The 72,089-nt window shown below is 38.7% G+C and overlaps 1 protein-coding gene across 3 annotated transcripts; it reads right to left on the bottom strand.

Moving 5' to 3' along the window:
• Positions 1 to 17,810: 17,810 nt before the first annotated feature.
• Positions 17,811 to 56,936, bottom strand: Nlrp9a (NLR family, pyrin domain containing 9A). 3 transcript variants are annotated; one of them, NM_001048219.2, is made up of 10 exons: positions 56,849 to 56,936; positions 40,877 to 41,185; positions 33,148 to 34,729; positions 31,120 to 31,284; positions 29,349 to 29,513; positions 26,952 to 27,119; positions 23,956 to 24,126; positions 21,282 to 21,452; positions 20,549 to 20,719; positions 17,811 to 18,156 (listed from the first exon to the last, which is right to left on the bottom strand). In NM_001048219.2, exons 2-10 carry the CDS (start codon positions 41,145 to 41,147, stop codon positions 18,006 to 18,008), a joined length of 3,015 nt encoding a protein of 1,004 aa, NP_001041684.1. In that variant the 5' UTR covers positions 41,148 to 41,185; positions 56,849 to 56,936; the 3' UTR covers positions 17,811 to 18,005. The 3 variants fall into 3 exon arrangements, with proteins under 3 accessions (NP_001041684.1, NP_001041685.1, NP_001289721.1); NM_001048220.2 differs by lacking the exon at positions 31,120 to 31,284; NM_001302792.1 differs by lacking the exon at positions 40,877 to 41,185.
• Positions 56,937 to 72,089: the final 15,153 nt, after the last annotated feature.

The following is a 72,089-nucleotide window of genomic DNA, read 5'->3' as shown; positions in this document are numbered from 1 at the left end:
GCTTTTCATTGGAACTGTTCCTTGCAACAACTGAAAGAAAAATAATATTTTTCCTAGAGCCCCTACTTATGGTCACTCTTTTACATAAGAGACCCATTTAGAAATGATACACTGATAGTGCAGTTAATTGTATAAACTTATATAAAATCAGAGTAAATAATGAATGAAGGCCAAAGGTTCACTCATAGTTCTGAAGACCACCAGTAAAGCATTGACAGGAGGAAACAGACAGAGATAAAAGACATTTCACTAGAGGAAGTTAGTTCTTTACCCAGTCTGCAACTGATCCTATGGGCTGGTACTTATCAAAGGACCACTGTGAAAAACTAAGAATTAAGAGAAGCTATGCTAGCCTATTGATTGGCTGTAACTCTCTCCCTTCCATTGGCTGCTATGGCTCTAAAATTGGATACAGGATTTATCAAAATGTTTCACATGTGCTGTTAGGTCACAAGTGTGAATGATCACCACTGAGCTGCCTACTGGAAATTCTTTTGTTGTTGTTGTTGTTTGTTTTTGTTTTGTTTTGTTTGTTTGTTTGTTTGTTTGTTTGTTTCGAGACAGGGTTTCTCTGTGTAGCCCTGGCTGTCCTGGAACTCACTTTGTAGAGCAGACTGGCCTCGAACTCAGATGCTAGTAATATGACTATCATTATTGTAATATAATGCAGAGACATTAGTATAATCAGAGGAACTCGCATAATAGTCTTCTTCTGGTGAGGGAGACTGTTCATGGGATCCATTTTGTTTATAATCCAAATATTTGATTTCCTTTATTTTGTGATATTTTCCAATGAAAACCTTTTTGTCAGTGTGGATATTAAGATCTTAGAATTGCCTGTGAGGAAGTAAATGGTGTTTCTTTTTCTTCTTTTTTTCTTTCTTTTTCTTTTTCTCTTGCTTATTTTATTTATTTACATTTCAAATGCTATCCCTCTTCCTGGTTTCTCCTCTGCAAATCTCCTATCTCATTCTCCCTCCCCACTACTTTATGAGGGTGCTTCCCCACCCACTCACTCCTGTGTCACCACCTTAACATTCCTCTATGATGGGACCTCCCCTCACATTGATGCCAGATAAGGCAATCCTCCGCTACAAATGCAACTGGAGCCATGGGTCCCTCCATGTGTACTCTTTGCTTGGTGGTTTAGTCCCTGGGAACTCTGGAGTGTCTGATTGGTTGGTATTGTTGTTCTTCCTCTGGGGTTAAAAAAAATCTCTTCAGCTGAATAGTGGTTTTTAAATGACTGGTGACATTTACAAAGTGCAGAAGCTATTATCTTTGGGTGTCTAACAGCACCCTGAGTTCTCTTGCATCTCTAACATCGGTTGAAAGCTGATAATGTATGTAAGTATCTTTTCACCAAGCATCACACTATCTAACCACCTACATTAGCTTGTAATATTACAATAAAGAGTCAACAATGTACCAAAACAGAAAGCAGGCCAATTTGAGCTGAGTAGTTGACAGCTGCCTGGTCAACACAAATTTTAACCATTTTCCTATATTGCGTTACTGCACTGGTTCACAACTTTGCTAATGCTGTGACCCTTTAAAACAGTTATTTATATGGTAGTGATTCCCCAGCCATAAAATTGTTTCATTACTAATTTTTCTACTGCTATGAACCATAATGTAAATATCTGTGTATTCTGGTGATCTTAGGTAACACCATTGAAAGGGTCATTCAACCCTTAGATAGTTTCTGTCTACAGGTTGAGAACCACTGCCTACAGGAAACCTGAACTCTGTTGTGGATTAGAAGGTCCTGTGTTGGATCAGTAGACAGATGTGTCTTAGTTTTACCTAATGAAATGGAGCTTAGATACTTCTGAGCACGTTCTCACCACAATCTTCTACACTGTCAAACTCCTTATTCCTCCCCTGAAATTATAACCCAATTTCCTCACATTGCATTTCTAAATGGCCCTTAGCTGTGTCACAGATACCACAATGTAAAAAAAAATTTATTGGGGGTAATATACATATAGCAGTGCACATGTGGAGGTCAAAAGACAACTTGGAGGAGTTAGTCATATCTTTCCTTCCACCATTAATGTCTCAGGGATTGATCTCAGGTTGGCATGCTTGGTGGCAAGTGCCTTCACCCATTAGTTCATCTCACTAGCCTTCATCTCACTAGCCTCTTGTTTTCTTTCATTTTTATTTTTAGTATCTCAAGTGTCAGGAGCCATAATGGGACAAGCTAATAACTAGCAGGTAATCTTCCTGAGATGTCCTGCTTCTGATTACTATATAATCTGAGACAGATTCACCCTTATGAAGCAAGACTGTAAGGGAATTCATTTTAGGAAAGATTCCTGCTATTAATATACTTTTCTTGTTATTATGAAACATATAGCAATCACTAAGTAATAGCACACCCCTTTGGAGCAGATCTCTGCATATCCATGAAGACGTACTGTCTTGTAGCAATACTATATAGACAAATAGATGACTTCTTAAGTTTTAATGATGATCCTGTAAGAATTCCTAAAATTTTATCAGTGATTATTAAGCTCTTTTATAGTGGGACTGCTATTAGGTCCTTTTCTGATAGTCAAAACTGCAATGATAACTCTGCCATTCTCCCAAGTGTCACCAGTTAATTGCTTTCAGATACTAACCAGACTTTCTTCTACTCAGAGTACATTCCAAGAGGTTGTAAAACAATTAGCCAAAGGTCATAAAAAGGGAACTAATGATTTATTATAGGTGCTAGTACAGAAGAGAAAATACTGACTGGGTTTATCTATATGAAACTTCACTAATAACTTAGTTATGGTTTTCAACTTATAATGAACTTGTGGAGCTGAGATAAGTGATGAATGTTTAGCCAGATAGTTACTCCTAATTCTGCCTTGAGCTTTTGGGAGGGAATCTCTGCAATGATTTTCATGGTGGTTGCATCAGACTTTACTTACACCACCAGTGATTAAATGTTCCTATTTCTCCAGAGTCTTGTGAGGATCTATCTTCCTTTGAGATCCTGGTGATAGCTGTTCTGACTAGGGTAAGAAGAAAATTCCAGTAGTTTTAGTCTCTACTTCCCAATGGCTAATGGTGCTGAGTATTTATTAGCAATTTATTATGTTTCATTTGTATATGACTCTCTGAGAGTATGAAGAATGTGTGTGTTGTAAGGTAGAAGGGTCCATCTGCCTTTTAGGTCCATCTGCTCTTAAAATCACTTAATAATGGTGTTCCTGTTTAGTTTTGTCTATTGTTGATTGTGGGGAATTGAATTCACCTACCATTACTAAGTTTGCTTTAAGCTTTGGTTTGGTGTCAGCTAGTGTTTAATGGATGCACTAGAGTTTGGAGTGTTTAGAATTTAGTAATGTCATCTTGACAGATGATTGACTTGACCAAAATGAAGTGACTTTAATTTTATCTTATGTTATTGGTGACTCAAGGTCTAATTTGTGAGATACCAGGATAGAGGCTTCTCTTTGATTCCTGTTGTCATTTCCTAAGAATGATGCAACAAATTACTTTTGAGAATATAAAACAATTGCACTACTTCTCCCTTCTTTCCTCACTGCATGCCTTCCTATATAGCTTCCTTGCTCTCTTTCAATTTTAGGACCTATTTCTACATTAATTGATGTCTGCATATATGCAATATATGCCAATTCAATGTTAATTGCATGTATATTTTCAGGGTTGATCTTGTAGCATTGGATAATCACTTGCTCTTCCCTTCCATCCTTTCATTTTAAGGTAGAATTTATTATTGAAGATGAGGTGAGTTGCTTATGGAGAACAGATAGACGGATCTTGTTTCTAAGCCATTTATTTATCCTGTATGTCAAGTGAGTCCACTACATTAACACTACATTTAATGACCAAAAGATGTGCATTAATTGACTTTCTTTTCTTCAATTTGTGATTTTCCTTTTTCTGTCTATGGCTTCCTGAAGGCTATAGAGGAAGGAGAAGGAGATACTGCCCAGTGAGGCAAGCAGCACTGAGCCCAGGGGAAGCAAGCCAAGGTCCCTAGGGAAGAGGAATGGGGAGGCCATGGCCAGTAGCAAAATTGATGCTGGCTTGCAAAAGAGGCAGGCATCATGCTGTACACCCTAGTTATGGGCTAGAAAGGCTGTCTATCCAGTAGCACTAATTGCTAGATTTCTGGGCATATGTATTTCTTTTTTGTACTTATATACAAGTTACATATTTTCTTAAGATATGTGTCATTATGTTCTTGATTAATAGATACAAAATTGCTTAGTTCATAGAATTTAATTCTGGTAGGTCCTAAACTATGAATGACACCTGCATTAAGCAAGAATTACAAATGTTAAACTGTTTTCTAATTAGCATCAATCGAGAGTGTTCCTGTGAAATTCTCATAGTGAAACATGGTGGTGTCAGATGAGATGATTGGGAAGAGTCTTGACAGAATTTTTTGTCCAGCCTAATGAATTCTCTCCCCACTCCAATCTGTTGACTTCTCTAAAAGACTCTGTGACAAGCAGCCATGTGAACAGCAGAAAAACAGGCCAGTAATAAAGGAATTACGCCCTTAAGAACAGCTGAGGGGAAAATTGATTCCATCACAGGGGGGCTATTGTTTATCACAAGATACAATGGTGTCTACTACAGAAACAGTTAATGGGGTGCTCATCCATCTAGAGGATTAATTGGATCATGTATCTAAAATCCTCAGCCACTGCCTTAAAATGACAATTTTATTGGTTTTTTATTTTTAATTCTTTTCTTCTTTTGTTGGATGTTGTAAGCTTCAATTTGATGATATTTAGCAATTTTTTTTCTGCTTCTCTCCCCTCATGATTTACACTCAATGGAAACCAAAAGCCAGGAAATGAGAGTGTTTCCTAGACTGTACAAGACAGAAACCCACGTTGACAGACTTGTGTTTTTATGGAATTGGCTGGGGAACAGTCAAAGCTTCATTGTTTCATTCTATGTATTCGGGTAAAACTAATTTGTTATATGATGCCATGTGTGCAGCTAATATTAAAATTTATGAGTCCCCTGCCTGCTGTGTCTCCAGCAAACTTACTGGCACTGAGGTCTGCCCTGATCTCTTGTGCTCCTTCTTCTGGTTCAACACCTTTAAACACAAGCCTCAAAATCTGCAGCCATTAGAGACCACTAGATGAGACAACTACCCCCTCTGGGAAAAATCAGCAGCAGCATGTTCTACCCTGTCCATTCTTCACTTCATGCCACACTTCAGCTACATCTCTGGAGGCCTGTTGCTGCCCAGGACAAACAGAGGCCTGCAACCTTCAGGGAATGCCAGCTCTGGCTGTATCCCCGGAATCAAGTTGACAACAGGGACTACCAACTCTGTCTAAAACCCCAGATGCCTACTCCCATCAGGGACTACCAGATTTGCCAGCGCTAAGGACAACCAGATGTGTAAAGGCTAACATAAAAACACAACCAACAAAAGACAGTACAATATAGCAGCAGCAGAATCCAGCTATCCTGAATATCCTAACACACCTGAATTTCAAGAAAATGACCTGAAGTCTAATCTCAAGAAGCTGATAGAGGACTTTAAAGAGAAAGTGTATATACACCTTAAAGAAAGTCAGGAAAATACAATCAAACAAATAGAAGCTTTTAAAGAGGAAGTGAATAGATATAAATACAGGAAAATAATATCAAATTGGTGAAATAAATAAATGAAACTATTCAAGACATCAAAATGGAAACAGAAGAAATAAAGAAAGAATAGTCCTGACAATTGAAATCTCTTGAGGCAGTTTTGGAGATGTCAAACCTAGGAAAGAGAATAGGGACTACAGACACAAGCATCGTCGACAGAAAACAAAGTGTGGAAGAGAGAATCTCATGAGTAGACGATACCATAAAAGAGATTGATATGTTGGTCAAAGAAAACCTAATACTAAAAAGTTTCTAACATAAAACACCCAAGAAAATTGGGACATCATGAAAGACCAGCCTGAGACTAATAGGCATAGAAGACACAGAAGACTTGGAACACAAAGGCCCAGAAAATATCTTTAACAAAGTAATAGAAGAAAACTTCCTTAACCTAAAGAAAGAAATGCCTATACACATACAAGAAACACACAGAACATCAAGTAGAGTGGGCCAAAAGGGCAAATCTTCCTGTCACATAATAATCAAAACACTAAGTACACAGAACAAAGAAAGAATATTAAAAGCAGCAAGAGAAAAAGGCCAAGTAACGTGTAAAGGCAGATTTATTAGAATTACACCAGTCTTCTCAACAAAGTCTATAAAAGCCAGAATGGTTAGTGATGATGTCTTACAGTATCTAAGAGATCACAGAAGCTATCCCAGACTTTTATACACATCAAACCTTTCAATAATCATAGACAGAGAAAGCAAGATATTCCATGACAAAATCAAATTTAAAGAATATCTTTCTACTAATCCAGCTATATATAAGATACTAGAAGGAAAACTCCAATGCCAGTGGGGTAACTACTAAGAAAAAACAAGACACAGATAATTCCACAGCATCAAATATCAAATCCAAAGGAAGATAATCACAATACACACACACACACACACACACACACCACCACCACCACCACCACCACTACCACCAATATTACAGTAACTAACAATTATTGGTCATTAATATCTTCAATGGACTCAATTCCCAAATAAAAAGACACAGTAGATATGCAAACAGAATCCATCATTATGCTCCATGCAATGAACATGACAAAGATAGAAAATACTTCAGAGTAAATGGTTGGAAAGATGTTTTCCTAGCAAATGGATCGAAGAATCAAGGTGGAATAGCCATTCCAATATCTAATAAAGTGGACTTTCAACCAAAGTTAATCAAAAGAGATAGAGAAGGGCACTTCATACTGATCAAAGAAAATATCCACCAAGAGGATGTCTCAGTTCTGAACATAAATGTCCCAAAAGCAAAATTACCCACATTTCTTCTTTTCTCTTCTCTTCTCTTCTCTTCTCTTCTCTTCTCTTCTCTTCTCTTCTCTTCTCTTCTCTTCTCTTCTCTTCTCTTTTCCCTTTCCCTTTCCCTTTCCCTTTCCCCTTCCCCCTTCCCCCTTTCCCCTTCCCCCTTTCTTTCTTTCTTTCTTTCTTTCTTTCTTTCTTTCTTTCTTTCTTTCTTTCTTTCTCTCTCTCTCTCTTTCTCTTTCTTTCTTTCTTTCTTTCTTTCTTTCTTTCTTTCTTTCTCTCTTTCTTTCTTCTTCATTCATTCTTTTTATATTCCAAATGCTTTGCACCTCCTTCACTGAGTCCTTTCCTCAGTCCCCCTTCCCTTCTCCTCTTGAAATGTGGGGCACTCACTGGGAATCCCCTCACCATGATAAACAAGCATCTACATGATTAGGCTTACCCTATCCCAGTGAGGCAAGATAGCTCTCTTCTACATATTTGTTAGTGGGCCTTGAACCAGCCCATGTATATCATTTGGTTGGTGACTCAGTCTCCAGGAGCTCAAAGGGATCTAGGTTTGTTGACATTGTTGATCTTCCTGTGAGGTAGCAATCTCCGTGAGTGCCTTCAAGCTTTCTCCTAAATCTTCAACAGGGTTCACCGCCTCTGTTCACTATTTTTTCTGTGGGTATCTGCATCTATCTCAGTCAGATACTGATTAGAGACTCTTAGAGGATTGCTATGCTAGACTCTTATTTGCAAGTACAACATAACATCATTACTAGTGTGAGGGATTGGTGTCTGCCCATGGGATGGATTTCAAAATGGGCTGGACACTGTTCAACCATTCCCTCAGTCTCTGCAGGAATAAAGGTTGTTGAGAAATTCTTAATGACTTCTATTTCCTTATGTGTTATGGGAATGCTTAGATAGTTTTCCTAATTTTATTTAACTTTGGTATGTGGTATCTTTCTTTAAAGTCATGTATTCAGATTTTCCAGTTTTGTGGACTACAGGCTTTTGAAGTAAGACCTAATAATTTTATTTTGGGTTTCTTTATTTTCTACTGTCATGTCTTCCTTTTCATTTCTGATTTTGTTAATTCGGATATTGTTTCTGTTATAGGGTTTTCAGGTGTGCTGTTAAGTTGCTATAAATTGGACAGTTTTCATAGTGACCATTTAAAAATACACCTGAAAGCTCTAGAAAAAAAAAGTAGCAAAGACATCCAAGAGGCATAGGTGGCAGAAAATAATCAAACACAGAGATGAAATCAATCAATTAGAAACAAAGAGAACAAAAAAAGAATCCATAAAACCAAGAGTGGGTTCTTTGATAAAATTAACAAGAAAGATAAACCCTTAGCCAAACTACCTATAAGGCAGAGAGACAGACAGTACCCAATTAACAGATTAAGAAGTGAAAAAATACACATAAAAACTGATATTGAGAAAATTCAAAGAATCATTAGGTCTTGCTTCAAAATCCTGTACTCCACAAAATTGGGAAACCTAAGTAAAATGTTTGATTTTCTAGACAGATGCTATTTACCAAAGTTAAATCAGGATCAAGTAAATTTTCTAAATATTCCTGTAACCCCTAAGGAAATAGAAACAGTCATTAAAAGTCTTCCAAACAAAAAAACACCTGAGATCCAGAGGGTTTTTAGCACAGAATAGTATCAAAATTTCAAAGAAGAGATAATTCTAATATTCCTCAAACTATGGTACAAAACATAAGCAGAAGGAACATTCCCAACTAATTCTATGAGCCTATCACCAGGTACCTAACTCACACAAAGACTCAATAAAGAGAGAACTCAGGCCAATTTCTCTAAAGAACATTGTAAAAATACTCAACCAAATTATCTATCGCAAACTGTATCCAAGAACATACTAAAGACACCATCCATTATGATCAAGTAGGCTTCATCCCATGGACGTGGGGATGGTTCAAACAAACATAAACAAACTGAAAAGAAATGATCCACATGACCATCTCAGTAGATACTGAAAAGCTTTTGACAGAATCTACCACCCTTTCATGTTAAATTCTTGGAAAGATCAGAGATACAACATACATATCTAAACCTAGTAAAGGCAATATACAGCAAGCACTAGCCAACATCAAACTAAATGGACAGAAAAATATATCAATTCCATTAAAACCAGGGACAAGACAAGGTTCACAAGTCTCCCCCTATCTCTTCAATATAGTACTTGAAGTCCTAGCTAGACTAATAAGACAACTAAAGGAGATCAAGGGGATACAATTTGGAAAGGAAGAATTCAAGGCATTACTATCCAGAGATGATATGATAGTATATATAAGGGAGCCCAAAATTTACCAGAGAACTCCTACAACTGATAAACACCTTCAGCAAAGTGACTGGATACAAAATTAATTTAAAAAATATCAGTTTCCTTCATTTATACTAACAATAAATAAGCTGAGAAAGAAATTAGGAAAACAACACTCTTTATAATCGCTACAAATAATGAAAAGTATCTTGTAATGCTAACGAAACAAGTGAAAGACCCGTATGACAAGAACTTCAAGTCTCTGAAGAAAGAAATTGAAGGTGATGAAAAGATATCCCATGCTCATTGACTGGTAGGATTGATATAGTGAAAATGACTGTTTAATACAAAGCAGTCTATCACTTCAGTGCAATCTCCATCAAAATTCCAACACAATTCTTTATAGACCTTAAAAGAACAATACTCAACTTCATATGCAAAAAAAAAAAAAAAAAAAAAAAAAAAAAAAAAAAACCAAAAAACTCAGGATAGCTAAAACAAAACTTGTACAATAGAAGATCTTCTGGACATATCACCTTTCTTGATGTCAAATTATACTACAGAGCAATAGTAATAAAAACTGCATTGTATTGGTATAGACACAGACAGTTTGATCGATAGAATCAAATCAAAGACCCAGAAATAAAACCATATACCTTTGGACACGATTTTTGACAAAGAAGCCAAAACCATATAATGGAAAAGGGAGAACATCTTCAACAAATTGCGGGTCTAACAGGATGCAAACAGATCCTTATTTATCACCCTGCACAGAACTCAAGTCCAAGTAGATCAAAAACCTCAAAGTAAAACCAGATACAGTGAATCTAATAGAACAGAAAGTGTAAAATAACCTTGAATTCATTGTTACAGAATACAGCATCCTGAGCAGAATACCAATGGCTAAAGAACTAAGTAAAAAATTGGACCTTATGACTTAAAAGTTCCTGCAAGTGAGAGGACACTGTCAGCAGGACAAAATATGTATCTCTAAGACAAGCCAGAGATTCGAGATGCAGGGAGGTCCTGGCTTTGAGGGTGACTCTAGCTCAAACTCCTAGCAGTGGGGGATGTGGATCCTGAAATGGCTACTGCAGGAACCAGGCAGAACTCACAGTAGAGGGATAAGGATAGCAACCCACTGAAGTGGAAACTTCTAATTTCTTTTCAGTTATGTCAATAATGTTTTGCTGGGGCACACAGGTGCAAGGATGTTTTGCTAAAGCAGACATGTAAAAGAATGTTTTCCTTAAGGAGACACAGGTGAAAAATATTTTGCTAATGCAGACATGCAAAAGAATGTTTTGTTGAAGCAGACACAGGTGAAAGGATGTTTTATTATCAGACATGTGAAAGGTTGTGCAGTGTTTAGAAGGAATATAAATGTATGCCACAGACAGTGGAAGCTGGAGCATTGGTTTGCCTAGCTCTACCTATGCTCCACCTTGCTATTCTACTCTTCACTGACAACATGAATGTATTGGATCACCTTTATATTGCATTGTTGAGCTCCACTTGTGGTGACATCATTGAGACAAATGTGCCAAAGAACCTCTCATGATGTTCCTGCTGCTTCTTGTCACTTCCTCAGACTCAGGCCAATTGGTAAGCCTAATGGTTTCTTATGGATTGAACGGTTCTTTCTGATTTGTCTATGGTATCTGGTAAGTGAACTGGACTGCAGCTGCTGGTTCGTGTGTAGTATCTGTCTAGTGGACAGGACTGCAGCTGTTTATTTGTTGTTTGCTAGGTGACTTAACTGAGAACAATGAAGGTTAGAATTGCCCCAGAGAACTATTTCTAAACAGGTCCACTTCCCCCATATCTTATTAACCTTTTTTTTCTACTACCTTTAGTAGGTGGTGGACTACAGGGAACATTGAACCCTTACTAAAGTAGGTTGAAAAAATATACTCCTACAACCCACCCACAAAACCTTAAACCTAAAATGTGTCCTGACTATAAGATAAGCAACGACCAAGATAGAGCTGTGAAGGAGAGAATGGCCAACCAATGACTACCCCAAATTAAGACCATATCATGGAAAAGAACTAATCCCTGATTTATTAATGATATTCAGACAGGAACCTAGCATAACTGTTCTTTAAGTGGCTCAATGCTATAGTTGATAGAAACAGATGTAGTAGAGACTGATCCACAGCCAAACATTAGATGGAGCTCCGGAAGTCTTGTAGAAGAGTTTGCCGAAGCATTGAGAGACATGAAGATGATATACATTCCACAGGAAGACCAACAGAATCAGATAACTTAGATCCTTGGAGGTTCCAAGAGACTTGAACCACCAACTGAAGAGCAAACATGGACTGGATATAGACCTACACTGCATTTGTAGCAGATGTGCAGATTGGCATTCATGAGGGTCCACCAACAACTGGAATAGGGAAAGCCCCTGAATTTGTTGACTGCCTGTTTATCCCATTTCCTAACTGGGCTGTATTGTTTGGCCTTAGTGAGGAAGGATATGCCTTGTCTTTGTCCTTCAGTGACTGATGTGCTGTGCAGGTGTGTGTGTGTTTGTGTGTGTGTGTGTGTGTGTGTGTGTGTGTGCGCGCGAGCATGTGCACATGCGCACATGCGGTAACCAGGTAGGAACAGTTTCCATTTTCAGAGGATAAGGGAACAGGGGATTGGGAAATGAGCTGTTAGAGGGGGGACTGGCAGGAGAGTGGGGACTGATATTGGTATGCAAAGGGAATAAAGAAATTAATAAATTATAATACTTCCTTCTTAAATTAATTTACTAATTTTACTGTTTCATCATGTAAATGAAGGAAGTAAGATAAAAGCAGTACACAGAAAAAAACATGCTGAAAAGGTAAGAATGGAAATATTTTGAACAAAGAAGAATTTTTGTATGAAGATAAATATGGTTTAATGTTACCCTAGCATGAGAAAGAAAGCTAGCAAGCCTTACCACACTATTAGGGTCTGAGTAATTTATAAATTGAATGTGAAAGATGAGATGTTTATATGGCATCTATGATCTTAACGTTCTAAGATCAAAGCTCAATACATTGTAATTAATGGGGTTCTCTGAAACTATTAATCTGCTCTTTGTAAGTTCCAAAACTGCTGCTATAATGGAAAAATGTTTGTCCAATCAATATGTTAATCAATCAATCAATCAATCAATCAATCAACTTTTTGCTTTTGCCACAACTCTGTCCAGATATTACCCAGGAGAAGACTAGAGATAGTGCTGTGAGGGTCAGGGTGCTTGATTCTGTTTTTGATAAACAGGTTTAGTATAGACCTACATGATGGCTCAGAGGCATCTCTGGTTCCAGTTCCAGGGAATTCAATGCCCTCTTACCACTTTAGGTACCAACCATGCAAGTACATATACATGCTTTCAAGCAAACATTCATACATATGAGAAAGCAAATATTCATACATATGAAATTAACTTAATTCCTTTGAGAGAGAGAGAGAGAGAGAGAGAGAGAGAGAGAGAGAGAGAGAGTTAAGTGTTCTGGTTTTTCAAAAACTTACAACCCTATACTACTGTGGACAGAGGAATTAAGATGGTTAGTCCTCCAAGGTCAACTAAATCCTGAAGGAATGTGGAACACCCTATAAAATATCTAGTAGCTTTGGAAATCATTTGTCCTCTTATTCACAGACTCCATGGGGACCTTACTAAAAAGACTTTGAGCAGGGATCAGTCTATACAGATGACACTCAAGATAGAGAAAAATTTTCTTCCATTCTCATAAGTAACATCATGATCCAAAAAGATCTTTGATAAATTCTCACATAGATGTATCTTGTAGAAGATACGTCTTCTAGAAGAATGGGTAAAAACCTAGAGCTTCCTGAAAGAACAATTGATCTCTGTGGACAAGATTTTCAACTGGTCTTGAACTTAAACAAGTAAAGGTTTAATAATGGCCCCTATGTGGTTTTAATACCCAAGGGGCAACTGCAACAAAAGACCTTTGTCTTTTCTTTTTCTCTTTTCTTTTCTCTTCTCTTCTCTCTTCTCTCTTCTCTTCTCTTCTCTTCTCTTCTCTCTTCTCTTCTCTTCTCTTCTCTCCTCTCCTCTCCTCTCCTCTTCTCTCTTCTCTCTTCTCTCTTCTCTCTTCTCTCTTCTCTCTTCTCTCTTCTCTCTTCTCTCTTCTCTCTTCTCTCTTCTCTCTTCTCTCTTCTCTCTTCTCTCTTCTCTTCTCTTCTCTTCTCTTTTCTCTCTCCTCTCCTCTCTTCTCTCCTCTCTTCTCTCCTCTCCTCTCTTCTCTCCTCTCTTCTCTCCTCTCTTCTCTCCTCTCTCCTCTCCTCTCTCCTCTCCTCTCTCCTCTCCTCTCCCCTCCCCTCTCCTCTCTTCTCTTCTCTTCTCTCCTCTCTCCTCTCCTCTCCTCTCCTCTCCCCTCTCCCCTCCTCTCCCCCCTCCCCTCTCCCCTCCCCTTCCCTCTCCTCTCCTCTCCTCTCTCCCCTCCTCTCCCCCCTCCCCTCTCCCCTCCCCTCTCCTCCCCTCTCCTCTCCTCCCCTCTCCTCTCCTCTCCTCTCCTCTCCTCTCCTCTCCTCTCCTCTCCTCTCCTCTCCTCTCTTCTCCTTTCCTTTCCTTTCTTCTCCTCTTCTTTTCTCTTCTCCTCTTTTCATTTTTCTTTTACACTCTTGGTAGTTGCCTTCTATTGCACAACCTCTCATGATTTTGAAGGACAGGGAATAGCAAACTATGCCTATCCCTGTGACATGCTGCAGACATGTCATTCTGCTGCTTTGGATCATTTCCTGTTGGGATGGTTTGAATATGCTTAGCCCAAGGAGTGACACTGTTAGGAGGTGTGACCTTGTTGAAGTAGCTGTGGCCTTGTTGAAGGAAGTGTTTCACTGTGGGGGTGGACAATGGTTCCCTTCTCCTAACCATGTGGAAGCTAATTCTCCTAGTGTCCTTCAGATGAAGATGTATACTTCTCAGCTCCTCTAGAACCTTGTCTTCGTGGACACTGCCATGCTCCTACCTTGATGATAATGGACTGAACCTCAGAACCTGTAAGCCAGCCCCAATTAAATGTTGTCTTTTATGAGTTGTCTTGCTCATAGTATCTGTTTACAGCAGTAAAACACTATGACGCCTATTATGCTTTGATGAATATATATACACACATATATATGATTATGTATATATATATATGATTATATATATGTATATGATCAAATACATATCTTAAAATATGTTACACAGTGGTCTCCAGTTTATTCCCTGGAGATTCTAGAAGGCCAGAATTGCCTGACATCCACTATCTTATATCCTCTTGTGATTGTGTCCTAAAGTCAGATTTTTTCCCTTTAAAGCACCATACTCTTTCTCTGTGTACACAGCTGGTCTGCAGATTCTCACAATCACAATTGCATGCTGTTGTGGTTCAAAAAAATTTCCCTTGTTAGTCTCAGCCATTTTAATACTAGCTTTTAAGGAGCAGGCTACGTGTAAATGATTAAAATATTCTCACTTTGATCATGGTAAATGGAATAGGATAGTTATCAGAGAAAGAGCCTCCAAAAATATGGGTGGTTTTTTGTCACACTTTTGTTCCTGATTTTAAATAATGTCTGTTTTCCAGTGAGAAGCACTGATCCAGGAATCCAGGAAATGACACTCTCTGTAAAATCAAATTGGTTTTTTACAACTCTGATTTTAGTGTAGCTCTAAGCTTCATGCAGTTTTCCCATCACCTAGTGTCCATCAGCATCATAATCTGCACCATTGTGATTCTCCTGCAAAGACACTGCCAAAGACTACAGTTGGTATGAGGCAGAAAATTATTGGAGGACTCATTTCAGTCTTGGGAGAAAATACCCTGGATTGATGAGATGACAGAGTGACAGGCTCGGCTGTGCAAGTGCAAGTTTTCATTTTCTGCCTGCATTCCCTTCTGTGTTTGACAGCCATTTCTGGTGACTAGAAGATTCTCTTCACTGTGGCTCAGTGTGAAGACAGAGTCTATAAGGAGGAGATGTTGAGTCTAGATCCAGGTCTCCTCTCCTGGTCAGAAGACTGTGATTGATTAACCCTTAACCCCCAGATAATGGTTGTCTTGTCCTGGCTCTTTTAGAACTTACTCTGTAAACCAGGCTGTCCTTGAATTCAAAGATCCACCTGCCTTTTGCCTCCCAAATGCTGTGATTATAGGTGTGTATCACCACTGCCTGGCTATAAATTGCAAAGCTATAAATCTTTTAAGAACTCTGAGTGTTAGTTATTTGTGTTAAAAATAAAATCTATCTGTACATATTTTTTTGTCAACTGTATAAAAGTTTGAGTGACTTGGGTCTAAGAAATCTCAATGAAGAAAATGGCTCCATCAGATTGTTCTGTAGACCAATCTGTTGTGGCATTCTCTTGATTAGTAATATGAGTTGTGAGAGGGCCCCACCCACACAGGGTGATGTCAAGCTTGGGGAAGTAGCTCTGGATTAAATGAAAAGAGTAGTGTGAGCAAGCCCTAGGGATCAAACCAATAAGCATAATTACTCCAAGGTCTGTACTTCAGTTCCTGCCTCAGTTTCCTCTGATTGACCTATAAGCCAACTAAACCCCTGTCCTCCCCATGTTGCTTTTGTTCAGTGTTTTATTACACCAATGAAATGAAAGTTAGAATACTATGCTTTGGAGTTGCCTAGTGGGTCACATTACAGAACTCAGTGCAAATAAGTCATTTATAAAAACTTTGACTCATGACAGCCTAGAGCAGAGTTTTCTGTACCTAGTTTGCAAAATTGAATTTCAAGCAAGGTATTAATAATAAATCATGATTTTAAAATATTTTATATTTATTTTTATCTTATGTGTATAAGTGTTTTGCCTTCATGTAGGTCTGTGCAGGACACGTACTGGTGCTTGAGTGATCCTCCATGTAGGTACTGAGAATTAAACCAGGGTTTTAAGCACTTAGCCAACTCTTCAGCCCATAACCCATCATTTTAATGTCTCTTTCAAACATCCATGATGATGAGGTTATTACTATGGGAGGGGATCAGCAGAAGAGATGTGTATACATGCCTGAGCTTTAAGTCCACAGTTAAATGGAACACACAGTATGAGTGTGTTTTATAGAAAGAACTCAAAACAGGTGAATAGGTGGGGTATATCAACAGCTCAGCAGTTCAGAGCAGTTGAAGCATCCCTTCCTCCAGCAGCTACACAAGGCTTGTTACTGTGCCTCCAGTGGATCTAGTGCTCTCTGGTGGCAATGACTTCATTCCTGTGCACAAACAAAATTAAGGAAAGGAAGTAATGGGGGAAGGGTTTGCAAGAGTGGGACAGGGAGGAGAGGAGGAAGGGGGTGGGTTCGGGATGTAACTTTAATAAATAAATTAATTAATGAGAAAAAGAAAATTAGAGAGGAGGGGTACTGTTACGTTAAGGAAGAAATCTACCTTGCATTAAATGTATCAGTCAAATTGAAGCTGAGTATTAGCGTGGGAATAAGTCAATTATTTCTATTAAGACAGCTTGACTAAACTAATAATGTTTTTTTTTTCTAGTTTTTGAAAAAAATAATTTAAAGACTGAATAGATGACTCGGGGATAAGCATACTTACTGTTTCTATAGAGGACCTAGGTCAGGTCCAATTAACCAGTACTCACCTGGCAGCTCATTATTACCTGTAACTACAGTTCCAGGGAATCCGATGCCTGCCCTCTCAACCTCCAAAAGCTTCTGCACACACATGGCATGCACGCACGTGCACGCACACACACACCCTGGTACTCACCTAACCATAAAATGAATATTTTTAAAAAGAAAAATAATTTAAATATTATTCAGTTGCCCCAGATTTCCTAATGTTGCAACCCTCTAATACAGTTTTTTTTATGTCATGGTGACCTTCCACAATAAAATTATTTCATTCCTACTTCAGAACTATAGTTTTCCTACTGTTATGAGTCATAATGTAAATATCTGATAATAGGATATCTGATATATGACCCCTTTCATGAACCACTAGTTGAGAACTACTAACTTATATTATTAAATTTTAAAATATTACTTAAATAGAACTGACCTATTTATTGTAATTTATAGCAACTGCAATAGTGACTAACAGTTAACATGTAAAATGTTAAGTTTTAAAAGTTTGTGTGTACATGTGTAATCTCTGTGTGTGTGTGTGCATGCATGTATGTGCCTATGGAGGCTAGGCACACAGGCCACATCAGACATGCTAGAGCAGGAGTTATAGGCAGCTTGGAGGCACACAGTGTACTGCTGGGGTTTGAACTCTGGTCTTCTGAAGAGCAAGGAACACTTTTAAACACTATGTTGTCTTACCAGCCTCAAGAGTGAGTCCTAGGTCTGATACCTAGAACTTAGGAAAAAAAGAATTTTTGAGGTCACTTTCCCCAAAATTATGGATCCGTGTTTTAACCCTTTGGGGATTCTAGACATTGTCTTACCACTTTCTGCATCACAATGTTCCTGTCTTTAAGGATAATGGAATGAACTACACACAGGAAGTTCAGGTGGATATTAGCTGCTCTGAGAATGACACCAACTGAAGACAAATTACAGTTCTGGTTGGGGGTGAAAGTTTTAAGAGGACCAGTGTCCATTAAGTTTCAAATTCCCATACTTTAAGACATTCATTGAGGAAACATTCATGTTTTCACACATGCTTAGTGTTTATTGAATGTGCTTGTAGTATAAACATTGCAAAGTGGTGAGGGGAGATATAAAGAAAGGTGGGGGTGGAACAATGTGGAAGAACAGCTCTGGCGACAGCCACCAGTACCATGGTGTGCAACTTGGGACAGGGTATATAGGAGAAACATAAAAAAGGATAAACCTTTGTTACAGATCAATTCTTGCTGTTCCATACCAGACGAACACCCCTCTTTTCGAGTTCCTCTTTAAGCCAGGGAAAATGCAAAACTTTCAGATTTTTATTTTTCTTTTCCACAGCTTGCAGTAATGTCTGTGATTCCTCAGAAAATAAAGATTTGTCCAGTCTGGGATGAAAAAAAAGAAACTTCTGTTTACTAATTTAAAAAATTCATTAATTTGTATGTATTTGTATAGATGCATGCTTCTCCAAATATGTGAAGGTCAGAGGACTATTCCTGGGAGTCCACCCTCTCTCTTCTACTATGGGGATTTTGAGTTGTCAGGTGTGGCAGCAAGTGCCTTCACTCACTGAGCCATGTCAGCATCCCAAGTTTTTGTTGACAATCATTTGCCTCTCTTTACACCTATGACTGTCTCTCTGTCATCTATTCCTAGGAATGAATGAACTGAGAGTGGAGAGGAAGTGTGACTCTTTCACAGAGAATACAGACACTTTTATTATATATATAATTCATATAAAGCATGTATCAAGATGTTAATATTAAACTATATAGAAGTAAAAATATCTGGTTTCACCCATCCACTGTTTAAGTGCCTAATCATGATTATTATTTTTTATTCATGCATTATAACTTTATATAATGTAAACTTTTCTTAAACTTATGAACAGTATTGTAATTCATGTCATAGCCACTAATCTCATTATTATTTTTAATAAGTCCGTTCCTTTTGCATCCCTACTCATTTTCTGTGTGACACTTACGGCATATCCTATGCCTCTGCTTACCTATTCTCTCTGCCTATTTCAGCTATGCCATTATCTCTAAACTTACCTAAAAAAAAAAAACAATTTTGGTTCCACAGACAGTAAACATTGCCAAATGCTTATTATCATTACACCCATATTTTAGAAATCAATGTGTTTATTCTTTGAGAATTTATTATGCATGTAATGTGCCTTGATCATATCCTTTCCCCATTCCCCTCTCTGACTCTGCCACATTTTATGTCCTTTTCCTGCCCAGTTGCTCAGTGAGTCTAACTAGAGATGCCCATACATGTGTGCGTGTAGGCCCATCCTCAGGAGAATATGCAACCTAACAGGTGCCACATCCCTGAAGAGAACCAACTCTCCTTCCCCTTGAAGCCACCAAATATAAATAACTCTTCAGCTAGGGGTAAGGTCTCAGAAGACCCTCCTCTATCTTTGGAATTTTGACTTGATTTTATGCAGGTCTTGTGGCGGCACCCTCTGCTACAGTCTGTTCATGCCTGTGTCTATCTTATTGAGCCTAGCAGGTGCTGCTTCATAGGTGATTCCCACCTCTTACCACCTTTCTATGCCTTCTTCAATATTGCCTGGGAGTAAAGAATCACAGACGTGGGCTTGGTTTTTGAAAATTCTTTTTCTTTCTTTTTGCAAATAATGTCTTAAGGGGTCAATACTCGACATAATTACATTTTCTTTCTTCAAAAATTTCCTTTCGATTTTTTGGTAATTAGTTCCCCTGAATTTCACAACTTAAAATTGGAACACAGGTCTCTCTGAAAGTACAGCTGGCTTCCTCAAACTTCTCCTACCCTCGGTCTGTTTCTTTCTTGCCTGGTGACTATAAGCATATGCTATGTCATTTAATTACACAAAGAGTTCACACTGATCTTTTAGACTCTTTTAGATCTCTTATTCAATTTCAGCTCATGACTCTCCACCCTCTCTTTCAGTCAGCCCTGCCCCAACTGCAGCATTCTTACCATGATCTTACCATCTGTGCTAACATCCTAGCTCTTCCCTCATCCTTGCTTTAACATTACTCTTTAGAGTCCTAGTATAGGATCGAAATCAACAGGGTGCAGGTGTGACAAGATACTCACACATATAAAGAAAATACATTTTAAAAATTAATTTGTCATTGAAAATGTGTTATATCTTGAGAGACCATTTACTGAATAACACAAAGTGTACTATATATGTGAACTAATATTTATAATCATTTATCTTTTTTTTTGGTCTTTCAAGACAGGGTTTCTCTGTATAGCTGTGGCTGTCCTGGAACTCACTTTGTAGACCAGGCTGGCCTCAAACTCAGACATCCGCCTGCCTCTGTCTCCCAAGTGCTGGGATTAAAGACAATCATTTATCTTTTTATTTTATGTCCTGTATATGATACTCTTTTATGTGTGCATGTTTACATGTATGTGTGTGTGTTTTGTAGGTTAGGATCTGTGTAGGAGAGAGAACAAGTAGTTTATTTCATTTTGGTTGCTATACTTCTAAGTCCATTCATATTCTACATTTTTTGTGAGTTCATGCTTTAGAACTCACTTGCAACTTTTAAAAATAAGCCATGTTTTAAAAATGACTGATGATATTCGGAGGAATCACCACCAAAGGATGGTGTGGATAGAAATCAAAGTTAATACTCAATGTCCTACAGTACAGCAGTGGGCCTCACCACAGAACTCAACCCAGCCTCAGTGGGGCTGAGCTTGTGAAAATTGACACAGAAGAGCTTGTTTTGAAGCCATTCCTGACCATGAGAGGCAGTGTGTACTCACCCAAGCACCTCCAGGTTACAGGCTTTGTGATTCAAGGCCTTACAGAGCATCTCCAGCCCAGAATGGTCAAAGGCATTCCAGTCAAGGTTTAAGCTCTTCAATGTGTTGCAGGTGGTAAGAACCAAGGCCAGGTCTTCACAACAGTCACTGGTGAAGTCACACATGTCTAACCTATAAGCAGAAGCATGCCATAATTAGAATTTGCTGTTTAGTGCTAGTTCCAGGCTTCTGAGCAAAGACTTACCCAGTCCCAAATGTCCACAGTACAAACACTGAGCAAATTCTTTTTTCCAATCAAAAAGAATTGTGAGCCACAAGTTGAAAAATGTTGTTCTAAATGCTTAGCATTATTTCTATATATTAGCTTAGCTCTCATGCCTTAAAGATACTTCCTTTTGCTGTGGACTGGATAATATAGACACACAGCTAGTCAAAGTTCAGAGAGTGTACAGTGTATGAAGGCACAAATGAGGCATTGATATCATTGCCTCCCTCCACGACCCATGGAATACAACAGAAGAAGGGGCAGAAAGACTTGAAGAACCAGATATCGAGGTGGGGTAAGACATGACAGGAGTATTGCATTCAATATCACAGCAGATGTACAAGACCTGTACATTTTCTCAAAACTTGAGCCTATGCTAGTTGGACTTCTTAACCCTATTAATCCTCTAGCATTTCCTCATCAAGTTGTGAGCCCTCCCACCCGCCATGGTAGTTAGTAGAAACTCACCCAAGACACTGCATTTCACAGTTAGGATGACACAGAGCTTCACATAACCGTTTGACACCAGTGTCTTGTATGTTATTGTTGCCAAGTTTCAGGGTCTTTAGATTTGTATTGCAAGTCAGGACAGCCGAGATCTCTTCACAACATTCTGAAGTTAAATAGCAACCAGGCAACCTGGGAAAACATACATATAAATACACTTACTCTCCAATCCTTTTGTTGTGTTTCAGTCTTAATTTTATTTTTTAGAACTTCATATGAGTATTGCATCTCCAGCCAACTATATCATTCCACATCTCTCTCCATTTCCCCCAGTTCTCCCTTCCAAATTAACAATCTCTTCTTTATTCTTGTTATATACCTACACATGATATATGTGTGTGCATGCATATATGTACATGTATATGCAACCTAATAAATACATTTATCTTTGCTTTTATGTACATGTATCCAGGGGTTTGTTAATCTAGGTCAGAGCTTCCCCTGGTAGAGATTGATTCTTTCTCTTCCAGAGCCATTCATTGATCATATTTCTTCTTCTTCTTCTCTCTCTCTTTCTCTCTCCCTCTCTCTCTCTCTCTCTCTCTCTCTCTCATCTCATCTCATATAACCAGTCTGTCTTCAGATAGCTGATGATGACTTTGAACTTCTGACCATCCTACATATATCTTCCAGTGCTAAGATTATAGGCATATAACTACCATAGCTTTTATTTAAGTCTTTGAAGGATAATCAAACTCAGGACTCTGTGTATGCAAAGTAAGCATTCTACCAACTGAGCTACATCCCAAGTCCACAAAATTCCATCTTAATAGCTTGGCTTATTTGTAGAGACTACAAATTCCCAAGCAATTCTGAAATGCTGATGATGCTTCTCCACCTGGGTTCCTCTGCCTCACATTGGCCCATCAAAGTTCTTCTGCTTTGATCTCATTATGTGGTGTTCCAACTCTCATTCCCTCAGTTATAATACATATGTTTTTAGAAAATCAGTGAAGTGACCTTATCACTGATTTCAGACTCATGTGCAATTATCACTATCTTTTGAACATCTCCAAGTATTTAATATACATGTCCTCAAATCCTTCTTGAGTATCAAGTTCATGGTTCGCCATGGCACTTTAAATAATAGAGATGTTGAGAGACAAAAGGAAGATATTTGATATAATGTAGGTGAAGAATAGAGAATTCATAGATGTTACATAAATGTTAATAATAGTCCTTAGGAAGATGTATGTTAAATGGATAATCAACATATAAAAAATAATAGATATATAGATTGTAATGGAAAGTGATGTGCAGATGAATATAGGAAGAGGTTGATTATATGTAAATAAAGACAATAATTTTTAAATGGTAGACAAGGGAGACATGTTAAATTCATAGATGACAGATACTAGGTGGGTGGACATGATAAAGGAAGATAGATATGTAAAGAGATACACAAACACACATGCATGGAGTCATGATTTTTGGATATATATATATATGCATATATATATGTATATATGTATATATATCCATATCTATATCTATATGGGTTTATGAAGGGATAATTTGTGTATAAAATGGCTCTCAAGTAGGGAAGAATTTTACCCTCCAGGGGATGCATATAGCATCTAGATGTACTTTGGTTTGCTACTCTAGGCCAGAGTGTGTTGCTGGCATTTAAGTGATATAGACATACTACTACAAACATGTACAAACCACAGAACAGCCACAGCAAAATACCAATAATGTAAAGATTTAGAAACTGATGTTTGTACATAGACACAATCTATTTGTGCCTGATATGCATACATGTCCATCATCTCAATTCTGTCATAGGAGGACTACACTTAACCTTCTTATATATCCAGAGAGAGGTATAAGAAAAATACCCTGTTCAAGTGCCCACTGCCACTAATATACCATTCATTCCATTTGGTTCCAACTCAAGATCAGCATACAATGCAGCCTTTGTGACAACTCCTTTGATAGAGACTACAATCAGCAAGACATCAAGCATCTCAGGAGGATCAGATGGAATAATCACACCCTTGTTTTCTCAAAGGGACATCATTCTTTTTGGTATCTTAATCTGTTTGGTCTGCTTTAATGAAACATTAGACTGGATGGCTCATAAATAGATGTCAGCCTCATAGTTACAAACTCTAGAAACCCAGGATCAAGATATAAGCTGGTTGCTACAGTATGTTGAGAAAGACTGATATCCTTCTCACTCATACACATACCTTCTTTTTCACTTGTGTCAGTGTGCATGAGCACATGTGAGTGTATGCGTACATGTTGGTGGGGTGTCTACCCATGGAGGCCAGTAAAGGACATTGGTTCCCTTGATGCTGTAGTTACAGGTGATTGTGAACTATCAAACATGGGTGCTGGAATGCAGAGTCTGGTCCTTATGACTCATTAACAAGTGCTCTCAACCACTGAGTCATCTCTCAAGCCTTGATAGAGTGTAAATGTTTTACCATGTGATCAAGCAGTAGTCTCTGGGGACTCATCCTCATAACCCAATGACGACGGACTCCATATCTTAAGATAGGTATTATGGGTGGCAGGCCTAAGACAATTTCTGAAGTGACAATGACATTCAGACAATGCTATCCTCCTATTTTCTAAATGCCAACATCTGAAATAGCACTCCGAGCAATGAATGAAAACACAGTCCTACCATAACTCCTTGAGGGTGCAGTTTGGATCTTTCAAAGCTTCACACAGAAGGTTCACTCCAGTGTCTTCCAGGAAATTTGACCCCAGATCAAGCAGAGAGAGGTGTTCATTGCTCAAAAGAGCTTCATAGAGATGTCCACAGGCAATGAATGTGAGACAGCAGTAAGACAACCTGAAAGAAGACCACATGTCAGCAACTTACTTACTGTTGAAACACATGCTTCCTCAGACTTTCATGTTTTTCCTATACTGAATTTCTACTTTGCATGAAAAAAATTGATATGGTCTGGTGAGTTAGCTAAATACCCTTGCTACCAAGTCTGAGGACCTTCTGGGAAACCTTGCTATAAGGTAGCAGTTCTCCAGGAATTGGTGGCTTTCAGAGCTTGGCACCAAATCAGGGATTCCCTTTCTCATTGGGGCTTCCCTCTCCCTACCTATCTTATTCTGGAGAGTGTCCCTAAACACAGGTGGCTGGCCTCCTGTGCCATTGTCTAAAAAGTGATATTGTACAGAGAGCTCTCTGCAAAGGTGTATAACTCAGTGCATCCATCCCACTCTGGCTTCCCACCTAGGCCCTGTACGATAACCAATCAGCCCAGACTGCTCCTTTGATGGCATGACCAATTAGTGCTTTCAACCTGTACCCCTAAAAATCCCTTCTATGCCCTATCCCTGAAACAATATACTAGACTTGTCTTGCTCAAGCAGTCTCTGCATATCATGCTGTCCATATTCATGGCCGTCTGAACTGTGATCTCCACCTCTGCCCCATTTCTCCTCTCAGGCTGGTGTCCACAAGGACCTGAGTTAATTCACACAGGATGGAAGCAAATAACCAACTCCCACAAAATTGTCTTCTGTCCTCTATATGTTCATAAGTTCTCTCTTTCTCTCTCTCAAATAAGCGATAGAAACATTTTCAAACATTTTGAAAAACTAGATTACCACAGATTGCTAAACTTGACTGTTGATTTACTTGACAACTTACTTGTAGAACAGTAAATTAACTAACATTTCCACCCATATCAGAAATTTATCATCTATGCAGAATCCTGTTCTAGTGACTCTATTAAGGTTTCTTTTTATTATTTCTTTTTGTTGTCTGTGTGTGTGTGTGTGTGTGTGTGTATGTGTGCGTTCATGCGCATGCGTGTCTGCCAGCCTGCCTGCCTGTCCATCTGTCTGTTTCTGTACATATGAATGTGGAGACCAGAGGCAGCTCAGAGGTTAGCTCAGATGACATACTCAGGAACAGAAGGAATCCCCTTTGAGATAGCGTCTCTCACTGGCCTGCAACTCATTTATTAGACTTAGCTGGTTGTCCAGCGAGCCCCAGGGATCCATCCTGCTGCCTCCAGTTCCTCAGTGTGTCACTAGCCCTGGATTTTTCACATGTGTTCTGGTGATCAAATTTAGGTTTGAGTGGCCAAGTGCTTTTACCAACTTAGCTCTTACTCCAGCCAAATCCTATTATTTTAAATAGTTTTCCTAATCCCGTTACTTGTATGGGTTAAAGACTAGTATTTTAAAGACTAATATTTAAGGCAACTCATGATCAATGTAGCTCTTTATAATTACTACTTACCAAGTATAATTTAATTTAATCTACTATATAATATCAGATGGTAATTAAATAACCAAATACTTTTGTCTTCTAATGTAATTTTTTCTCTCCTTTGAAGCATCCTTCAATTTTTTTTATAGTGCATTTTTCTCCCTTTCTTTTACAAACATCATTTCAGAACTGGAGAGATGGTTCAACAATTATAATCACTTTCTGATCTTGCAAAGGACTGGGATTCAGTTCCAAGCACCCGCACAGCACTTATATGGGGCTCATAACCTCCTATGACTACAGTGACAAGGGATTAATGACCTCCTATGACCTCATGCACATACAACTTATGCATACACATAAACGTATGCAAGCACACACATGCATACACATAAAATTAATAGGTTTTTAAACATTTATTTTCTTTCATATTAAGCATCCCTTAATAAAAATGGAAGTACGTGATGTTCCAAAATACAAAAGGTTTTCAAAATCCTACGATACCACAATAAGAAAATTCCACAACTGTTCTCATGTATACAGCTCATATCAAACACAAAGGCACTGAAAATAATGTGTAAAACTGCCCCCAAGCCATGTGTGCCAATATTATACAGCATGTTAATAAATTTCAGGGTTGAACTTGGTGAAAATTACCCAGACTAATAATATGCAAATATTTCAAAAGATATTTAAACACTTCTGGTCTCTTCATAAGCAGTCCACATAAGGGATGCTTAATTTGAACTAGTTTTCTTTGATAAACAGGTATCTCTATAATAATCAATATTCAATATTCCTAATTTTATATTATTGTTCATATCTGTAAGCCCCACAGGTATGTATTACTGCATGAATACATGATCACACAGCACATAATAATGTGTGTCTCTAGACTCTTCCTCTTCCACAAACCAAGGTGCCTTTGAGCACATTCTCCATCTTAAGGTCTTTGATGGAATAGAAAGTTATCCAGTATGGCTTCCATAGTACAGTAGTCTGGCAGTCTTCTACCATGAGAAATCAACCTCAACCTGATGGCATGAGACAGCTTATAGTGACTTAGGTAGGATGTAGGAAATTATGCCTTGGAAAGTAATCAAGTTTTTTTTTTATGTACATTCTCCTCTGGCCTAGTAAACAATCTCTTTCCAGATGCCTCATCTTTATTCATGATAATTACATTCATTAAGCTAAAATTATGTAAAGGAAGTTTCAGAAGTAGCCTTGGCTTGTGTGAACTCAGTTTCATGGTATCTCTGCTTGCATTTGCTCCACTTACTGGTATGGCATCTGAGGCATAGAAAGTGACTGAGTATAATGACATACCACAAGCTCTCATATATTACTTAATGAGTGTGTGATCACCTTTATGATCCTCAGACCAATGTGTAGCATTCTGCAACACCTCCAGGGCATGCTCTCCTAGAATAACTCACATCAGTGATTCCAGGACACAGCTTGGATCCTTCAGCATTTCACACAGTGACATCACTCCTTTGTTCTTCAAGGGATTTTCAACCAATGAGAGATGTTTCACCTCAGAATTGATAAGGGAAGCTGCAATTATGCCACAAGCCTCACTTGATATGTCACATTTTCCCAACCTACATGTGAGAAACATGTCACAGGTTAGGAATAAAATCTTTAGGTGATCTATGTAAGACTGTGTATTGCTTAGACAAATGCCCCAGATTCTAATACCAGCCCATATCTATATTATAGGCTTATTTAATTTATAAGCATAATTGCTTAGCTATCATAGTGAATTTATAGAGTTCTACTGATTGGGAATAAGCCCAAGACAGTAGTTTTTTGTTATGGGTGATTTTTACTTTCTAAGATCCATTTGAAAATGTTTGGTGATATTGGTTGTCACAACACTCAACAGAAAGAGATATAGTGTTCCTGGAATGTAGTAGACAGAAGCCATGTCTTTAATGCACATATAGACCTCATAACTAATATATGATCTGCAACCCTATAAGTCTGATTACCCTTAACACTTATACACACACACACACACACACACACACACACACACACACACACACACACAGTCACTCACTTCTCAGGTCTATCACAGTTACCCTCTCTTCTAGATTTCAGGTATCAGTTATAAAGCCCATTGTTTCTAACCTGTGGTTCTGATCAGCCAGCTACAGGTTGACATTCTTACATCCTTCTCATTGTGTTTAGCTTTCTGAGGATGTCATGAAGCTTAAAGGTTATTGTCTCACATGCCAGTTTAGTATATTCAAAAGATATGATAAGGATAATAGAAACACTCAGAGAGAACATGTGCATAGAAAATCTCTAGAAGTATCCCAAGTACAAGAACCTTTGCCTCTGAATGGAGTGTGCTCCACAAGGGTATACTTCCCAAGTTAGAATACTGCTCTAATTTCATTATATCACCATGATAGAATACTCTCACCAAAGCCAACAGGAGATGTTTGGGCTTATACTTCCAGGTCATAGCATCATTGAGAAAATAAGCACAGAAATCTGTATTCAAGAATTATGAAGGATCTGTTTGCTGGTTTGTGATTAGCTAGCTAGACTAATTAGAATTAGGACCACCTGCTCAGCTAACCATGTCTAGACATAGTAGACTGGACCCTCTTATGTCAACTAATCCCATACCAACATTCCCATCGTTCCATCTTGATAGGCAATTACTAAACCAAGAGTCTTCTTCAGGCCAAGTTGACAGTTAATGCTAAGAAGGATAAAAACTCTGAAGTTTGGGTAATTGATTAATGGATGCTTTACCATATAAGCATGATTGGATCACTTGAAACTGAACTTCTCATGGAGGACAGGCTATGAGAATGATAGTTATAGGACATGGTGCCAGCTCTGTCCTTGTGGGAACTGGTCACTATGAAGTAGCCCACCAAAGATCACCTTATTAGAATTATAATTGATCCCATCACCTGGAAAATGTAGGAACCTTCATGTCTGGAATCAAGACAATAGTCCAAATAGAGGAAATATTTCTGCTACCATCACTAAGCACTCATGAAAATACAAAGGTTTATAATTCCTTTACACAGCTGGAAGAAAAGTCCAAACTACATATTGCCTAACATAAGCCACTGTATCACAAATGTTAATGGTGTTAAACACACATCTGACTTATCATGTCACTTACAAGTGTCTCACACTATTTCCACATAGTCCAGTTACATAGCTACCTCTTATCTTTCTTCTCTAGTCTCCCATCAAGGGCCATGTGAAAGTTTTATTAATCAATTGTTTCTATGCTGATAAGCTTTTATCAAGCACCCCTACATGTTGACCTCTGATTTCTATGAGGATACTGTCTCACACACTAAGTAAATAAATAGAATAAGATCCATATATGCTATTATGTTGGTATTCAAGCCATTAGGAAAAATAAGCCATCAAAAAGGGAGAAATTTTAGAAGGAAATGGGAACCAACACAATATAAATGAATTTGCAGGAATGTATTATAAACATGGCTGAGAAATGTCCTAATGGGGAAGCTGGAGATATAGATCAGCAGTTATCACTTGCTGCTTCAACACAGAACTAGAGTTCAATTCTAGGCACCAACACAAGATAGTTTATAATTGTATATAATTCCATCTTCAGGAGACCTAATGCCTTTTGCTGGCTTTTGAAGGCACCTTTGTACAGGTAAATGCATGCACACATGCATGTATGCAAACAGAGAAGATGAAATAGTCAAAGTGAAACTTAATTTGTACAACATGTGCTAAAAAAAACTTTCAAAGTTAAGCCTTCAAAGTGATTTTTCAAGATCATTATAAGGAAACTACTGAGTGTGGAAAATGAATTCACTTACAACAGCTCCTCCACTCCACATGTTGAAAATTTCAGAGCTGAGCACAGCCTCTCAACTGCATCATTAGAGAGATTAGTGCCATACAGGTTCATGTATTTCAGGTGAGGTAGGTGAAGAAATGTGCAAAATAATAAACCATCTCCAAAGTTAGTCGTGAAGGAACACCTGCAGGATAAAGACCAATTGTCATATTATACCAAGATGTGTGGGTCCATGGCAGAGCAACTTACATAATCCTTTCCCAGGCTTTGTTTTACACCATGTGGGTTTTGGGCATCCTGGTTCTCTCCAGATACCAGACAATCACTAAGGCTCAAGCTACTCAGATCTTTCCATTTATTCCACTTCCCTCACCCACCTACATCTGTGTAACACCTAGAATATTATAAGGAGACTCATGGTTATCTTCATATTAAGCTCTACATTGCCTTGTCACAGCTAAATATGGTTGCCATCTCGTATTATTTTGGTAAAGGGAACCTGAATGGAACAATTGCCTCCATCAGATTGGCATGTCTGTGGAGCATGTCATTGATCAGTAATCAGGGTAGTACATAGTTGTGAGGGGCATTACCCCTGGGAAATTAAGTCTAATATGAATAAGAAAGGTTGTGGGGGCAGGTCATGGGAAGTCAAGCCAGAAAACAGCATTCTTTTCTGATCTCTGCTTCAGTTCTTGCTTTCAAGGTCCTGTCCTGACTGCCCTTGGTGATAATTTATGACAAAGGAGTGTTAAAAAAATAAGCATTATTCTCCCCAAGACTGCCATTTATCACGGTGTTTATCATAGAAACAGAAAACAAAGCAGAATTATATTGTATATAAAATACAAATACTTAAGTTTGTATTAATATTCCCAGCCATATATCCCAAAAGAATGGCCCATTTCTCTTTAAGTACTAGTTTTCCCTTTCTCTCCCTCTCTCTCTCTCTCTCTCTCTCTCTCTCTCTCTCTCTCTCTCTCTCTCTCTCTCTTATTTGAGAGGTTTCACTTTAAAACCCTGGTTGTCCTGAAACTCCCTCTGTAGACCAGGCTGAGTTCAAACTCAGAGATCTATCTGCCTCCCTAGTACTAGAATTAAAGGATTTGCCACCACCCCTGGGATTATTAAGTATTAATTTTTAAGGCATCACTATTATAGAATGGATTCCAGAATTTAAGAAAATTAGATGTAATTTTTTTATCTTTGTATTTATTCCCTTTCAAGGTGGGAAAAATGTAGCCAAACTTAGGCCAGGGCATGTTTCCTCATGATAACGAATATATGTCATCATGAAGATTAAGTAACACTGGGCTGGACAAATGGCTTAGTGGTTAAGAGCCCATATTGTTCTTGCAGAGAACTAGAGTTCAGTTCCCAGAACCCATTGTTGGGAAGCTCACAACTGTTTATTCCTCTAATTCCAGAGAACCCAATTCAGATGCAAACATACATATTCACATTTAAAATAAATAAAAATAGACGTTTAGCTAACATTCATTGTAGTCCCTATAACATAGTCAATACCTGCCTAGTATTACCTTAGTGTATACACACACACACACACACACACACACACACACACACACACAATGTACAGGCATTTAAAAAACTATATATAAATCAGATGTATGTGTGTGTGACACAAACTTTCAAATATGTGACCCTTGGTACTATTATATTTACTACTTTTGATTTTAGTTCTGCATTTATTTATGTATTAGTATTCTTCACAAGGAAGAGAGGGAATTTCTTCTATCTACTTAAAAATGGGTGGCTATCAAACTTACAACAATCTGTGGAGCTTAAAACCAGTCAGAGGTACTAAAGAAGTTAGAGGCAAACAATTACAGAGAACCTCTATGGCTTTTTCATTGAAATGACAGCTGTCCAGATCCAACACATGTAAGTTACAGAGAAAAGTGCATAACGTAGTCCAATGCTTGGCTAAAAGTCTGTAATGAGATAACACAATGTTATTCTATAAAGGCTAAATTCAATTCCTAAAGATATTCCTAAAATAGGCACATCACTCTCAACCCCTTCTCAAAACTGGCAGTTACCCTTGACACTGGAAAAAAATCATACAGGCAAAGTGGGTCCACATAGCACAGTGATTAAGAAAGTGTCTCTAGGGCAGGAAATGCCTAAAAGTTTAAGACCATTTCATGCTCTTGAATAGGACCCAAGTTTGATTCCAAGAATCCATGTAGAAGCACACAACCATTTGTGACTTCAGTTACAGAAAATCTAATGATCTCTTCTGAGCTCCAAAGACACTGTACTCACATGGTACATAAATATATATGCAGGAAAACACTCATCATATTTAAATAAAATAAATAAATCTTCTTCAAAAAAGGAGAGTAGAGTAGAGTAGAGAGGAGAGGAGGGAAGAAGAGGCAATGGGAGGAGATACAGGGAAAGCAAATGAAAGGAGAGGAAAGCAGGGAGGGAAGAGAGAGAGCACTGTGATGCAAAATGCCATCTGAGCATTGTATAGACATTGCAGTCTTGGTCCACAGCAGCTATGGATGCCTTAATTGGCCTGCAAAAGACCATGTCTCATACCAGTCAATATAAGGTGGGGAGAGGGTCACACAGATCAACTTCTCCCAGCTGAACTGTTGGCTTCTGGAGAAGAGGAGTCACCTTTTGTGTTACACCAACAAGTGAGCCCACCATTGTCTAACACACTGTTTTAAACCCATAGACTCACTTAGTTTAACCCTAAACTCCATAGCTGACAAAACAAAAAAGATGTCAATGTGAGAAAGGAACGTGTTAAGAAGTCAGGTGATGAGGTAGAAGGGAAACAGAACTGAATAGAAAGTGAGGCTAACGTGAATGCTCTCTCTCTATAGGAATAAAACTTCACATCAATGCACTAAATAAAAATTATAATAAAGAGAGGTGGCTTGAAATGAGATAAACTAGAATTAAATCTCTGCTAGGGATTCACTATTACTATCTATGATTCACTGCTCAAGGCATCTAAATTTATTAGGTTCTCAAGTGCCTCCTCTTTTAGTGAGTAAATGTAATTTTTATGTGAATTAGTATAGATATTTGGAACTCCTGATGGAACTGCAACCTATGTTGAGTAAAAGATTCACATACTTTGATCAAGTATGAGCTAGCAGATTAAATTCAATGTGAGACATGTCAACTAATACCATGTAGTACGAGCAGCACCTTAAAACAGATGCACATTCCCAAATTCTCTCCAACATATTTGCCATGACACTCTAAACACAATGGATGAAGGAAAAGTTTCAAGCACTGCAATGGAGATGCTTACATTTTCACCTCACACTGGCCCTATGACAAATTTCTTCTTTGTATAAATGGAGGAACTCAAGCCGTGGTTTTTCAGGGCCACACCACTTCAAACAGCAGTATGAAGTCTCAATAGGAAGCCTTTCTGACTATACCATCTAAACAATCAAGCATAGACAAGTAAGAGCTTTACCATGCTGGAGAGAGGGTAGAATGGGAAAGAATATTTTCTGTGCAAGCATGAGAATCTAAGTTCAGATCCATAGTACTAACTTAAAAATGTCAACATGGTTGCTTGAGGCTGTTGGACCAGCTTTAGAAGATGGAAACAGGTATCTTACTGGTCAGTTTGCCTTGTCAAGATGGTGAGAGTCTATCCTAACGGATTAAGGCAGAGAACAAAGAAAAAGACACCCCATATCTTCCTCTGGTTTCATCATGAATTTTCTTGGATACAGCATGGACACATCTATAAAATATTGCTATGGATAATAAGGCATGAGTGAAGAACAGTAGACAAGGCTTAGAGACATACTCACTTTTGGTCGAGTTTAAAGAGTTCTAAGTCACCATATTCTGGATCATGGATTTCTAAAAAAACTCTCTTTTGTATATGCAGGTGAAGGTTTTTCACTTTTGGGGCTCTATGCAGACAATATGGAGTTGCTGACATATCATCAACATCACTAATATCAACAGTCATTTCTTCAAATCGATCCATCAATTGTCTTACAAATCTTTCCTCCTGGTTGTCAAGTATACAGAAAAACAAATTCTGGGGATGCACCACCAGTTTTTCATTGCATTCTTGTTGACTGAGACTTTTGATGTATCTGATGATTTCCTGTCTTACCTCCTTGGATGATATACAGCCAAAGCATGGTTCAAGCAAGGAGTTAACTTGCTCAGTGGCCATTCCAAACAATAATATCCGTGTGTGGAACCATTGGTTCTGTTTATGAGCATAGATTTCTCCTAGGAGTTGAGCGAGGTTTCCAATAACTGGGTGACGTGTGTCTTTGTATTGGAGAAAATAGAACAGCACAGCAAAGTACCACTGTAGTGTAGAATGATAAAATACAATGTTGCTACCTTGATTCTGGAGAAATTTCATTCTCAGCCACACTTTCTTATCTGATTCAGATATCCCATTCCTCCTGAGGTCATCAGAGTCAAACACATATACCTGTTTCCACATTCCCTCTACAGCCAAGGTGCATAGGGTCCTTATACGGGCCCTGTTCTGTTTAGATGGATTCCTGGCATATGTTGATTTAAATGCGCTAACCATAAATATTGTGTAGAGGAGTCCTAATGTTCGACCAAAACGACTTGCTACCTCTCTCCTCTCATACTGCCACTTTATAGTACTACAGATCATCCAGCATAGATGAGGACAGCGGCATAAATTGAACAATGGTTTAATGCTCTTTAAATTCTTAAAGATTTCTACACCTGTCTGGGTATTAAAGAAAGACACACAGTAGATTTCTATAGTTTGTTCAGAGAATCCTGACATAATTATCTCCCTTGGATATTGCAGCAAAGGAATAATGTTTGAAAGACTTGCATTTCCCAATTCAAGGAGCAGAGAACATTCTGGGAGCATTATTTTCTGTAGCAAACTACTCAAGACAATTTGTATTGGCAGCTTCTTCCTCCAGTCATTGCACAGGTTTGTCCTGAGTTCCAAGTCAAATTTCAGGTAATCAAATCCATCCAGGATAAACAAGATTCTTTTTGGATCAGATAAAATATCATCCACTGTCTCTGAAGATTCAGGCAACGTACTTGAGATAAGCTCAGCTAAGCTTAACTCTGTGATATTGTTAAGTGAGAAGACGGAGAAGTAGAAAACATATTGAAATCGGTTCTGCAGTAAATTTCTTGATGCCCAATCCAACATTGCTTTTCTTAAGAAAGTAGTTTTACCTCCTCCTCTAGAACCTGATACAACTACAGTGACTGGCTCTGACTCACAATCAAATATGTCCTGCAATGCTCTGTACTGGACTTCTATAAATTCGTGGTAGCTTCTATCAGGTATATAAGTGTTGGTCTCCATTGTCCATATGTGCTGAAATGTATTCTTCATAAACTCTTTGTATTTAGTTTGTTTATCTGGATTTGAAAAATCAGAATAAAGGGCAGTTAGGAATAGAATACTCCTAGGAATGAATCACAGTATTTCTTTTTTTTAAAATATCTTTTTTTTAATTAGGTATTTTCCTCGTTTACAGTATTTCTTAAATACACGTCTAATGATTGATCTACATAACACGTTTGTATGACCAGTGAGACCATGGGTTCTGAATTGAGAATAACTTCCCATTTCCATTCACATGAACCTGGTGTAGGGCTTTTCTTTTCCATTGCACTAAGAACAGAATGATTAGGGCCCCACCCTAATCCCAACCACCCAACAAGTTCTTTCTATACCCACACCTCTAAATAGAAAGCACTATTGCATACAACTGTTTCCATGCTTGTGAACAGAAGCAGGGCCTCAAATCCCAGTGCTAGATGTGGCATATTACTATTTTAGGGCCAATAGAGAAAGTCTTCATAAGGCAGGGACATTTAAAACAAAGAAAATCCTGAAACCCCATGTAGAGTCAATTGTCTCCCATATAGAGGGCTCCTTCTCTAACTGAAATCTCTACAATGTCAATAAATTTTGATTTCATGTTCCCTAGGACTCGCGCTGCCTGTACATGCTTTAATTCACAAAGAAACAGAACTCAGCTAGTCAGTATCATCTTGATAGCCCAACATGGGCTCCAAACTGTAGACTCTCAGTTGTTTTCCCCATACACAGGGTTATAATATATTTTATGTATTGCCTTTAAAGTGTGACCAAATTTGTAACTCACCTTTGAAAAGCAGCTACCGTAAAGCATGAATTTCAGGTATTTATTGCTTTTCAAATTTACAAAGATCTTGGTGTCTCCCCAGGAGAAAATCCATAAGTACTTCATTTGTACACAATTTTATGAAGTAGAACTGAGATTGTTGCTATTTAGTCTAAAACTTTCCTATCTTCAGCAAGTCATTTAAGAATCATTCTATTTACTTTTTTTCAATTTTATAAACATGTTTATAATTTTATGTTTAGTCAAAGCAAGATTTGCTTCAGGTAACAAGATAGTTAAACAAATTTTGGGGTTATGAGATTTCAAGTCTATGGGTAACAATCCTGATCAGGGTGTCTGGTTGGTCTGGGTTAAATCATATGCATATCATAGTTTTAAATATGATGCATGTATCTAGATAAATGTCCTCAAACAAATGAGATTAAGAGAAAATGTTTCTCTGGTTATTCATGGAGGTAGGTACCAGGCAGCTAGAGCATGATCAATACCAGACTTAGATATTTTCTTGTTAGGTTTTTTTCTGGTATCAGGTTTCCCAAAGGCAAGAGCCTATTGTCTACCCAGAGATTTACTTGGACTTGTGTTAGTAATTAGTTAGTACATTAGAGATGTTCAGTAAGTTAGAAACTGTTGTTCTGGGAAATCTGGGTTCATTTACCAGCCCTGACAAAGCCACTGACAACTATCTGTTAATTTCAGCTCCAGTGATTCCAGCCCTCTCTGGCCACCCAGGCATTGCCTGCATGTGGTGCATGTTCATATGTGTAAGCAAAATGTTCATATAATAAAAGATATATTTTTAAAACAGAAAATGGTATTTGTATGGAAATTTAAATCTATTACATTTTTATTTTATTTTGGAAAAAAAAGTTTCCTATATTTACACATTAGAAAATGTTGAGTGTTGGGCTGCCAATATGTCTTAATGGATGGGGCACACTAGACAGACATGCAACTCCAACAATTTGTCCTCTCATCTCCACATGTACTCAATTGTATACCCACACTAATATTTAAATATATAAATATGGGTTGGAGTAGCAGCTCATAGGTTACAAGTGCATACTGCTTTTTCAGAGGATCTGAATTCAGTTTGGGTACCAATATAAAGTGGTTTACAAATTCCTGCAACTGAAACTCCAGGGGTTCTGATGCCCCTTACTGCCAAAACCTACACTCATGACACACATCCACATGTTGATGCACACACATAAATACAATTAGAAATAAACCTAAAATAATAATACTATGAAAATTATATGTTAAGGATTTATATGACAGTAAATTTGGCTAGATGAATAAATATGACTGGGTTAAGTTTCACTGCTTAATTTGAAACCATAAGGCCTAGGTTATTTCTATTATATAAAACCCGGGGATCCATCCTGTAATCAGCCACCAAACTCAGACACTACTGCATATTCCAGCAAGATTTTGATGAAGTGACCCTGATATAGCTGTTTCATATGAGGCTATGCCAGTGCTTGGCAAATACAGAAGTAGGTGCTTACAGTCAGCTATTGGATGGAACACAGGGCCCCAAATGTAGAAGCTAGAGAAAGCACTCAAGGAGCTGAAGGAGTCTGCAACCCTAAAGGTGGAACAACAATATGAATTAACCAGTACCCCCAGAGCTTGTGTCTCTAGCTGCATATGTATCAGAAGCTGGCCTAGTCGGCCATAATTGGGAAGAGAGGCCCCTTGGTATTGCAAATTTTATATGCCCCAGTACAGGGGAATGGCAGGGCCAAGAAGTGGGAGTGGGTGGGTAGGGGAGCAGGGCGGGGGGGTGTTAAGGGAACTTTTGGGATAGCATTTGAAATGTAGATAAAGAATGTTTCATATGAGGCTATGCCAATGCTTGGCAAATACAGAAGTAGGTGCTTACAGTCAGTTATTGGATGGAACACAGGGCCCCAAATGTAGAAGCTAGAGAAAGCACTCAAGGAGCTGAAGGAGTCTGCAACCCTAAAGGTGGAACAACAATATGAATTAACCAGTACCCCCAGAGCTTGTGTCTCTAGCTGCATATGTATCAGAAGCTGGCCTAGTCGGCCATAATTGGGAAGAGAGGCCCCTTGGTATTGCAAATTTTATATGCCCCAGTACAGGGGAATGGCAGGGCCAAGAAGTGGGAGTGGGTGGGTAGGGGAGCAGGGCGGGGGGGGGTTGTTAAGGGAACTTTTGGGATAGCATTTGAAATGTAGATAAAGAAAATATCTAATAAAAAAGAATAAAAAACCTTAAGTGATTAATTTAAGAATTTTTTCTGTGCCCTCTGTGTTTGTTGTTTTACTCTGTGCCTCTGTGCCTCTAAGCAAATAAATATACAATGGCATCTGTATTTTAAAATTTGTCACTAAGAGGGGCAAATCTGTCATCTGGTACAGGCTAATACCCAAACCAATAATGCCTGTCAACAGTCAAGACAACTTCCAAGAACACAATTGTATATCCTGAAACACTGATATTGCTATGGCTAGGAAGTCTTGTTATTGGATGAAAAAGATTGCACAGGTCCACAGAGGATAGACCCTTAACTCAGTCATCCTATTAGCTTCTACTACATGGTTCATGTTGTCATGGCTCTGAGGTTATAAACCCCAGCTTTTTTAATTGAGTGGTACTCGCTGTGTGTTTAATTTGATATCTTAAAAAAATGAAGCTGGTGTAAATATTCAATCAATTTAATGGTTATTAAAAGAATATCATTATATCCCTATGTGTAGCCAAGTAACACAAAAAAAGTTTTATCAAGTTTGTAAGAATGGCTCCAGCTCCATGGCCCAGTAAGTGTCTCCCATCCTATAAGTATGCCTAGTATAGTAGCCTAAAGAGAACAAAACCTTAAGCTGATATTAGCTAGAATTTGTCCTGCTTTAATCTAGTTATTTTCTTTTATGTTTTTAGAGACAGAGTCTTTTGTAGCCCTGAATGCTCATGACCTCAAACTAGCTATATATTCAAGAAGCACTAGCAGGAGCTAGAATGGCATAGCTGTGGTGGTTTGGACAGCAACTACAGGGACAAAGATGGAGCAGAGACTGAATAACCACCCCAACTTGAGAACAATCCCATGGGAAAGCATCAATCCCTGACAGTATTAATGATACTCTGTTATGGTTGCACATCCCGAAACACTGGTATTGCTATGGCTGGGAAGGCTTGTTACTGGATGAAAAGATTATTATGGTTGTCTAGTGCAGGATACAGGAGTCTAGTCTGGCTTTCTCCTGAGAAACTCTACCCACCAGCTGACTTAGACAGATGCAAGCATGCACAGTGGATGGAGCTTGGGGACTCTTATGGAAGAGTAGTGGGAAGGATTGTGGGCCTAAACAGGATAGGAACTCCACAGGAAGAACAATAGAGTCAACTAATCTGGACTAAAACCAGCAGCCAAATTTCACACACAGGCTGGACCTAGACCTCCATGGATATATGTAGCAGATATGCAGTTTGGTCTTCATGTGAGTCCCAAACAACTGGAATGGGAGCTATCCAAAAAAACCTGTTGCCTGTCCATGGGACATCTTCTTCTAGCTAGGCTGCCTGGTCTAGCCTCAGTGGGAGAGGATGCATCTAGACTCAGAGAGACTTGATGTGCCAGAGGAAATTCCACGGGGCTCCATCCTCCCAGTGGAGAAGGCAAGAGGGATAGTGGAAGGATTATGGTAGGAGGTGAGAGGATGGGAGCAGTGAGTGGGATTTGAAGTGAATAATAAAAATGAACTAACAGATAAAAAATTGTACCCTATTGTCTGGAGTATTTGAAAAATTGTCCCCCAGTTGATGGGATGTTTCGGAGTGTTTAAGAGGTGTGGCCTTTCTGGACAAGGGTGTGGCTTGGGGCAGGAATTAAACATTTATAGCCTCACATCACTTTCAGTTCACTCTCTCTGAGTCATGCTTACAGTTGAGGTGTGATCTTATCTTCCTGTTCCTATCACCATGCCTGTGTATTATGATACCTCTTTCCATAATGGACTCTATTACTTTGGAATGATAAGCCAAAATTGATTCTTATATGAGTTGCTTTTGGTCATGGTGTTTTATTGCAGCAAAAGAAAAGTAAATTAAACAATGACCACATCCAGTTATTCTCAATATCTTATATGTATATGTCTATATGATCATTGCCAAATAATTGATAATCTTATCTCCATGAGGAAACAGATATAGAGACAATCATGTTGGCGCTGCTGACTAGACAACAAAGCACATAACTAAGAACCAGCCAACACAAACATGTGGTTTGGCTGAAGATTTTGGATGGATGCTTCTGACATATACAGCATCAGTTAAATCATAATGGTGTCGAAGTGTATATGAAGAACAGAAAAACTGGGACAGGAAAATCATTTTAACACCTCTAAAATGTGAGGTGATTTATTGGTAAAATATTCCCCCCAGAAGACTTTTGGTATGCTCTACACCTTGAGATAGTCTAAGGTTGCAAATTTGAAGTCTTCCTTTACTGTATTGAGAAATTCAGACCAAAGGTAAGGTCTATGTGCAAGGAGATGAAGGCCTATTCAGTCATAGCACATGTCTGGTAACAGGATAAGTAAGCACATGACAGAACTCCACTGCAGCTGAGTCTAGCACTGGGTACCTGAGAACACAGAACTCAGGAAGTTAAAGGAGAAAACCATGAGTTCAAGACAAGTCTAGTCTACATAGTAACTTTGAAGGCATCCTGAGATACATAGTGAAATATTTTCAACAATATAAAGAACAAACAAAAGAGGTGATGGGGGGAGGGGTTAGGGAGAGAAAGGAGGAGGAAGGGGGAGGAATGCCCATTTGTTGTTTTGAATGGTATTGTTTAAAAAGCAAATAAATGAACAATTTCTTGGCTAGTTAAGGAAAACAATATTAATATTAGCATCTGCCTTACTAGTTTCAATGGATCCTACATTTTCTTTTCTTGGTAATAGTCATGTGCATTAGGACAATCTCCCTGACCCCATTTAAAGGATGGTCTGTACATAGTACTCATTGCTCTCTCCAACCTTTCTCAACGATTGGACAACTCAACACTGACATCACTTTCACATTATGGGTGTTAGCTTGGTGTTTTAGTGAGACCCCTAAGAGTGAGCATGGGGGTGTCTGACTTTACATGCTCTTGGGACACTTTGTCTCTTGCTTGCTTGCCTCTTCCAGTTCAATATGAGGGTTTGTGCCTAGTCTTATTGTAACTTGTTAGGCATGTTTAGTTGATATTCTTGGGAGGACTTCCTTTTTCTGAAGGTAAATGGAGGAGCAGTGGATGTGGAAGAGAGGAGAGAGGGGACAGGGAGAGGAAACTACAGTTGAGATGTAATATTTTAAGAAAGAATCTCCTACTTGGGTAACTTTCCTCATATGTCCCCTTTCTCCCCATACTTACCTCTCCTTTCTGTCTGAGCCATGGTTGAGAGGTCTTCCCGATTGACCTGTAGAAACAGGCTCAACACCATATCCCATGCCTTTCCTGGATAATGTGTGTACAATTGCATTACCAGGTCTTCTTTGGAAGTGTTTTTGATCTTAGTCCAGGAGATAGGTTTAAGTTTAAATTTCTCTGGCTCTTTCCTGAGATGTTCTTTAAATCTCTGGAACTCTTCATCACTGAGCTTTTGCAAATACTGCAGCAAGCCATACCCAGATGAGTCCATCATCTTGGGACAGTGACCTCAGAATCTAGAGGTTGATAAATCTTCAAAACAAAGAAATAAGTGACATACAAAGAGGTTTGACATGAGAGTCCAGTCTCAACAACTTAAAAGAGTCAAAGTTATTGATATCATGTGTTCCTTCCTTCAGATATATGTGGATTCATACTTCACCATTTCACTATATTTCATATAAATCCATTGTTAAAATTAATGGCCAGACATTAGTGGCAAACACCTTTAATCCTAGTCCTTGGAAATAGACAGAGGCAGAAAGAACTCTGAGTTTGAGATCAGCCTGGTCTAAAGAATGAGTTCCAAGACTGCCAGTGCTACACGGAGAAACCAAGAGTGTCTCAAAAAGCCAACAAAAACAAAAACAAAAACAAAAAACCTTAATACTAAGGCCACAGTCAGTGAATGATAAAAAGATTAGGAAAAGATCTTTACCAATCTTACATCTGATACAGGCTAATATTCAGAATATACAAAGAACTCAAGAAGGTAGACTCTTGAGAACCAAATAACCCTATTACAAAATGGGGTACAGAGCTAAACAGAGAATTCTCAACTGAGGAATACCAAATGGCTGAGAAGCACCTGAAAAAAATGTTCAACATCCTTAGTCATCAGAGAAATGCAAATCAAAACAACCCTGAGATTCCTCCTCACACCAGTCAGGATGGCTAAGAAGAAAAACTTAGTGACAGCAGATGCTGGAGAGGATGTGGAGAAAGAGGAACACTCCTCCATTACTGGTGGGATTGCAAGCAGGTACAACCACTTTGGAAATCACTTTGGGAGTTCCTCAGAAAATTGGACATAGTATTATTGGAGGATTCTGGAATACCCCTCCTGAGCATGTACCCAGAAGATGCTCCAACATGTAATTAGGACACATAATCCACTATGTTCATAGTAGCCTTATTTATAATAGCCAGAAGCTTGAAAGAACCCAGATACCCTTCAACAGAGGAGTAGATAAAAAAAATGTGATACATTTACACAATGGAGTACTACTCAGCAATTAAAAACAATGAATTTATGAAATTCTTAGCCAATGGATGGAACTAGAAAATATCATCCTAAGTGAGGTAACCCAATCACAAAAGAACACACACGATATGTACTTACTGATAAGTGGATATTAGCCCAGAAGCTCAGTATACCCAAAATACAATTCGCAAAACACAGGAAGGAAACTCAAGAAGAAGGAAGACCAAAGTATGGATAGTTTGATCCTTCTTAGAAGGGGGAACAAAATAACCATAGAAGGAGTTACAGAGACAAAGTGTGGAGCAGAGAATGAAGGAATGACCATCCATAGACTTTCCCACCTGGAGATCCATCCCATATACAACCACCAAACCTAGACACTATTGTGGATGCCAACAAGTGCTTGCTGACAGGAGCCTGATATAGCTATCTCCTGAGAGGCTCTGCCAGTGCCTGAAAAACAGAGAAGTAGATGCTCACAGCCATCCATTGGATGGAGCACATGGTCCCCAATGGAGGAACTAGTAAAGGGACTCAAGGAGCTGAGGGGTTTACAGCCCCATAGGAGGATCAACAATATGAACTAACCAGTATACCCAGAGCTACCTGGGACTAAACCACCAACCAAAGAGAACACAAGGATGGGCTCAAGGCTTCAGCCACATATGTAGCAGAGGATGGCCTTGTGGGACATCAATGAGAGGAGAGCCCTTGGTCTTGTGAAGGCTCAGTGCCACAGTGTAGGGGAATGCCAGGACAGGGAAGTGGGAGTGGGTGGGTTAGTGATCAGGGGGAGGGAATAGGGAGTTTTCGGAGGGGAAACAAGGAAAGGGGATAAAATTTGAAATGTAAATAAAGAAAATATCTAAAAAAAATAAAGCAAAAAAGAAAGTTTGTTTGGGGGGTCTTTGTGTGTATGTTTATGCACTGTTTGCGGGCAGTACACGTGGAGGCTAAATGAGGACATCAGATCACCTCAGACTGAAGTTAGAGTTGGTTGTGTGCCACCCTGTAGGTACTGGAAATAGACCCCAAAGGGATGACAGCCCAGAAATGGAGAATTACTGCACTATAAGGTTCCATTCAAACAGAGTATCAAAATGTTCAAAAGGATCACATGGAACTCAGAAAACTGATTAGGATGGCAACTATTCAATACATAGTGATGTTCCATGAATACACATGTAAAAAATCAAGTTGGTTAACTGAATTTACCACAGAGCCAGTCTAACTAAAATCAGACTAAGACTGATAACACAATCATTTCGCCCTTCCTGGATGGCAATTCTGTCCTTATATACTGCCACTATAATCATGCAGTTCAGACTATTGCCAACAGACTATTGCTACATCTGTCTGCATAACAGTTTTTTAATCTTCTAAAACTGAAATCCTATTAGTTAAATAAGACGCTCACATTCTACTTTCAATCCTGAGGGCTTTCTTTTTACCCAATTGTCTTTGTTTTATCATTTGAGACAGGGTCTCACTTATGTAGCCTTGCCTGGCCTGGAACATGATATATAGACCAAGATTACTTCAAACTGAGCTTCAACTGCCTAACTTCTAATCTTTGCTGGGATTAAGGTTGTTTGCCTTCACACCTAGTCATTTCATTTCATAAAACTGATACATATTCTTGCATGCAGTGAGTTTTATGGATATATTTTCATATAAACATAAAATGTACTTTAACCTGCTCCTTCCAACATTCCTTTATTTTCTGTTTCCTTCCTTTTCCCTACTGGTAGTCCCTTCCATTCCACTAGATAATTTGCTTCTACTTTTCTGTCATATATTATATAAAATTCTAAAAAGAGTATCATTCATATATATATGTGTATATATATATATATATATATATATATATATATATATATATATATAGTGTGTGTGTGTGTTGTATAATTTAAACATCTATATAAGAATCCCATGTTCCAAAAGTTAGAAAAAATGTGTCATATTGTCTTTTTTTGGTCTGACTCAATATGATTAGTATCAATCACCAGTTCTATCCACTATCCTACAAATGAAATGATTTCATTAATTTCTGTTGCTGAGTTGAATCTCCACTATGAAAGGGATTTTTGAGGGGATATCATCATTTTCTCTATAGTGACTCACTAAGGTGGGACCAGTCAGGAGTGCACACACTGCAGAAGCAGCAGAACAGCTGGAACAGGGTCCTAACTGCCTCCATCTGCACCAGGGCTGTTCTGAAGCCCTCTGTGCACTAGTCTTGCCAGGAGAGAGGTACTCTCCTATGAGTGCTGACACAAGTTTACAGACTCATAGGAAGAACAAGCTCCAGGCAGATACAGCAAGAATATCTAACACAAGGGATTGCCAGATGGCAAAAGGCAAATTCAAGAATCTTGCCAACAGAAACCAAGACTACTTGGCATTATCAGAACCCAGTACTCCCACAACAGCAAGTCCTAGATACCCCAACACACTGGAAAAACAAGATCCAGACTTAAAAATCATCTCTCATGATACTGGTAGAGGATTTTAAGAAGGACATAAGTAACTCCCTTAAAGAATTACAGGAAAACACAACCAAACAGGTGAAGGAACTGAACAAAACTATCCAAGATCTAAAAATGGAAGTAGAAATTATAAAGAAACCACAAAGGGAGACAACTCTGGAGATAGAAAACCTAGGAAAGAAATCAGGAGCCACAGAAGCAATCATCACCAACAGAATACAAGAGATAGAAGAGAGAATCTGAGGTGCAGAAAACTCCATAGAAAATATTGACACAATAATCAAAGAAAATTCAAAATGCAAAAAGATCCTAACTCAAAACATCCAGGAAATCCAGGACACAATGAGAAGACCAACCTAAGGATAATAGGTTTAGGTGAGAATGAAGATTTCCAACTTAAATGGCCAGTAAATATCTTCAACAAAATTATAGACGAAAACTTCCCTAACCTAAAGAAAGAGATGCTCATGAACATACAAGAAGCCTACAGAACTCCAAACAGTTTGGACTAGAAAAGAAATTCCTCCTGTCTTAGACTAATTAAAACACCAAATGCACTAAAAAAGTAAGACTATTAAAAGCAGTAAAGGAAAAATGTCAAGTAACATAAAAAGGCAGATCTATTAGAATTACACCAGACTTTTCACCAGAGACTGTGAAAACCAGAAGATCCTGTACAGATGTCATATAGACCCTAAGAGAACACAAACGCCAGCCCAGGCTATTATATCCAGCAAATCTCTAAATTACCATAAATAAAGATACCAAAGTATGCCATGACAAAACCAAATTTATCCAATATCTTTCCAGAAATCTGGCCCTTCAAATGATAATAAAGGGAGAACTCCAACACAAGGAGGGGAACTACACACTAGAAAAAGCAAGAAAGTAATCTTTCTTTTTTTTTTCTCATAAGGAGACTAAATTTTTTATTTTTTTATTTATTAGGTATTTTCTTCATTTACATTTCCAATGCTATTCCAAATGTCCCCCATACCCTTCCCCCTCCACTCCCCTACCCACCTACTCCCACTTCTTGGCCCTGGCATTCCCCTGTACTGAGGCATATAAAGTTTGCAAAACCAAGGGGCCTCTTTTCCCAATGATGGCCTACTAGGCCATGTTCTGATACATATGCAGCTAGAGACACTAGAGACACGAGCTCTGGGGGTACTGGTTAGTTCATATTGTTGTTCCACCTATAGGGTTGCAGTTCCCTATAGCTCCTTGGGTACTTTCTCTAGCTTTCCATTGGGGACGCTGCGATCCATCTAATAGCTGACTGTGAGCATCCACTTCTGTGTTTGCTAGGCCCTGGCATAGCCTCACAAGAGACAGCTATATCAGGGTCCTTTCAGCAAAATCTTGCTAGTGTATGCAATGGTGTCAGCATTTGAAGGCTGATTATGGGATGGATCCCTGGGTAAGGTAGTCTCTAGATGGTCCATCCTTTTGTCTAAGCTCCAAACTTTGTCTCTGTAACTCCTTCCATGGGTGTTTTGTTCCCAATTCTAAGAAGGGGCAAAGTGTCCACACTTAGGTCTTCTTTCTTCTTGAGTTTCATGTGTTTTGCAAATTGTATCTTGTATCTTAGGTATTCTAAGTTTCTGGGCTAATATCTACTTATCAATGAGTACATATCATGTGAGTTCTTTTATGATTGGGTTACCTCACTCAGGATGATGCCCTCCAGGTCCAAACATTTACCTAGGAATTTCATAAATTCATTCTTTTTAATAGCTGAGTAGTACTCCATTGTGTAAATGTACCACATTTTCTGTATCCATTCCTCTTTTGGGTGGCATCTGAGTTCTTTCAAGCTTCTGGCTATTATAAATAAGACTGCTATGAACATAGTGGAGCATGTGTCCTTCTTACCAGTTGGAAAGTCTTCTGGATATATGCCCAGGAGAGGTATTGCGGGATCCTCCAGCAGTACTATGTCCAATTTTCTGAGGAATTGCCAGACTGATTTCCAGAGTGGTTGTATAAGCTTGCAATCCCACCAACAATGGAGGAGTGTTCCTCTTTCTCCACATCCTCTCCAGCATCTTCTGTCACCCAAATTTTTTATCTTAGCCATTCTGACTGGTGTGAGGTGGAACCTCAGGGTTGTTTTGATTTGCATTTCCCTGATGATTAAGGATGCTGAACATTTTTTCAGGTGCTTCTCAGCCATTCGGTATTCCTCAGGTGAGAATTCTTTGTTTAGCTCTGAGCCCCATTTTTAATGGGGTTATTTGATTTTCTGGAGTCTACCTTCTTGAGTTCTTTATATATATATATATGGGATATTAGTCTCCTATCTGATTTAGGATAGGTAAAGATCCTTTGCCAATCTGTTGGTGGTCTTTTTGTCTTATTGATGGTGTCTTTTGCCTTATAGAAGCTTTGCAATTTTATGAGGTCCCATTTGTCGATTCTCAATCTTACAGCACAAGTCATTGCTGTTCTATTCAGGAATGTTTCCCCTGTGCCCATATAATCAAGGCTTTTCCCGACTTTCTCCTCTATAAATTTCACTGTCTCTGGTTTTATGTGGAGTTCCCTTATCCACTTAGATTTGACCTTAGTACAAGGAGATAGGAATGGATTAATTCACATTCTTCTACATGATAACCACCTGTTATGCCAGCACCATTTGTTGAAAATGCTGTCTTTCTTCCACTGGATGGTTTTAGCTCCCTTGTCGAAGATCAAGTGACCATAGGTGTGTGGGCTCATTTCTGGGTCTTCAATTCTATTCCATCGGTCTACTTGTCTGTCGCTATACCAGTACCATGCAGTTTTATCACAATTGCTCTGTAGTACAGCTTTAGATCAGGCATGGTGATTCCACCAGAGGTTCTTTTATCATTAAGAATAGTTTTTGCTATCCTAGGTTTTTTGTTATTCCAGATGAATTTGCAAATTGCCCTTTCTAACTAGGTGAAGAATCGAGTTGGGATTTTGATGGGGATTGCATTGAATCTTTAGATTGCTTTTGGCAAAATAACCATTTTTACTATATTGATCCTGCCAATCCAGGAATGCAGGGATGGTTTAATATACAGAAATCCATCATCGTAATCCACTATATAAACAAACTCCAAGACAAAAATCACATGATCATCTCGTTAGATGCGGAGAAAGCATTTGACAAATTCCAACACCCCTTCAGGATAAAAGTCTTGGAAAGATCAGGAATTCGAGGCCCATTCCTAAACATAAAAGCAATCTAGTGTAAACCAGTAGCCAACATCAAAGTAAATGGTGAGAAGCTGGAAGCAATTCCACTAAAATCAGAGACTAGACAACGCTGCCCACTTTCTCCCTACCTATTCAACATAGTACTTGAAGTCCTACCCAGAGCAATTCGACAACAAAAGGTGATCAAGGGGATACAAATTCGAAAGGAAGAAGTCAAAATATCCCTTTTTCAGATGATATGATAGTATATATAAGTGACCCTAAAAATTCCACCAGAGAACTCCTAAACCTGATAAACAGCTTCAGTGAAGTAGCTGGATAGAAAATTAAGTCAAACAAGTCAATGGCCCTTCTCTATAGAAAGGGTAAACAGGCTGCAAAAGAAATTAGGGAAAGAACACCCTTCACAATAGTCACAAATAACATAAAATACCTTGGTGTGACTCTAACTAAGGAAGTGAAAGATCTGTACGATAAGAACTTCAAGTCTCTGAAGAAAGAAGTTAAAGAAGATCTCAGAAGATGGAAAGATCTCCCATGCACAAGAAAGTAATCTTTCAATAAACATAAAAGATAGCCACATGAACAGAATTCCAACTGTAATAATAAAAATAACAGGAATGAACTTTTCCTTAACGTCTCTTAAATCAGTGGACTCAATTTCCTCCCCAAAAGACTTAGAGTAACACACTGGTTATGTAAAAAGGACACAACAAATTGTTGTATACAGGAAATGTACCTCAGTGACAAAGACAAACACTACCTCTGAGTAAAAGGCTGTAAAACAATTTTCAAGCAAAATGGTTCTAAGAAACAAGCTGGAGTAGCCATTTTAATATCGAATAAAATCAACTTTCAACCTAAATTTATCAAAAAAGAGAAGGAGGAAGACTTCATACTCATAAAAGGTAAAATATACAAGAATGAACTCTCAATTCTGAATATCTAGGTCCAAATGCAAAGGCTTCCATATTGATAAAAGAAATTTTAGAAAAGCTTAACACACACATTGAACCGCACACAATAATAGTGGAAGACTTCAACACACCACATTCATCAATGGACAGATTACTGAAACAGAAACTAAACAGAGGCAGAGTAAAACTATCAGAATTTATGAAAGAAATTGATTTAACAGATATCTATAGAACTTTTTATCCTAAAACAAAAGGATGTTTTGCCTTCTTCTCATCATCTCATGGTACCTGCTCCAAAATTAACCATATAATCTGTCACAAAACTGACCTCAACAGATACAAAAATATTGAAATAATCCCATGCATCCTATCAGATGACCACGGACTAAGGCTGATCTTCAATAACAACATAAGTACTAGAAAGCCCACATAGATATTGAAGCTGAATAACACTCTATTCAATGATACCTTGGTCAAGGAAGGAATAAAGAAAGAAATTAAAGACTTTTTAGAGTTTAATGAAAATGAAGCCACAACATACCCAAACTTAAGGGACACAATGAAAGCAGCCCTAAAAGAAAAACTCATAGTTCTGAGTACCACCAAAAAGAAACTATTGAGAGTATACACTAGCAACTTGACAACACACCTAAAAGCTCTAGAACAAAAGGAAGCAAATTCACCCAAGAGGAGTAGACAGCAGGAAATAATTGAACTTAGGGCTGAAAACAACAAAGTAGAAACAAAAAGAACTATACAAAAAAATCAACCTAACCAGGAGCTGGTTTTTTGAGAAAATCAACAAAATAAACTTTTAGCAAGAATAACTAGAGGACACAGGGACAGTATCCTAATTAACAAAATCGGAAATGAAAAGGGAGACATAACAACAGAATCTGAGGAAATCCAAAAATTCATCAGATCCCATTACAAAAGCCTATACTCAACAAAAACTGGAAAATCTGGAAGAAATGAACAATTTTCTAGACAGATACCAAGTACCAAAGTTAAATCAGGATCAGATTAATGATTGAAACAGTCCCATATCCCCTAAAGAAATAGAAACAGTAATTAATAGTCTCTCAACCAAAGAACCCCAGGACCAGATGGGTTTAGTGCAGAGTTCTATCAGACCTTCAAAGAAGACCTAATTCCAATACTCATCAAACTATTTCACAAAATAGAAACAGTAGGTGCTATACCAAATTTGTTCTATGAAGACACAATTATTCTGATACCTAAACCCCACAAAGACCCAAGAAAGAGATAACTTCAGACCAATTTCCCTTATGAATATAGATGCAAAAACACTCAATAAAATTCTCACAAACCAAATTCAAGAACACAACAAAAAGATCATCCATCATGATCAAGTAGGCTCCATCCCAGAGATGCAGGGATGGCTCAACATACAGTAATCCATCAATGTAATCCAGTATATAAACAAACTCAAAGGAAAAAAAAAACACAGGATCATCTCATTAGATGCTGGAAAGCATTTGATAAAGTCCAACACCCCTTAATGATAAAAGTCTTGGAAAGGGAATTCAAGGTCCATACCTAAACATAGTAAAAGCAATATACAGCAATTCAGTAGTCAACATTATACTAAATGGAGAGAAATTTGAAACAATACCACTAAAATCAAGGACTAGACAAGGCGGCCCACTATCTCCCTACTTATCCCATATAGTACTTGAAGTCCTAGCCAGAGTAATTTGACAACAAAAGGTCAAAGGGATACAGATTGGAAAGGAAGAAGTCAAAATATCACTATTTGCAGATGATAAGCTAGTATACATAAATGACCCCAACAATTCCACTGGGGATCTCCTAAACCTGATAAACGATTTCAGCGAAGTTGCTGGATATAAATTAACTCAAACAAATCAGTGGCCTTTCTCTACACAAAGGGTAAACAGGCTGAGAAAGAAATTAGGGAAGCATCACCCTTCACAATAGTCACAGATAATATAAAATACCTTGGTGTGACTCTAACAAAGTAAGTGAAAGATCTGAATGAGAAGAACTTCAAGTCTCTGAAGAAAGAATTCGAAGACCTCAAAAGATGCAAAGATCTCTCATGCTCATGGATTGGCAGGATTAATACAGTTAAAATGGCCATCTTGCCAAAAGCAATCTACAGATTCAATGCAATCCCTATCAAAATTCCAACTGAATTCTTCACAGAGTTAGAAAGGGCAATTTGCAAAGTCATCTAGAATAACAAAAAAAAAAAAAAAACTGGGGCTGGTGAGATGGCTCAGTGGGTAAGAGCACCTGACTGCTCTTCCGAAGGTCTGGAGTTCAAATCCCAGCAACCACATGGTGGCTCACAACCATCTGTAACAAGATCTGACTCCCTCTTCTGGAGTGTCCGAAGACAGCTACAGTGTACTTACATATAATAAATAAATAAATCTTAAAAAAAAAAACCTAGGATAGCAAAAACTATTCTCAATGATAAAAGAACCCCTGGTCAAATCACCATGCCTGACCTCAAGCTGTACTACAGAGGAATTGTGATTAAAAACTGCATGGTACTGGTACAGTGAATAGAATTGAAGACCCAGAAACGAATTCACACACCTATGGTCACTTGATCTTTGACAAAGGAGTTAAAACCATCCAGTGGGGGGAAAACACCATTTTCAACAAATGGGGCTAGTACAACTGGTGGTTATCATGTAGAAGAATTGATCCATTCTTATCTCCTTGTACAAAGCTAACTGGATCAAGGAACTCCACATAAAACCAGAGACACTGAAACTCATAGAGGTGAAAGTAGGGAAAAGCCTCAAAGATACATGCACAGGGGAAAAATTTCTGAACAGAACATCAATGGCTTGTGCTGTAAGATCAAGAATTGACAAATGGGACCTCATAAAATTGCAAAACTTCTTTAAGGCAAAGGACACTGTCAATAAGACAAACAGGCAACCAACAGATTGGGAAAAGATCTTTACCAATCCTAAATCCAATAGAGGGCTACTATCCAATATATAGAAAGAACACAAGAAGCTAGATTCCAGAGAACCAAATAACCCAATTAAAATGGGGTGCAGAGCTAAACAAAGAATTCTCTACTGAGGAATACCGAATGGCTGAGTAGCACCTCATTCGCAAAACATATGAAACTTGAGAAGAAGGAAGGCTAAAGTGTGGATACTTTGATCCTTCTTAGAATAGGGAACAAAATCCACATGGACGGAGTTACAGAGACAAAGTGTGAAGCAGAGACAGAAGGAACGACCATCCAGTGACTGCTCTACCTGGGGATCCATTCCAAAAACAACCACCAAAACCAGACACTATTGTGGACGCCAACAAGAGCTTGCTGACAAGAGTCTGATATAGATGTCTCCTGAGAGACTCTGCCTGTGTCTGATAAATAGAGAAGTAGATGCTCACAGACATCCATTGGAAGGAGCACAGAGTCCCCAATGGAGGAGCTTGAGAAAGCACCCAAGGGGCTGATGGGGTTTACAGCCCCATAGGAGGAACAACAATATAAACTAACCAGTATCTTCAGAGCTCCCTGGGACTAAACCACCAACCAAAGAAAGCACATGGAGGGACTTGTGGCTCTAGCTGCATATGTAACAGAGGATGGCCTAGTTGTTCAGCAATGGGAAGAGAGGTCCTTGGTCCTGTCAAGGCTCTATGGTCCAGTACTGGGGAATTCCATGGCCAGAAAGCCAGAGTGTGTAGGTTGGTGAGCAGGGATAGAGAAAGGGGAAACCAGGAAAGAGGTTAACATTTGAAATGTAAATGAAGAAAATACCTAATAAAAAAGTAATAAAAAAAGAAAAGGACTTTCTATTTTCATTGAGGCATAAAAATCATACTCATCAATAGGAAGTTTTGCAAACGTTCAGTACTTTTGTACACTGGGTAATGTTCAAACCACAGAATAACACCCTTCTCCAAAAATATTTCTTTGTAGTGAAAACATCAAAAATCCTTCAAATGTTTTTGAAACATATGCACATTATTATCTATAATCAACCAAGTATGAATTAGAACACCAGATACTTTTAATATTTTTAAAAAATTATTTTAACTTTTCTTCCAATAAAATACTTTATGTCTAGCAATACAATTTACATATTAAGTAATAATATAATAGAATGGCTTAATATAGTATTAAACAAAATGAAAAAGGTGAAATTTTCACATGGTAAACTTCTCCCCACAATGTAAAAAAAAAAAAAAAAAAGTCACATTCTAAGTGGATCAATACAACCAATGTATTCACTAGCTAGCCATGTCTAACTCCTATTACACTAATGGTCAGTTGCTTTAAAAAGAACATAATCCTTACAATGAATACCTCAAAAGAATTCACATTTCCACTTTTAGAAAAAAAGTAAACAAGAAAAAAATCTATGGCCTGGAGAAACAGCTTAGGGATTAGGAACATTGGCTGCACTTGCAGAACACCTGGATTTGAATCTCAGCATCTACACAACACAGTGGTTCATAGCCACCTGTAATTCAGTGCACTCACTGATAAGTGGATATTAGCCCAGAAACTTAGAATACCCAAGATACAATTTGCAAAACACATGAAACTCAAGAAGAAGACCAAAGTGTGGATACTTCACTCCTTAGAATAGGGAACAAAATACCCATGGAGGGAGTTATACAGACAAAGTTCAGAGCTGAGACGGAAGAGAGGACCATCCAGAGACTTCCCCACTCGGGGATCCATTCCATAAACAGCCACCAAACTCAGACACTATTGCATATGCCAGCAAGATTTTGCTGACGGGACCCTGTTATAGCTGTCTCGTGTGAGGCTATGCCAGTGCCTGGCAAATACAGAAGTGTATGCTCACAGTCATCTATTGGATGGAACACAATGGAGGAGCCAGAGAAAGTACTCAAGGAGCTGAAGGGGTCTATAACCCCATAAGAGAAACAACAATATGAACCAGCCAGTACCCCCCAGAGCTTGTGTCTCTAGCTGCATATGTAGCAGAAGATGGCCTAGTCAGCCATCATTGGGAGGAGAGACCCTTGGTCTTGCAAAGATTATGTGCCCCAGTACAGGGGAATGTTAGGGCCAGGAAGCAGGAGTGGGTGGGTTGGGGAGCAGGGTGGGGAGAGGGTATAGGGGACTTTTGGGATAGCATTTGAAATCTAAATGAAGAAAATATCTAAAAAAACAAAAAGGCATAGTCTTATTGAACCCAGGCAGACCTCAGACTCGCTGTGAATCTGAAAACATCCCTGAACTTCTGATTGTAGTTGATCTTTGCTATATCATGGGTTCTTCTATTTAACAACCCTATACCCCCTGTTTTCACATCCCAGGACACTAGATAGGAGAGAAACAAGGATAAACAAGTGGACAGAGATTCCTGAATCTAATTTCTTTCCTTTTGTTTCTCTTTTGACCATGGCTACTAACAAACCATAACCAGTCTCCCTAAATGACCAACAACCTCCCTTTGGGGCCCTACCATTTATATACTCTTTGAAACTTGCTGAATTCCAAATTTCACACAATTGCAGAAATCATCTGCAGCTGGCAAAACCATGCTTCTGCTAGAGCATGAGGCAAATCATGGTCAGCTCTTGCAGACAGCTAAAAGTAGTTCTACATACCTACAAATGAGAATAAAGTGAAATCACAGTCTTATAATATTTCTGTGTGTTTTTTTTAAAAGAAACCCAGAATTCTAGAATTCACAAAAATGCCACTACATCTTATCCTCCAGTATCCACCTCCCAAGTGTTGGGATCACAATTGTGATCTAACATTGCTGATTAAAAGAAAAATCAATCACAAGTGTGGAGGGAGGGAGGGAGGGAGGGAGGGACCTGAGAGGGAAAGTGGACAGGGGAGGGGAGTGAAGTGGGACAGGGTAACCTGATCTGGTATTGAGTGAGGGAAAATGAAGCCCTGAGGGCCAGCAGAAAGAATGGAAACAAGCAATCTCAGGAGATAGGAGGTTGGGGGGACCCTCCAGAATGCACCAGAGACCTGGAAGGTAAGAGATTATCAGGACCTTATAAATGCCCTACAGTATGGAGAAATGACTTATAGAACCCACCTCCAGCAGGAAGACAGGACATCAAGTGAGGGATGGGGTTGTCATCCCACAGTCACCTCTCTGACCCATAATTGTTCCTGTCTGAAAGAATTACAGGTATGGAAATGGAGAGGAGCTTGAGGAAAAAAGGTCTAGTGACAAGCCCAAAGTGGGATCCAGCTCAAGGGGAAATCCCAAGGCCTGACACTGTTACTGAGGCTATGAAGTGCTCACAAAAAGGGACCTGTCATGACTGCCCTCCAAACGACCCAACAAGCAGCTGAAAGAGTCAGATGCAAATATTTTCACCCAACCAATAGATGGAAGCAGCTGACCCCTGTTGTTGAATTAGGGAAGGCTGAAAGAAGTTGAGGAGAAGAGTGATTCTATAGAAGGAGCATCAGTCTCAATTAGTCTCAATCCCTGAAATCTTGCAAACACGGGACCACCAAACAGTCAGCATTCACCAGCTGATATGAAGCCCCCAACACACATACAGTAGAGGACTCCAGGGTATGTGTTCATTTAGAGATGATGTACCTAACTCTTAAGAAACTAGAGGCCCCAGGAAATTAAGAAGGTCAGGTAGGGTGGGGGTGGGGGTGGGGGTGAGGAGAAAGTATGGGATGTGGAACAGTCAGAGGGTGAATGGTGGGGTGAATAAAATATGGAGTGTAAAAAATAAAAGACAAAGTATCAGCTCAGAGCCCCCTGACCATGTTTTCAGACCAAGTTCTCAGCACAAAGGAGATTTCTTGGCTTCAGAGAATGACAGAGGGCAGGAAAAAGAAACAAACACAGGAGATAGAGAATGAGGGAGAAGAAGAGAGGAAGGAGACTGAGAAAAGAGGAAAGTGGTAAGGAGTATTTTGTTCATGGGTGGGGTGGGCAACAAACTGTCTCAAGATAGAGAAGAGACAGACATGGCACATAGGCCAATAGTGGCTTATAAAGGTACAAGGGGAAAGCCAGTGTTAGGAAGATGTATTTTATTTTAACTGGGAATGTTAGTTAGATAAGCCAAAGGAGGCTTTTGATTGCTGGACTTCCAATACTTTTATACCTGGTCATTGGTAGTTAGCTTCAAGAGGAGGGATTGGCCAAATAAGGGGATAGACTTTTGGGAACTAGCTTTAGGGGTATAATCTAGTGGCATTTAACAAGGCAGAAGAAATGAGGGAGAAGGGCAAGCCCTGCCAGAGCCATGCCAGTCACATTTGACGTGACCAGAGCTCTGTTACTGATATGATACAATTCTGAGGAAGGAATCCCCAGCTCCATGCATGCCAGACCTGGCCAGCACCAATTAAACTGTTTTTAGCCCTAATTAAAAAAATGAGCCTTGACTCCTTTTAGATGGATTCTTTTCTTTCATCCAATTTAGAGTAGGAAATAAAGAAGTTTAATTTTCTTTTTTACTTAATTTATTTTGAGACAGTTTTCACTGTGTAACCCTAGCTGGCTTGAAACTCCCTATGTAGACCAAAATAGCCTAAAACTCACAGAGGTATGTCTGCATCTGCCTCTTGAGTACTGAGGCTATAGTTGTGTGTCACTATGCCCATCCTATTACATTTTGGGGGGGGAGTGGGGGGCATGCATGTGCTACAGTGCACATGTGAAGGCCAGAAAAACTTCTGGGGATGTTGTTCCTCCTTCTATCAAGTAGGTGCCACAGATGCAACTCAAATAGCTGCCTTGGTAGCAAACACCTTTCCTAGCTGAGCCATCTCATCAGCCTAAGGGAAATATAGACTTTTAAAGGGAAGAAATCTCAGGTACACAGTCTCTACAAATTGGCATACTTTTCATTACAATTCTTCCTTGCAACAATAAAAAGAAAGATGTCATCTCTGGATCCCCCTCTTCTGTTCATTCCTCTAAACAAGTAAGAGAACAATTGAGAAATGATACAGTGATGGTAAAGTTAATTGTATGGACTTATATAAAATCATAGTAAATAATGAATGAGGGCTAAAGGTTTAATCATGATTCTGTAGACTATCAGTAAAGCATTGAATGGAGGAAACAGACAGAGATAAAAGATATTTCAGTAGAGAAAATGAGTTCCTTACCCATTCCAGACCTGGTCCCATGGGCTAGTACTTATTGAAGGGCCACTGTGAAAAACTAAGACTGACTAAGAAGTCATGCTAGCTTCTTGATTGGCTGTATACCTCGCCCTTTCATTGGCTGCTATGGCTCTATCATTGGCTGCAGGCTTTGTCAAAAATATTTCACCTGTGCTATTAGGTTTCAGGTATAAGTGATCACCATTGAGTTGTATCCTGGAAACTCTTGCGATGCTGGTAATGCAATTATATTAATTGCATTATATTAATTATTACAATAATTATATTATTATAATATAAGATAGTGACAGTTTAAGCCCAGTACCTATCTGAACAGCTTTTTGCCCCCAATGAGAGAGACAGGTTATGGGATCCATTCAACATATAATCAAAATATTTCCTTTATTTTGTGTTTTTTTCCCAATGGAAAACATTTTATCGGTATAGATTTTAACAGCAGGATCTGAGATTTGTCTGTGAGGAAGTAAATAGTGGCTCTTGAATGACTGGTTACATTTAAAAAGCACAGAAGCTGATGTCTTTGGGTGTCTAACAGCTCTCCGAGTTCCTCCTGCATCTCTAACATCAGGTGAGAGCTGATGTGTGTAAGGCTTTTCTCACCAAGTCACCACACTATCTGACTGACCTATGTCAACAGGAATATTACTATACCTAATTTCCAAAGTACTTGAGGGTATCAGAGAAGAGGCTAGAGTTGAGAAGACAGCTGCCTGGTCAACACAAATTTTAATCACTTTCCTATGTTGCCCCACTGCGGTGTTACTCAGCCTTACTAATGCTGTCACCATTTAATAGTTCTTCATGTTATAGTGATGCCTCTGCCCATAAAATTTTTTTCATTGCTACATCATAACTGTAATTTTGGTACTGTAAATATCTGTGTCTTCCAGGTGTCTTGGGCAACCCCTGTGAAAACATCATTCTACTCCCAAGTAGGTTTAAACTCACAGGTTGAGAACCATGTGTCTACAGGAAACCTGAACCCTGTTCAGGAATAAAAGGTCCTGTGATGGGGCAGTGGACAGGTGTGACTGAATTTTATTTAGGGAAATAGAGATTAGAAACTTCTGAATCCTCTCTACAAGATCTGAACCAACAAATGCTTTACACCTGTCTTGAAATTCTGTCCAGATTTCCTCACATTGCATCTCTAAATGATACCTAGCTGTTTCAGATAACACATTACAAGAAATACATCTTGATGTCTTTTTAAAACATGATATTATATTTATTTTTTGGGAGCCATGCACTTGTCGATGTCAGAGGACAACTTGTAGGAGTCAGTACTCTTGTTCCACCTATATCTCCCAGTGATTAAACTCAGAGTGTCATGCTTGGTAGCAAGCGCCTCTACCCACTGAATCGTCTCACTGGCCCCTTGTTTTCTCTCTTTCATTTTTATATTTATTATCTTAAGGGCTGGTGAGATTGTTTAGTGGATAGAGCATTTGCTGGGGAAACACTAACAGTCTGAGTTTAATTCCCAGAACTGTCATAAAAGGTACATGGGGAGAACGAAGTCCCAACCTGTCCTCTGACCTTCACATATGTGACATAACATAGAAACATGTATCTTCACAATAGCAAATACATAAAGAAATAGTTACTTAATTAATTGAAGTTTCTGATAGGTGCTATGGTATTCTAAAGGGTTCAAAGGTGATTTGTTCTTGTGTTCTCTTCTTGGTGATTTCTGTGGCCTCTATCACTACCTGTCTGACAAATACAGAGGTGAATGCTCTCAGCCAACCATTGGACTGAGCACAGGGTCCTCAATGAAGGAGCTAGAGAAAGGATCCAAGGAGCTGAAGGACCTTGCAGCCCCATAGGAGGAACCAACCAGTACCCTCAGAGCTCCTAGGGACTAAACCAGCAACCAGAGTATACATGGAGGGACCAATGGCTCCAGCCTCCAGCTGCATATTTAGCAGAGGATGGCCTTGTGTGACATCAATGGGAGGAGAGGCCCTTGGTCCTGTGAAGGCTCAATGTCCCAGTGTAGAGAAATGCCAGGACAGGGGAGCAGGAGTGGGTGTGTTGTTGAGCAGGGGGAAGAGGGGTGGGATGGGGGTTTTGGATTGGAAACCAGGGAAGGGGATAACATTTGAAATGTAAATAAAAATGTAATAAATAAAAATGAAAAGACAGTTAAAAAGAAAACAAAAAAGGAAATGGATATTATAATAAATTTGATGGTGTTGCTGATAAGATGGTTATGGATAAGGTGATGATAAAAATGACAGGGATGGAAAAGATGATGGCGGTTATAATAATGGACAAAGTTAGTATATGTTTTTCTCTCCTAAATATAAAAATTTAACTTGGTTGTACATATTGGGTATACATCAGTATACAAATAAATATACATAAAAATATATATAAAACATATAAAATGTACATGATATAGTTTTAATATATTAAAGTACAAAATAAATATAGGTATATTTAAATTGAGTATATTTAAGTTAAATTTATTTAAATACAAAATAATTATGTATAATATATAAATATATTAAAATATATTAGATTGACTATATATATGTGGTATATGTAAATACAAATTATCTGCCTGTTATGTGGAGTCTCAAACGTTTCAAAGATTTTGTTTTTTATAGATACTGTCAATGGTACTTAGAAGGCAGAGGATTTTTTTTAACTTAGTATAATATATTATATTAATTTTACCTGTATGGGAATCTTTCAAATCCTGAATTTTTTCCATCGGTTATTTATTTGCTCTCCATACATCTTGATCTCAACCCCACTCTCCTCTCTGTAGCTCCCTTGCACAGCTACAACCTCCATTGCTCCATCCCTGTTTCCTCTGAGAAGGAGGAGGCTCCTCCTGGATTCCAATCCACCTACCCTAGCACATCACCTTGCTGCAGGAATAAACACATCCTCTCAATCTGAGGCCAGACTACCAGCCCACTTAGGGGAATAGGATCCACATTCTGGCAATAGAGTCAGGGAGTCCACACCTCAATTATTGAGCGACCTGCAGGAAGACCAAGCTGATCATCTCCTATATATGGGGAGAGGGGTTATTTGGTTGGTCGTTCAGTTTCTGTGATCCCCCAAGGGTCTAGTTTCGTTGACTCTGACAGTCTTCTGGTAGAGTCTCTATCTGCTCCAGGTACCTCAATCCTTACCCCAACTCTTCATCAAGATTCCGCAATCTCCATCTAATATTTCCTTGGATATATTTGCATCTGTTTCCATCAGCTGCTAGGCAGAGCCTCTCAGAGGACAATTATGCTAGGCTCCTGTGTGCAAGCACAACAGAGTATCATTAATTCTTTCATAAGTGTCCCCAAGCTCCATCCACTCTTTGGCTGTGAGTGTCTGTATCTGAGTCTGCTGCTGGGTAGAGACTCTCAGGGATACCAGGCTGCTGTCTGCAAGCATACAGAGTATCATTAATAGTGTTAGGGCTTGGCTCTTGCCCATGGTATGGGTCTCAACTCTTTCTCCATCCTCTGTGCCTGCATTTCTTGTAGACAGGATAAGTTTTAGGTTGAAATTTTTATGGGTGGATTGGTGTCTCTATCACTGCACTGGGGTTTCTGTCTGGCTACAGCAGGTGGCCTCTTCTATCAGAGACCATCCCATGAGAAAGTGAGCCCTTCACAATCTCCCTAACAGGCCAAATGGCCTTGTGCTAGGAGCTGGTTATCACCCCCTTCCTCCCTATTCCCTTCCTGGCACCTGAGGCTGTAAAAGCTGAATTATAGTCCCCTCTTCCCTATCTCTTCCTGAGTTCCCATGACATCCAAGGACATGAGTCATGCCTGAGCCCAGCCTGACACCCAAGGCTGTCAAGGAGGATCGATGTTCCCAAGATAAGATGCAGAGTGCCCGCTGCCTGGCACCTGACTTCGGCCCTCATGTCAGAAGATGCCCACTTCTTTGTTCTTTGCATAACTCTCCCTCGACCCCTCCCCTATTCCCCATGATGTATGCTTTAAAAAGAAGGCACCTCAGCATAATAAATGAGACCTCGATAGGTACCCTTCCTGGTCTCCTATTTCTCTTTTTCTTCCTCCCATCTCCTTCCAGGTTTGCGGTCCCCCTCGCACCCACGAATAACTGAATCCCGCAGGATGGGATACTCTTCAGATTTTCTATCACAAATGTAGTGAGTCACAGCTCAGGACACACCCGTTGTTTCTTGGGTGCCCCTCTTATACCAGGTCTCTGTCTTGTTCTGGAGATTCTCCCCCACCTCCCCACCCACATCAGTTGCAGATTTCCATTCTTTCTCATGGCCATATTGCCATCTCTCCTGTCCTTCCCCACACCTGATTTTGAACCCCACATTCCCCTCTCCAACCCTCTCCCCCAGATGCTCCTCCCTCTGTCTCTTTTGACTATTTCAGGATGCTATTTTCTAGCACTATCATTTTGCCTGAAAATATCACTGACTAGTGTTCCCGTTGTATAAATGAACCACATGTTTTTTTATCCATTCTTTACTTGAGAGACATCTGGATTGGTTCTACTTCCTAGCTATTATGAACATAGTTGAACAAGTGTCATTGTTGTAGGCTAGGGCATCTTTTGGGTATATACACAGGAGGGGTATAGCAGGGTCTTGAGGTAGAACTATTCTCAAATTTCAGATAAACCACTAAATTGATTTCCAGAGTCACTGTACAAGTTTGTACTCCAACCAGCATGGAGAAGTATTCTTCTTGCTCCAGATTCTCACCAACATGTGCTGTTGGTTGAGTTTCTTCTCTTAAGCATTCATACGGGTGTGTAATTTGAAATCTTGGAATCACTGTGATTTGCATTTCCCTGATGACTAAGGATATTGAACATTTCTTTAAGTATTTTTGGGCCATTATGGAACAACAGTTCTCAGAATTGGAGTCACAGACAGGTGTGAGCTCTCTAACATATATACTGAAAACCGAAGCTGTGTCAGCTACAAGAGCAGCCTGTGATCTGTGGAACTCTTCTTTATTCTTTTTGGTTTGAGTTAGATGGTATTACATTCTAAAAACTCTATTTCAATGATGACTAGAGATTCTGACAAATTTTTCAACTTTCTTTGTTTTTAAAGTTATCTTACCTTACAGAAGCTTTGCAGTTTTATAAGTTCCCATCTGTCAATTCTTGATTTTAGAGCATAGACTATTGTTGTTCTGTTCAGGAAATTTTCCCCTGTGCCCATGTGCTCAAGGCTTTTCTCCACTTTCTCTTCTATTAGTTTCAGTGTATCTGGTTTTATGTGGAGGTCCTTGATCCACTTGGACTTGAGCTTTGTACAAAGAGATAAGAATGGATCGATTTGAATTTTTCTACATTCTAACCACCAGTTGAGCCAGCACCATTAGTTGAAAATGCTGTTCTTTTTCCAATGGAGGGTTTTAGCTTCTGCTGCACCTGGGGATCCATCCCATATACACTCACCAAACCCAGACACTTTTATGGATGCCAACAAGTGGTTGCTGACAGAAGCCTGATATAGCTGTCTCAGGAGAGGCCCCACCAGTATCTTACAAATACGGAGGTGGATCTTCGCAGTCTACTATTGGACTAAGCTCAGGGTCCCCAATGAAGGAGCTAGAGAAAAGACTCAAGGAGCTGAAGGGGTTAGCAGCCCCATAGGAGGAACAATAGCTCTCAGGGACTAAATCACCAACTAAATCCCATGGTGGGACTCATGGCTCCAGCTGCATATGCAGCAGAGGACAGCCTAGTTGGTCATCAGAGGGAGGAGAGGGCCTTGGTCCTGTGAAGGTTCTATGCCCCAGTGTAGGGGAATTGCAGGGCCAGGAAGTGGGTGTGTGTGGGTTGCTGAGCAGGGGAAGTGGGAGGGGATAGGGAGTTTTCAAAGGGGAAACCAGGAAAGGGGACAACATTTGAAATGTAAATAAAGTAAATGCCTAATAAAAAATAAAATCTACCAGAAAAAAAAATAAAGTTAGCTTACAAAATAGTAGGTTTCTTATAGCATTTTTATTCAGTCTTAGTTGATCTGCTCATTTCCCTGCCCTTATTCCTGCTTCACATTCCAACTGCCAGTTACTTCCCTCATACCTTAATATCACATTATCACACTTTTCTATTATTCTTTCTACCATTTTCTTTTTAAGCCTCCATTTCTCCAACTTCCTTGGGTTCCTTTCTAGTATGCTTGGTGAAGTATACCAGCTTTGAGATAGACCTATCTCTAATATAAGAACATTTACATAAAATTTAAAAGCTAGGGTATGTACGAGAAAGAAAACAAGACCTGTTTACATTTTTGGCCTTACTTACCTAACTTAATAGTGTGTGGGTGGAGGAGTACCCTCATAGAAGCAGGGGGAGGGAGGGTGAGATAGGGTGTTTCTGGAGGGGAATCTGGGACAGGGGCTAACATTTGAAATGTAAATAAAGAAAATATCCAATAAAAAAAGAAAAGAAAAAATATACTATTTTCCTAGTTTCAATCATTTCCCATTTTTCTTTATAAGTGATGATTCCTTTGTGTAAATGCACCACATTTTCATTATCTGCTCATCAGTTGATGGAATGAAACTTAGACTGCACCAATGGTCTTTCCTGGTCTCTCACTGTCCCAAGTCTAAGTTGCTCTACATGACCCTTTCTTGACTTCAAACCCAGTACCCCCTGAGGGAATCTTCTTACACATTATCAAGTCCAGCTGCAGTACAAGACACAACCTTTTTCATCCCTGGAACACAGCTTCATTATCGTCTCAGAAAATACTTCCCAAAAGATTTCACCCCAGTGCAGTTGGTCTCTTCTTAACCATCACTACTTTCTCATCTCCATCTAGCCATCATCAGTTGTCCCAGTAGTCCCCTTATTCTTGACTCTAAAACCAGAGCCACATGACCAAATTTGTCAAGTTCTACTGCTTGATGGGTCATTAACATGGCTCCCTTGTTTTATAAACCCTTTACTGCATAAGCTTGACTGTTGGAAACATCACTTTATACTGTCCTTAAACTCAGAGATGTGCATGACTATGTCTCCTAAGTTTTGGGATTAAAGTCATATAACCATCACAGCTTGATCTAAGCATTTCTTTGCTTTCCACTTTCTATGTTTCAGATTGGCCTCATACCCCAATATCTGCTTGCCACTGTCTCTGGACAGTAAAAATGTGTAGCACAATGCCTGTACCTAAGCATTTCACCACCACTATGCCTCAATGTCCTGATCAAAAGCTGGTATCTTCCAGCCTCAAGATCTGGATCACAGGTATGTCCTCCATTTCTACATTGTAGTTCATTCCAGATTAAAATTCAAAATGAAAACAATAACCAGGTAATAACACCTAACATGATATATAACTATTATTTTTCAATTGCAAACACATAAACAATAAGCTTATCTAGGCAAGATCTTGTCCAGAGGATACCACTCCCTTAAATCCCTTTGAATACAGGTTTTAGCTCTACTGCATCTCCTGGTGACTTTTTAATACTTGAATCATATATTTTGTATTATTTTAAGGTTGCTAGTCTTTATCAAACTGTTCTTCCTTAGAGTAAATCAAAGGACAAAGTTTATGCTGGGAATTTCTGATACTTCCTTTGTCAATGGAATGAATCTGTGTCTCTTCACCTTAGCCTCAGACATAGTCTTCTGACAAGGACACAAAGTAGCAACATTCTTTTATGTAAACATGAACAATCTTCAGAGCTCAAATTCCCCTCAGCACCAATGTCTTCCATATCCCTATTAGGACGGCCGACTGAGTTCCACTTAAAGCATTCCATGACTTTCCAAATTCAACCTCCCCAAACCCACATTCCTCAAAAGCAAGCAAGCAAACAAACATACAAACAAACAAACAAAAACCAAACATGGTCAGGACTATTACAGCAATGCCTCATTCCCTGATACCAACTTCTGTCTTTGTTTGGGTTTCCATTGCTATGAGGAAATAACATGAACAAAGCAACTCTTACAAAGGACAGTGTTTATTTGGAGTTGGTTTATAGGTCCTGAGGTTCAGTACATTATCATTATGGCAGTAGCATGGCATCGTATAGGTAGGCATGGCAGTAGAGGAGGTGAGATTTCTAAATCTTGTTCCAAAGGCAGGAGAAGACTGTCTTCAGCCATCTAAGAGAAGGTTCTCAAGTCCCACCCCTACAGTTACATACTTCCTCCAACAAGGCCATACCTCCTAACAGTGCCACTCCCTGGGCCAAGATTATTTAAGCCTCCACAGTTACCTAGGCTGATTCTGCTTCCTAGCTATTGAGAACAAGCCAGGAATGAACATGGATGCAATGTAGCTCTGTAGAACAATACAGAGTCTTTGGGCATTTAGCCAAGAGTGGTCTAGCTGGGTCATGTGGTATATCTATTTTCAGATGATAACAAAATCTTCACAGATTTAGATAGATTCCTGAATGTGGTATCTAAAATTACCTTCAATTTCCTACTAAAGGTATATCTCTTGACCTCAAAAATGTTGTCAGGAAATTGCACAGTGCTAGGAGAAAGGTTTCATATGGCTCTGACCTAAAGATATGTGATGCGTGTATTCAACTCAGATGGCCAGGAGGACAGTTACGTAGTCAAGATACCTGGGTCTTTGTCCTCAAACTGCCTGAAGCCCCCAAAGGCCTGTGGAGGTGAGTAATGAGATACAGGTCTCTGGCTTTATGCTGAATTAACTGAGAGTCCCTGAGATCTGTCCATAATCTGGATGGAGTAAAAAGGATCCAGAGCCATGTATGTGTATTAGCTCTGCCTTCACTCTGGATCAGTCAAAATCACTCCATGGCAGGAAGGAGACTACAGATAACAAAGGTGATGTGAATCAATAATTCTTACATTATCTCAATAACTGTTTCTTTCCTCCTTTTCCTTTCCTTTCTCCTTTCTTTTCTTTTCCTTTCTTTTCTCTTTTCTCTCTTTCTTACTTTCCTTTTTGAGGTAGGGTCTTGTTGGGAGTGCAGGCTAGAATCAAAATTGTGATATAAGTAAGGGAAGACTTAAGATGTGACTCCTCTTTCTCTTGCTTTTTCTTATGTTAGAATTATAGTCACAGACTCATGCCTGATGTTCCATATTTCTTAATGATTGCCTAATCCATATCCTTAACAGTACATGCAAGATTGCTTTTTTTATGGAAAATTCTCTACAATGTAACAGCATATTAGGTCTCTGAAGTGCAAAAGGGTCCATGGGTATCTTGGAAAACAAGCTCCACTATACATAGATAAATGAGGACACTGAAATAGCCCCAGGATTCTGATGGAAGTAGCAATGGTTTCTGTTGGTATATATTGACAGAGTATACAGCCATGGGCCTGGTATAGAAGAATGTAATGACTTCAGAGCTAATATCAAACTCTACATCATATACTAATGGTCCTAATTAAAGGACATGTTGTCAGCATGGGTTTGGAAGATTGAAACAGAGCTGTGCAATATAACCCCTGCACTAAACAAATATCTTGGCCCATCCTCAAATAATGCTTTCCCACAACTAATTGAAACACTACTTCCAAAAATTTATCACCCAATATGAATTATGCAAACATTTTCTAACTTCTGATCAGCTGCTAAAATATGGGTAAAATTATCCATATTTCTTTTTCAATACATGTTGGTATAAATTTGAAAATGATTCATCATAAAACAATACAATTCTGATAAGGAAACCAAATTATGCAGGATGATTACTCTAGAGTGTTCATGATCAAAAGATATTATTGTTTTATGTGCATTTATGGTATTTTAATTCATTAATTTTGTTCTTTGATGACTTTATTCAGGTGGAAAAATTCTTATTACTCTTTATTTTCATTATTCTGTGTCTCCCTCTCATTCCTATCAACACACTGATCTCTCTGATCAACAAAGCTTCATTCCTCCAGTCCTTTTCTCAGAATCATGAATTTTGGTATTATTTTGTGATCCATTTATTCAACAAAACCTCTTGTGTGATCATTAGGTTCGAACTCTCTGTGCTGGACGGGAGTCACCAGTGGGTACAAACTGAAGGCAGTGACTCACCTGATTCTATCACTGACAGCTCAGCAGTGAGGTTTTGGCCCCTTGAGTCCTCCCTTCCTCAATGTCTCCTGTTGACAGATATATCTGTAGTTCCAAGCATTCACAAATGCTGTGAGGTTCTGGTTCCACAGATATGTCCTGCTAGCAAGATGGGATTTTTCAGCCTGGCACCCTATCTGCTTGCTTTTATATTATTTCTAACGCCTCTTCCAAAATCCTTCCTGATCTTTGGAGTAGATGGCATACATGTCTTGTTTAGAGTTATCTATGTGTCCCTCATCATGCCCAGTGCTTATGTAGTCATGAATTTCTGTACTCACCACCATTTACTGGAAAGATACAGTCCTTAGATTAAGTCTAAAGGTGAGATTTGTCTATGGATGTAAAGATAAATATTTTAAAGATAGTTGGATATTGTGAATCTAGCTAGACAGTACTATTTTGTTCCCCTATAAAGTCTAAGCTCTCATATGCATTTTTTAACCAGATTTATGGCACCAAGTATAAATCCCATTCTATGGAATAGATCTCAAATTAAAAAAGATACCAGGTGTTTATTGTAATGACTCATAGACCACAGTTGCACAAGTGTGCACACTTGCTTGGAATTTGTCCTATTAGCTTCCGTGTTTCACAGGTCAATTATTCCATCTGCACAGCAGCTTCCAGAAGTATGCAAGCTAGCTGACAAGGAGGAATTCTCTGTTTTTGAACCATGCACCTCCCCTGTGTGGTACTTTCATCAACAGGTTCTTCTTATCTATCTCTGTTGAGTAAATAAGATAAACTGCAGGTACTGGTCGTATTTTGGGAGCCTCAGTCACTTCCCCGAATATAGCTTAATAGGAGCTATTCCAGCTCTGGCCTTGGCATTTTTGTTTTAGGAGCAGATGTTTCCAGCCATGTAGCGTATCTCCTTGCCAACAATTCCTTTCATTACTTTATATAATTAAAATTTTGTTTTCATATATCTTCTCTCTATTCTGTTTTTCTGGTTGGTTCTGTTTGGTTTTTGAGACCAAGTTTTTACTATATAGCCCTGGCTGTCCTCAGAAAGATTCACCCTTTTGGCCACCCAAAATATTTTATTCTGAAAATAAAGGTATTCAGTACAGTTCATGGACATCCAAGTGTTTTTCTTAGCACCTCCGTTTTTATTACACGCCCCCCCTTTACCTCCTCACCATTTTTTAAGTACTCCACTCAGTATCTCCAATTTCCCTTCCTGTTACTTATATTTAACTCTGCTTCCTCCATAAAGCAATCCCTCCTATTAGCTCCATCTTGCCTTCCTGCCTTCCACTTGTGCTCCTCATGAAGCACAGAAACTTAAAAACTCAAAGCTAAACACATGTGTGAAGGAGAATGTATGTGCAGCACTTGTGTTTCCATTCCTGAGTTACCTTTTCAATATAACTTCTGGATTCACACATTTACCTCCAAATTTCATTTTTCTCTACAGCAGAATAAACCCCCACTGAACATATGTTCCATGTTTTTGTTATCCTTTTGTCATTTGATGGACATCTAGGCTGATTTCCTTTCCTTGCTATTGTGAGTAGAGCAGCAATGACCATGGATCAGGAAGTGTCCACGTAGTAAGATGCAGAGTCTGTTGGGTATGTGGGCAGGAAAGATAGAGTTCACCCATATGATAATTCTACTTTGAACTTTTAGAGAGAATTTCTGCAATGGTTTACATGGTGTTTGCATCAGTGTTTTCCTCCACCACCAATGATGAAATGTTCTTATTTCCCCACAGCCTTACCAATACCTATCTTCTTTGAGATCTTTGATGATAGCCATTCTAACTGGGATTAGACAAAATTATTAGTTTTCGTCTGTATTTTTCAGTAGGTAATGATGCTGAACATTTTATAAGGTGTTTATTATCTTTATGGCTTCTCAGAATGCTATGAAGAATGTTTGTGTTGTAAGTTGGAAGAGTCCATTGGTTTTTAGGTTCCTTTGCTCTATGAAGTCATTTAATAATGATGTTTCTATTTAGTTTTGTCTACTGTGGAGGGTGGGTAACTCAATCACCTACAATTACTGAGTTTGGTTTAATGTTTGGCATAATACCAACTAGTGTTTTATGGATACACATAAGTTTGGAGTATATATATTTAGAATTTAGCAACATTCCCTTGATGGAATTATTGTCTTGGACAAAAAAATGAAGTGATTTCCATGGTATCATCTGATTATTTTTGCTCAAGGTCTAGTTTGTGCAATACCAGGATAGAGACTCTTGTTTGCTTCCTGTTGTCTTTTCCTGAAAATGGTATAACGCCCTGGGTTTTAAGATTATAATACAATTACAATAATTCTCTTCCTTTTCCTCACTCTGAACCCATCTCCTATATGCCCTTCCTTGCTTTTCCCACTTCACAGACATTTCTTCATTAGTTAACATGCATATATGCATATGTTAATATAATGTTCCTTGTATGTATATTTCCAGGACTGATCTTATAGCACTGGTTAACCAATCCATTGTTCTTCCCTCCCATTTTTGTATGCTAAGGTAGTGTTTATTATTAAAGATGAAGTAAGTGGCTTATGGAGAAGCAAAAGCTGGATCTTGCTTCTTAGCCATGTATTTAACCTGTGTGTATTAACACTACACTTAGTTCCTAGAGATGTGCATTAATTGCTTTTTAAAAAATTTGTAATTTTCCCTTTTGTTCTACCTCTGGCTTCTTGCAATTTATGGAGGAAAAGTAAGAGAAACAGTGCAGCACCTAGGAGAAGGAAGTCAAGATGTTTGGTTTCTGAGACAGGAAAAAGAAAAAGGTCATAGCCAGTATTAGATTTGATGCTGGCTTGCAGGAGAGGCAGGAAGCATACTGTGAAACCCAGGTAGGGGTCAGAAGTTGGATCTCTCCAGTAGCACTAATTGCTGGATTTATGGGCAAAAGTATCTCTTTTCTGTCCTTATACACAAGTTGCGTATTTTCTTAAGATATGTGTCATTTTATTGTTAGCCAATACATAGATAATTGCTAAGTTCATGGAAATTTTAATTCTGGTAGATAGTAATTTGTGAATAAAAACTGAATTTAGTAGAAGTCAAAAGTTACTGACAAGCAGCAATATAGTCTTTGATTTGCCAGGTTAGGATTGGGACTGTGACCAATGTTTTCTGATTGTCCATAATCTTTCTTCAAACTTTGTTTGGCATCAACAAGATCCATACAAGTAATTCTCAATGTTAGTATGGCCAGTTCCTTGCTTCTTTGTCATAGGAATTTCAAACAGTATATTGGGGCATCTTCCCAGCAAGTATTGATTGATGTTGATGATAGGTGCCACAGTAGAGAGAGAAGCTCACCAAGATGCTAAGCCTTCATTGTCTGAAGAAACTGAGAGGTTCAACCTTCTTGGAAAAGACTAACACCCAGCTAGCTCACTCCAGTTGCTTTAATCAAGCAGTAAACAAGGTTAATTGGGGCTGGGTAAGGTTCCAGCTACCAAAGTTATCTTGACCTTTTTTTTTTCTTCACAACAAGACAATCCATACAAATCTCAGTCTCTGTTGGCCATGGCTAGCCATAACCACAAGTAAGAACTCCAGGTTTGCCAGGAGTGCCTTAGGACCAAGGTTGCACATTCTCGAGCAGCCTCAAGTGCAGATTTTCTAGAGTCAACATTTCTTCAAGGTTCAAACAGTCTCATAACAATTTCTAAGCGTCTACTGATTGGCCCAAACACAGCAAAAGCTTTGCCAGAACAATTCACTCAAAGCCAGACACAAAAACTTTACGACTACAGATATCACTACATCTTCCCTCTTTTTCTTTTAAAGTGGATTTTAAAAGAGTAACACTTATGTTAGAAATTATAGAGTTGTACAGTAAATATGGCCTTAAGTAACATACATTTTAAAGCCAGTAAAGTGATCACCTAAAGAGAATTATAAATATCAGTAGAAAATCACCCGTTTCATCTAAATTTTCCACTGTTGTTGAGTTTAGGCTTTTGTAGTAGGATCTGATGATTGTTTTTATTAATTCCAGCAGTTTCTGTTCTTATGACTCCATTTTAGTTTCTGAATTTGTTAATTTGGATACTATCTCTGTGCACTTTAGTTATTTTGGCTAAGGGTATATCTACCTTGTTGATTTTCTCAATTTCAAGATTTTGTTGATTATTTGTATTGTTTTCTTTGCTTCTAATTGGTTGCTTTCTGCCCCAAGGTTGACTATTTCCTGCTGTCTACTCCTTTTGGGTATGTTCGCTTCTTTTTGCTCTAGATTTTTCAGTTATGCTGTTAAGATGCTAGTATATCTCTCCAATTTCTTTATGAAGGTAATTGGTGTTACGAATCTTCCTCTTAACACTGCTTTCATTGTGTCCTGTAAATTTGAGTATGCTGTACCTTCATTTTTATTGAACTCTAGAAAGTCTTATTTTCTTTCTTTATTTCTTCTATGACAAAGTTATTGTTGGGCAGAGGGTTGTTTTCAATTTCCAGGCATATGTGAGCCTTCTGTTGTTTTTGTTGTTAATGAAACCCAGCCTTAGTCTGTGGTGATTTCATAGAATGCAAGGGACAATTTTCATCATCTTGTATCTGGTTAGGCTTGTTTTGTACCATACATAGTACTTGGTTGATTTGGAGAAGAGTATCAAGTGATGTGAAGAAGGTACAACTCTGTTTTGGAGTGAAAAATTCTGTAGATATTTGTTGATACCATTTGATTCATAACTTCTATTAGTTTCACTGTCTGTGTTTAGCAACAAAGACAGATACTACCTCAGACTAACTGGCTGGAAAATAAGTTTTCCAAGTAAATGGTCCCAAGAAACAAACTAGAGTAGCCATTTTAATATCCAATAAAATAGTGGTAAATGTTTGTCTTTGTATATCCAGTATGTCAGCCTGTGTCTTTTTATTGGGGATTTTAATCCATATATGATGAGAGATATTAATGACCAGTGATTATTAGTTCCTGTTATTTTGTTGTTGAATGTGGTATTATGTGTGTGTGATACTTTTGTTTGTTATGAGATGATTAAATTCTTGTGTGTTCTTGGGTGTAGTTAACTGCCTTGTGTTACATTTTTCCTTCTAGTATCACCTGTAGGGATTAATTAGTATAAAGATATTTTTAAATTTGGTTTTGTCATGGAATTTCTTGCTTTCTCCAACTATAGGAATGGAAAGGTTTGCTGGGTATAGTAGTCTGGAGTGGCATCGGTAGTCTCTTAGGGTTTTCAT

The sequence above is a fragment of the Mus musculus genome, chromosome 7 (assembly GCF_000001635.26).
Source record: "Mus musculus strain C57BL/6J chromosome 7, GRCm38.p6 C57BL/6J".
Classification (NCBI taxonomy): domain Eukaryota; kingdom Metazoa; phylum Chordata; class Mammalia; order Rodentia; family Muridae; genus Mus; species Mus musculus.
The sequence above is the reverse complement of the archived record's forward strand: the minus strand, read 5'-3'. Positions and strand labels throughout refer to the sequence as shown.

Coding starts and splice junctions, on each gene's coding strand:
- Nlrp9a (NM_001048219.2), bottom strand. CDS start 41,147: ATGATGGACTCATCTGGGTATGGCTTGCTGCAGTATTTGCAAAAGCTC. Junction 29,514..31,119: donor TTTAAGCTCCACAGATTGTT/GTAAGTTTGATA, acceptor TTTATCCTGCAG/GTGTTCCTTCACGACTAACT. Junction 21,453..23,955: donor TGCACCCTCAAGGAGTTATG/GTAGGACTGTGT, acceptor ATGTTTTCCCAG/GTTGCCTGGTTGCTATTTAA.